The sequence below is a fragment of the Gadus macrocephalus genome, chromosome 12, assembly GCF_031168955.1.
Source record: "Gadus macrocephalus chromosome 12, ASM3116895v1".
Classification (NCBI taxonomy): domain Eukaryota; kingdom Metazoa; phylum Chordata; class Actinopteri; order Gadiformes; family Gadidae; genus Gadus; species Gadus macrocephalus.
The window spans coordinates 17492518-17554943 of NC_082393.1; the positions used below are offsets into that span (position 1 = coordinate 17492518).

A 62426-nucleotide genomic window follows, 5' to 3' on the forward strand; every position below is an offset into this window, starting at 1 on the left:
TGTGGTTGTTGGAGCTGCTGTTGTGGTTGTTGGAGCTGCTGTTGTGGTTGTTGGAGCTGCTGTTGTGGTTGTTGGAGGCGCTGTTGTGGTTGTTGGAGCTGCTGTTGTGGTTGTTGGAGCTGCCCTTGTGGTTGTTGGAGGCGCTGTTGTGGTTGTTGGAGCTGCTGTTGTGGTTGTTGGAGCTGCTGTTGTGGTTGTTGGAGCTGCTTTTGTGGTTGTTGGAGCTGCTGTTGTGGTTGTTGGAGCTGCTGTTGTGGTAGTTGGAGCTGCTGTTGTGGTTGTTGGAGCTGCTGTTGTGGTTGTTTGAGCTGCTGTTGTGGTTGTTGGAGCTGCTGTTGTGGTTGTTGGAGCTGCTGTTGTAGTTGTTGGAGGCGCTGTTGTGGTTGTTGGAGCTGCTGTTGTGGTTGTTGGAGGCGCTGTTGTGGTTGTTGGACCTGCTGTTGTGGTTGTTGGAGCTGCTGTTGTGGTTGTTGGAGCTGCTGTTGTGGTTGTTGGAGCTGCTGTTGTGGTTGTTCGAGCTGCTGTTGTAGTTGTTGGAGCTGCTGTTGTGGTAGTCAGAATTGCTGTTGTGGTTGTTGGAGGCACTGTTGTGGTTGTTGGACCTGTGGTTGTGGTTGTTGGACCTGCGGTTGTGGTTGTTGGACCTAAGGTTGTCGTTGGAGCCGCTGTTGTAGTTGTTGGAGCTGCTGTTGTGGTTGTTGGAGCTGCTGTTGTGGTTGTTGGAGGCGCTGTTGTGGTTGTTGGAGCCGCTGTTGTAGTTGTTGGAGCTGCTGTTGTGGTTGTTGGAGCCGCTGTTGTGGTTGTTGGAGTTGCTGTTGTGGTTGTTGGAGTTGCTGTTGTGGTAGTTGGAGCTGCTGTTGTAGTTGTTGGAGCCGCTGTTGTGGTTGTTGGAGTTGCTGTTGTGGTTGTTGGAGCCGCTGTTGTGGTTGTTGGACCTGCCGTTGTGGTTGTTGGAGCTGCCGTTGTGGTTGTTGGAGTTGCTGTTGTGGTTGTTGGAGCTGCTGTTGTGGTTGTTGGACCTGCCGTTGTGGTTGTTGGAGCCGCTGTTGTGGTTGTTGGACCTGCGGTTGTGGTTGTTGGACCTATGGTTGTCGTTGGAGCCGCTGTTGTAGTGGTTGGAGGCGCTGTTGTGGTTGTTGGAGCTGCTGTTGTGGTAGTCAGAATTGCTGTTTTGGTGGTTGGAGGCGCTGTTGTGGTTGTTGGACCTGTGGTTGTGGTTGTTGGACCTGCGGTTGTGGTTGTTGGACCTAAGGTTGTCGTTGGAGCCGCTGTTGTGGTTGTTGGAGCCGCTGTTGTGGTTGTTGGAGCTGCTGTTGTGGTTGTTACAGCCGCTGTTGTAGTTGTTGGAGCCACGGTTGTGGTTGTTGGAGCTGCTGTTGTGGTTGTTGGAGCTGCTGTTGTGGTTGTTGGAGGCGCTGTTGTGGTTGTTGGAGGCGCTGTTGTGTTTGTTGGAGGCGCTGTTGTGGTTGTTGGACCTGCGGTTGTGGTTGTTGGACCTGCAGTTGTGGTTGTTGGAGCAGCTGTTGTTGTAGTTGGAACTGCTGTTGTAGTTGTTGGAGCTGCTGTTGTGGTTGTTGGAGCCGATGTTGTGGTTGTTGGAGCCGCTGTTGTGGTTGTTGGACCTGTGGTTGTGGTTGTTGGACCTGCGGTTGTGGTTGTTGAACCTAAGGTTGTCGTTGGAGCCGCTGTTGTGGTTGTTGGAGCTGCTGTTGTGGTTGTTTGAGCCGCTGTTGTGGTTGTTGGAGCCGCGGTTGTTGTAGTAAGAGCTGCTGTTGTGGTTGTTGGAGCTGCTGTTGTGGTTGTTGGAGCTGCTGTTGTGGTTGTTGGAGCCGCTGTTGTGGTTGTTGGACCTGCCGTTGTGGTGGTTGGAGCTGCTGTTGTAGTTGTTACAGCTGGGGTTGTTGTTGTTGGACCTGCCGTTGTGGTTGTTGGAGCCGCGGTTGTGGTGGTAAGAGCTGCTGTTGTGGTTGTTGGAGCCGCTGTTGTGGTTGTTGGAGCTGCTGTTGTGTTTGTTACAGCTGGGGTTGTTGTTGTTGGAGCTGCCGTTGTGGTGGTTGGAGCTGCTGTTGTGGTGGTTGGAGCTGCTGTTGTAGTTGTTGGAGCTGCTGTTGTGGTTGTTGGAGCTGCTGTCGTGGTAGTTGGAGTTGCTGTTGTAGTTGTTGGAGCTGGTGTTGTGCTAGTTGGAACCACTGTTGTGGTTGTTGGAGCTGCTGTTGTGGTTGTTGGAACCATGGTTTTGGTTGTTGCCACCGGGGTTGTGGTTGTTTGAGCTGCTGATGTAGTTGTTGCACCTGCTGTGGTGCTTGCTGGAAAATAATGAATATGTTAACAACTGCTTGAGAGAGAGTAGAGGATTAGGCATTTGCTGCCGCGGTTAGTTGATATTTGTCGACGTAATCGACCATGAAAATTTGTCAACGACAAACATTTTTTTAACGTTTTACCATTGACCAGCTATTTAATTTTGTTCTCCCATCGCAAACGGCTCACTGTTATTCAACAGTCTCTAACCACCAGGGAATCTGAAGTCCAGATTGAACCGTGACACGAAGGAGAAAGGGATCGTTGCCGTTTACGGAGCTCCAGCTGCCCTACCTTGGCTGCGGAGCCCCGGCCGCAGAGCCCCGAGAGCCTTGGAGCTTCTCAAGGAACTCATATGTGATAATGCAGAATAAATAACACAATCTTATCATCACTTTAAGATAGGATCAGGATTCTAATATCAAGCAATCAAACTGAGCTGGCCTTAAAATGTGTATTACCAATGAGTACGACTTTGTGAAAGAAATTAACAGCAAAATGTGTACAACTATTAACTATTATGTGGAATCATCCAGTATTTGCTTTCAGCACTTATTTATTAGTCAAATGAGATCCCTTGTGTGGTAGGTTCACCTAATGGGGAAGTGGCTTGCACAACAAAGGAACTAATTATATTCAAATTTCCTGTTTGTTACAAATATGAGCTGTTCCAGTTTATTTAAGAAGTATACTGGAATAGGTAAGGTATACCACCAGATACAGTAACAACCCTAGCATTTATTTTTTTGTGATTGAGTATTGAGGTTCCAAGACTAAATTATGCATGGTACAAACCAGATTAATAGGAACTTCCTTTCTCCAACATTAGTGGAAAACCAGCTATGCAAAGTGTTTGATACTGAAGAAGAAAGAAATTAAGAGAAAATGTTAACTATGAACCAAATTGGAATAACTATTTGCTTTTAAGGTGAAATGGATGTTGGGTTGCTAAAGAACAGAGGTATGATAAAAGAAAAACAATGACAGGAATTTTATGATGCCAAATAATGCATTGTTTATTAGCTTAACGATAAAAGTCTCCTACATACCCTTTAGATAAAATCAAAACATACAAATGAATACGTGTGGCAAAGGACAAACATATTTGAATTGAAATCTAAAGAAAATAAGTAACAATCCGATCCATGTACTTACTCTGCATATTGGATACGTGGAAACATCCAACCAAAAGTACCACAAAAATGGCTTTGCTAGCCATGTTGGTTTAGAGATGACAACCTATTCGACCACACTGTTTCATGCCTTCGGTTCTTGTGAAGACCTTCACTTAAACAAAGAGGTCAAGTGTGGCGCACAGCTACTCTGATAGAACCTGAAAAACAAGATTGGGTTCAACACCTTTCTGTTGAAAAAATAGTGCACTGGCATGATGCATGCCAGGGAGTTCCTCCTACTTCTCGACAGGCTTACTGACAGAGCAGGTTAACATTTAATTATTACATAATATACACTGCCGATGTTCTTTCACTGCCTTCGTTCAAGTGCCTATGCTTTAAAAATGTTCACTTATGATGAATGAAGACGTCTGGACTTTTTTTAGTTTGTGCCAATTACCAACATGAAAAGGACAATATATGTTTTCTTCAAATAATATACCACCCAGTTTTGTATGGTTCACCTTTTTTGTATTATGTCCAGTTTCCATGCACAGTTTGTTCTCAAATACTACTCTATGATTTTCTTCATTAGCTGCTAAAGACTATTTAAAAAGCTTTATATAAATACTGCCTTAAAGGAGACATATTATGGCGTTTTCACAGCAAGTAAATATAGTATTTGAGTTCCAGAAAACACGTTTTTGAAGCTGTATGCTGGATATAGCTTTTAGGAAAAAAAAATCTTGCCTACCGCTATTCCCCTCTGTCTAGGCCCTTCAGAATGCGCTGTTTCTGGTGTCTGTAGCTGTAATGCAAATGAGCTGCTGCCCATTGACCAATGAGCTGTCAGACTGAACCACAGCATGGAGGAGAAGGGATTGTTGCCGTTTGCGGACTCCTGGACCTCTATATCTATATAATATAATATAATATTGTGCGTGGATGTTTATATAATGTATCTAATATCACGGCCAAAAGCTATGTGCCCCTCGGATGATATTATGAATCATAAAGACTGCGTCTGACGTCTCTGGCATTTCCACAAAAAGTAAAGACTCGTTGTGGGGGATATCTCGGCCATGGTTGAGAAAAAGTGGGGGAAAGGAACTTTGGCCTATGGACAGATCCCATACGGAATGCAGGAAATTGGATGTCCGGCTGGTGTTTTGATCGCGAAGTTTTGCCTTCTTGGGGCCAAAATAAATCGGAAAATTCTTATTTTCTGTGACACGTTGCACTTGTAACAAGCTTGACTTTTCGAATTGTTCCCGTCGCGCACATAGCATTGTTCTGCGTTGTGCGTCATAGCCTACGTCAGCCTACACAGACAATGTCCTAAATAAAATGAAATGCTAATATGATAAATATAACAAAAAGGTTGGATGTCAATAATTTCATGAAAAATCATGTTGTATGATAAAATTCTACTCTAAAAAAAAAAAAAGTATTGATTTGTTCAGAAAACTTTCTCACTTGCAGTTACAGCCAGCGACCGCCAGGGGGGTGCTGCAGCACCCTAACGCCCCGTGCCCACTACCTCCGTCAGTCAACGCACGTGGGAAGGCGTGGCTGACTGATGGGGGAGTAGTCTTTGCAGAGGCATCCGTCAGCCAATCAAATCGCTTCGCCGGGTTCTTCCCGCTACTTCCTGCTTTTTGCGATGCAAGATGACCCGCTTTCCCGCTTTCCAGTATCGTCAGAGCCCGAGTCGCGTCACCATAGCCGCAGGAACGTATTCTCAGCAGGGGGTGCTGGAAAAAAAAACTCAGCCTGCACTAGACTCGCAACTCGCTACATTGATAAAAAAGATATAGCAGCGCAGCTCAATTACACCAGTGCATGCGCGCACAGTCGAAAATCGATCGTTGTGTTCACACCATGGTTCACATCCAGCTGCTCACAGAACAAGTTTAGCGCACCACCGCTCCCCTCACACTTTTTCATATAACTTTTTTTCAGCACTAGGTCATATGAGCATTAAATAAATGCTGCGTCTCAAAATGCCTTGGACAGCAGCGACGATGACTCGTTTGCCACGGGCCGAAACAGTGCGGAGCGACCACAGCCAGAGCGAACACAGCGGGGCAGAGGAGTGTCAGGAATAGTCTTTGGTGTACACATCAGTACGGCCTATTTGCACTACTGTTTAGTGGCAATGCAGTGTTTTATTCTATGCCTTTTTATTTTCGTATATTATTTCAATGAATACAATTTATTTATTTATAAAAACAAGATCTGGTCTTCAAATCTTTTTTCCAAATATAGGTCGTCTTACAATGGGGTTTGTGTTTATATTCGGACCAATACGGTACAGCGGGCGCTCACATGACGTTAAGCATTTCCTGGTGCATAATGTGACGCTTCAGAACCTAAAATCCCGTTTCTCCCCGTTGACACGACAACACATAACCGGCGTTTTCAGAAATCTCCACTTTGGCCGGAGTTTTTAGAAATAATCGTTTTCTGTGATAAGACAGGGCCTCAGACAGCACCCCTACTTCCCGCGGTACTGCGCGTCACAGTGCTTACATTTGCATACGCGATCTGGTTGGATGACGGATCCGTCGCTGCCGAAAAAGTTGAACATTTTTCAACTTCTTGACTGAGCCTCGTGCCTACTGCACCGTCAGTCAACGGACGTGGGAAGGCGTGGCTGACGGATGGGGGAGTAGTCTTTGCAGAGGCATCCGTCAGCCAATCAAATCGCTTCGCCGGGTTCTTCCCGCTTCTTCCTGCTTGTTGCGATGCAAGATTACCCGCTTTCCCGCTTTCCAGTATCGTCAGAGCCCGAGTCGCGTCACAGTGCTTAAATTTGCATACGCGATCTGATTGGATGACGGAACCGTCGCTGCCGAAAAAGTTGAACATTTTTCAACTTTCTGACGATGGCGAACGCTCCAAACGAACGGACGGATCCACAATGCATTGCGCGTCCGTCCCCATTCAAAGTCAATGGGCAACGGACAACTGACGGAGGTAGTGGGCACGGGGCGGAAGGCTCCAACGGAACGGACGGATCCACAATGCATTGCGCGTCCGTCCCCATTCAAGTCAATGGGGATCACGCAACGGACGCATGTAGTGGGCACGGGGCGTAAGCATCCCCACTTCCCGCGTCTGGCGGGGGTAGCTCGGCGGCAGTCTGGCAGTTCAGCTCCGAGAGAATAATCCCTTTCTCCTCCATGTCTCCTCCTCCGGACTGCCGCCGAAGCTTCGGCAGCAGCTCCGGCGGGGGGAGGCAGTCCGGCAGAGAAAGGGATCGTACTCCAGGAGCTGAGCTGCCGCCGAGTTCCCCCCGCTAGCGATCCACGTCCGCTGGCCCACAAAATCTTAGCGATGCTCTGATTGGAGGGAAGTGGGAGGTAATATTCAACTGTGCCCCCGGAGGGGGAATTGGGGTAAAGGAAACTGACTTGCTCGTTTGATAACTGTAGGCGGGGGTACTTTCAGAAATGCATATCCCACTCAAAAAATCATGTACAGCCTTTTTTCAAAGTTTGTGTTTGATGGGAGCACCAGAGACCCAAAACAAAACCCCAAATCCCAGGAAAAAAGCGTTGATTTCATAATATGTCCCCTTTAAGGATTATTATTATATCACAGTTATTCAATGGAGTTTTTTCCTGTTAGGACATTTGAAATATTTTTCTACACTTCCTCATAGTTGTAATTTGATCAATACTTACTTTATTCATCTTTGTTTGCCAATAATTCATTTTGAAATAAATGATTACCTAACCTCCCTTGCTTGTGATGCGTATGGACGTGCGTGTGTGTGTGCGCGCGTATGTATGAGAGCAAGAGTGTGAGTGAGACAGGGCACTTTGCCAACCACGTCAGACAGACTCCTAGATAGTTATCCTCAAACATGATTTTTGTTTATTCTTCCACTTCGTTATGGATTCCCCTTTACTCGGCTGCATTCAGGTTATAGATTTGAAAAGTTTAACAATGTGTTAATGCATGTATGTGTCCATTCATGTTCTCAACAGACACTCAGGCCACAAAAAAAAAGGGAGACCATGCAAATGGATTGGTCTGTTATATCAATGGTGGTGAATGTTACTTGTATGGTGCAGCTACAAAACCAAGTCGTGGTTTATGGAACATAACCAATGCAGAGACAATTTGCAGACGTATGCCTTTCATAGACAAACCACAGTCTGAGCATTTTTTCCTTTTTCTGGGATCCGGTACTATATGAAATTACATTCATTGTAATTGCACCAGGGTTGATTTTAGACGGCTCCAGCCGGCTTATGAATCAGTTTTAAAAATCACAGTCAGGTACCTTTATCATAGTCATGGTGATTTGGCTTTCGACACACAGTCTTGTATCCATATTGGTAAACTACATTCATTGACCTTTAATTATCCCTAGCTATCTGTAATGCATTGATCACTTGATGGCAGACAACGCTACAATACAGTGTTTACCAGACTGCAGAACGTGAATTTAGGTTAGTTTGCTTTAGATAGCATGAAGGTGTGCAGTTGTATTGCAACAGTCCCGTTTTGGATATCAACTTTCTCTGAAATAGTCATAACGGTCCAGGTCCAGAGGCTTATGGATTATTAGCTATACATGTGTTGTGAAAATCTGAAATCCCAAAATCAAATGAATTATTACGATTATTATTTTAGAATCACGCTAAAATTTTCCTTTACAGATCCAAATAATAAAGTGATTCTCACCAACATCGTAAGGTAGACCAATTTTTTTCCCTCCTAGATCAAACAGTGTTCATTTAAATAAGTTTACTCAAAGTCAGCGCATGGGACGATGCCAGAATTGATTTCTAACAATTTATTTTAAAGGGGACATATTATACCACTAGGTGTGATAGCCTTACAAGCCGTTTCGAAAATCTGCCTCATAAGACATCACTAGTGGGTAGGGGTGCAACAGATCACAAAACTCACGGTTCGGATCGTGTCACAGTTTTTGAGTCAAGGGTCGGATAATTTTCGAATCAACAACAAAAAAGATAACAAGACAAATGTGACTTTAAATAAAATATTCAAATGTATGCAAACAAAATAAAGTGAAAAATTTGGTAATAATCCTGCTTCTTTTCAACATGGATGGTAAATAAAATTAAAAAGAACCTGTCCAGAGGAAGCACAGCAGACCTGTATTTACAACTTTAAATTCCGGAAGTCTGCATTGCCTGGGGAGAGTTTAGACTCTACTCTCCCCAGGCAATGCAGACATCCTCATCTTCTTTTTTTCCTCAAGTATGGTAGCGAAATACAGTTTCTATCGTGTTTTATTTGGCATTTTCTAAATCCATTGATTTCTGTTGGAAGACTCATTGCTCGTTGACCAGAAACAGAAAGGGGGGCAGGTTGTAGTCTTTTCGCTCAGTTCTAGCCCTACTGTTGATACGGAGAACCGAGCGAAAAGACTACAACCAAACAAAAACAGCCCATATCCGTTTTCAGTTCGGTTTTCGTTTCAATAGGATTTATTAAACGCCAAATAAAACACGACAGAAGCTGTATTTCGCTACGATACTTGATTAGGAACATCAACGAACACCACTAACCACTCGGTGAGTTGCACATTTCTGAAAAACGAACAATCGTTTAGGGTTATTTTAAGGACAGGTCAGTGAATGCCCAAAGCCAGCCATTCTGAAGCAGGCAGGGGCGAATCAAAATGAGCCAAATACCCGAGACAGGACCAATAGTCAACATTTCGGTGTGTCAACCACTATATTTCATCCTAGACAAACCAGAAAGGGGGCTCAATGTGCTAAATACCGGAATTGTCCTTTAAACATGCGCTGATCACAACATTTTTTCTTTTTCAGTCGATCCGCGGATCACTTGCGTCCCGAACCGGGACGCTTCGTGCCCACTGCACCGTCAGTCAACGGACGTGGGAAGGCGTGGCTGACGGATGGGGGACTAGTCTTTGCAGAGGCATCCGTCAGCCAATGAAATCGCTTCGCCGGGTTCTTCCCGCTTCTTCCTGCTTGTTGCGATAAAAGATGACCCGCTTTCCTGCTTTCCAGTATCGTCAGAGCCCGAGTCGCGTCACAGTGCTTAAATTTGCATGCGCGATCTGATTGGATGACGGATCCGTCGCTGCCGAAAAAGTTTTTGACGGAGCCGAAGACTCCAACGGAACGGACGGATCCACAATGCATTGCGCGTCCGTCCCCATTCAAAGTCAATGGGGATCAGTCAACGGACAGAGGTAGTGGGCACGAGGCGTAACGGTTGATCCGTCGGATCACGGGTAACCCGTGAACAGTTGCACCACTACTAGTGGGCGTGTCCACCTAGATCTGTGCTGGATAGATCAGTCTACCAGCCTACCCAGTGGACCGAAGTAAACGTTGCTCATCTATCCAGCACAGATCTAGGTGGACATGCTCACTAGTGATATCATATGAGGCAGATTTTCGAAACGCTTGTCGTATATCAATCGTATAATACGTCCACTTTAATTACCAACGCTAACCCTTTTAGATGGTTTTTTTTCTCCCTTGTCCCTATTCCCTCGACCACAAAAGCCCTGCGTGGAAATGAATAACGCCCAATGGCACTCACATGCTCATGTGTGCTTCGAGAGGCTGGACTAAACCACCTCTTCACTGCCTCACACTCAGGACCCACATCACCTCTTCACTGCCTCACACCCTGGACCCCTATAACCTCTTCACTGTCTAACCCTTAAATCACCCTGGGGTGTTCCAATAGGGCGTAGGGCGTTCCAATTAAGATCAGATCATCGGGCGAAAATAAGTGTACTGAAAGGACCCGGATGGTGTACTTAAAACGGTCAAACTGCGAAGTGTGGATCGATGTCCACCTTTCGTACTCAACGGTAGCCATCTTATCTACGTAGCGGAAGAGGGTGGAGCCAGGCTGAGCCAAAGTCGGCGCATTTTCACATAGCCTGCATTAAAAGTCATTTTTTAGCTTTTATAGCTATTATAGCTGATAGGCGTAAAGAGTTCACCGTTCAAAGTGGGATGTTTATTACGGGGGAGGAGCCGCGGCGGCAGTCTTGATCGTAATTTCCGTCTAGTGCACCACTGAGTATTCGATTTGAAACACTGACATCTGAAAATTAGCACACTTAGTGAGTGCGGCTAGTGTACTATGTTTAAGTGTAATCATTAAAGTATGGATATTGGAACACAGCACAAGCTCAATCGTAGATTGCACGTTGGTCTGTGGAAGCTGCCGTAATTTTCTTCAGCAGAAGAGGCATGATCAATGGGTCTAGTTAAAATGACTCTGTACGCAATTGGCTGCTTCCCTTCGCTTCCCTGTCGTCATTGTGTTAAACCAGCCAATAGTGCGCCAGGGGGAAAAGCCAGCTTGTTGATTGGCTCCCACAAAAAAGTATCGGAAGCAGAAAGAAATGTATTGCTCTTCTCTAGACTAAGCCCCCAGGAACAGTGCATACTTCTGCAATCCACCAGTGCTCAGCGGCCAAGCCTGGTATTGCAGCTGTTTAAGCGGGCTGTGGACGGGTCCCTCGATTCAAGGGACCCAGAAGTAGATATCTCCGTTCACTCCAATACAAGTGGGGAACAGGAATGTGTCTCCGCAAAATCTTTAAGGTCCCATCGGGGGCACTTGTTACATCTCCATGTAGCACTTAAAATAATAGTTGGGCTCATAATTTAAACGGGGGGTCTGGGGTTCCTCCCCCAGAAATTGTTTTGCTTCAAAGACACTGTTTCCCCTTATTCTAGCGACTTTATATACACCAAAATGAGTTGTTCACATCATTGTGCACTTTCACATTTTAGCCAAAGAAAGGAGGATGCCTTACTGCTTTCATCTTTACTAACATTTAAGTAAAAATTAGACTGGAGAAAATTCAATGTGCCGCTACCATACAGTCTTTGACCGCTGACAGCCAGCTACGGAAACATTTAAGGAAGTTTTCCTTCATGTTGAGCTGATAGCTGACCATTATCGTCTCTCTTGCACGAAATGACCTACACTTGAATGATCTTGAACGCTCAAGAAATGTATATACATTTTAAACGGATTATGCAAACTGAAAATATTACATTTTTCTAACTTGGCATCTAATTGCGCTTTTCCACTATGGGTTCTGACACTCTTTATCCGCTTTTTGCTTCGTTATCCAGTCGAGATTTAAGTATCACTCGATGTAGCTGTTTGTCATGGCGACGCCACATGAAAGCAACGCCCTCGTTCCCCGTTCGTCAGCTACCAAAGAGAGGAACATCTGCCCCTCAATAGCTAACCACAACATGTTTTTTTTCGGTTTGCCATATTCTTGCTCCAGAGGGCACATCATCATCATCAGGGGCAACCTAGGGCACTCATTAATTTTCGTTCACGTGTAAAGGGCAGCCAATAAGGCACTTTCAGAAGGGAGCAGAAGGGCACTATCAGGGCACTAGAAGGGCACTGGAAGGGTACTAGAAGGACCAGACGGGCAGAAGGGCACTATCAGGGTACTAGAAGGGCACTAGAAGGACCAGACGGGCAGAAGGGCACTATCAGGGTACTAGAAGGGCACCAGATGGGCACTTGAACAACCAGACGGGCAGAAGGGGACTTTCAGGGCACTAGAAGGACCAGACGGGCAGAAGTGGACTATCAGGGCACTAGAAGGCCACCAGACGGGCAGAAGGGCATATCAGGGTACTAAAGGGGGCACTAAAAGGGCACCAGACGGGCAGAAGGGGACTATAAGGGCACTCATTAAGGCACGTCATTGAATTTTCTTGTTCTAGAGGGCACATCATCATAATTTATTGTCTGAAGGAGCACCCTAGAGGGCACCTAATCATGTTTTGCACGTGAAATGGGCAGCCAAAAAGGCATTTCCTCTCGTTTGACACTCTTTAAGGGCACTTTAGTGCGCTTTTTCAACCATTGAGCCACGAGGGGGGGCAGTCGCCCCCCCCTGCCCCCCCCCTGAGTCCGCCACTGTCACTGACTATCCATGCAAGACGTGGCTCTAGACACCCTACCTCAATCCACAACCGGGAGCACAGTTAAAGTATAACATGTAAGTGATTACGCAGATTACGCTTAGTCCTATGCGTAAAACACATTGTATTGGCTCTTTGACGCCTTTTATTTGTTGAATCCATATTTATTATTGTTTACTGATTTCTTTCATATATGCTAGAGCACACAAACGTACACGAAATGTTGTGGAGAGAGGAATTGGGCAGATGAAACGTCGGTTTCATGTCCTCCACGGCGAAATACGCCTCACCCCAGAGAGGGCAAGCACAGTAATCACTGTATGTGCCATTCTACACAACCTCTGCAAGCGGAGGAACATTCCACAGCCAGACGATGATGATGATGATGATGATGGCGATCAACATGACAATGAATTTGGCCGTGTGGAACCGAGTGGACTGGCATTTAGGGATCACTTTGAAAACACATTTTAGGTAAACACCTTGGCACAAATCAGTCAACACTTGTGTAGTTCATAACATTTATTTTCTTTAAAATTGTACGTATTTTTATTGTTTCCTTTCTCTCTCTCTTGAACGTGCAGGCTACAACGTCATTATCGTGGTATGCACAAAATTGTCATCATGCGTGTATTCTGCTAACTGCACTATAACTGGAATCCTACACTCCTGCCCGCTCACTGAGATCCTCCACAGCAGGCCTACTGCATGTCCCTAAGGCGAACCTCAGCACCCTGGGAGAGAGGGCTTTCAGCTACATCGCCCCCAAGTTGTGGAATTCACTGCCAGACTACATCAGACACTGTGACTCAATTACTGACTTTAAAAGCAGACTTAAAAGTAATTTCTTCAAGATAGCTTATGGACTGACTGACTGACTTTTATTTTTATTATTTTTATTTATTTCTATGAGATTATTGTAATTGTAATGAGATGATTGTTTGTGAAGCGACCTTGGGTGTCATGAAAGGCGCTTTAAATAAAATGTATTATTATTATTATAACTACTTAATAGGAATTCATTTCTAGCCTAGGCTATTTCCTTGTTTTTCGGTGATTCAGTGGGCTCGTCTGAACAACCAATCACCGAACTGACCGCTTCTAAACTCGTGCACGAGAATTTACGTAATCCATAGCAACGGCGCGTCACTCTTAGTTCACTCTTTGTGATTTATCCTTAGTAAGAGTAGGTCTCAGCGGCTTTGTGAATAACTTTTAAGAAAAAACTCCTACGTAAAATGTTTTAGCGCGAGTTAGGAGCACTCCTAGCGGTAAGATAAAATGCTTTGTGAATACGGCCCCTGGGGCCGTATTCACAAGGGATCTTAGGGCTAAAAGTTGGTCCTAACTGGCGAATTTAGGAGTAACTCCTAAAAATAATGGGCGTGTCACTCTTAAATTTAGGACTCCTAACTTTTTTCACTAAGAGCAATTCATAAAGTATTTTAGGCCTAAAAGTAGCACCTAAGTCTAGGAGAGCTTAAAAGTCCTCAAGAGGACACCTAACTCAGTGAGACCTATTCACGAAGAATCGTAAAATGTTTGCGAGACGAAATGTTAGGGTATTAAACTTGTTGTGGAGTTAATGTGCTATGCAATAACATCCCTGACTAACAGGAATAATCCGATTAGTCCCGAAATAAAATGTTTGGCCACACTACGTTATTTAGCAACAGGGGAAATGCAACTTTGCAATGCCGACGATTTAAAAATATCGCAACCATCAGTCAGCCGTGCCATAAACTTTCCTTTGGACATTCATCAATTACACAGGATCAACGCCAACTTCATGGTTATTGCAGGTATGCCCGGTGTTGTCAGTGCCATTGACGGGACGCACATAAAAATAATTGCGCCATCAAAAGACGAGGACGTGTTCGTCAATAGGAAGAAAGTGCATTCCATCAACACGCAGGTTTTTTTTGGTGCAAATTTTAACATGGCTGTTGTTGTAAAGTGGCCTGGAGCTTCAGCTACCCATGATTCGCGCATTTTAATGGGGAGCGGTCTGAGGCAGCTTTTTGAGACGTACCAGTTGGGTGTCACTTGCTGGGTGACAGTGGCTATCCATGCAAGACTTGGCTCTTGACACCCTACCTCAATCCACAACCGGGAGCACAGTTAAAGTATAACATGTAATGGATTACGCAGATTACGCTTAGTCCTATGCGTAAAACACATTGTATTGGCTCTTTGAATCCTTTTATTTGTTGAATCCATATTTATTATTGTTTACCGTTTTCCTCCATATATGCTAGAGCACACAAACATACACGAAATGATGTGGAGAGAGGAATTGGGCAGATGAAACGTCGGTTTCATGTCCTCCACGGCGAAATACGCCTCACCCCAGAGAGGGCAAGCACAGTCATCACTGTATGTGCCATTCTAAACAACCTCTGCAAGCGGAGGAACATTCCACAGCCAGACGATGATGATGATGGCGATCAACATAACAATGAATTTGGCCGTGTGGAACCGAGTGGACTGGCATTTAGGGATCACTTTTAATACACATTTTAGGTAAACACCTTGGCACAAATCAGTCAACACTTGTGTAGTTCATAACATTTATTTTCTTTTAAATTTTACGTATTTTTATTGTTCGCTTTCTCTCTCTTGAACGTGCAGGCTACAACGTCATTATCGTGGTCTGCACAAAATTGTCAACATGCATGTATATGTTTATCCTAAGAAAACACTGTACGAGTTTGAGGAGGCCCAATGAACCACCTCACTGGTAAGGTAATTTCCATCAAATATTCATATAAAACATACATTTCTAGATATTTAGTTCATCATAATTTTCATAATATATGTTTATTATAGACCCTCTCTTTACTTGAATAAAACATGGTTATGTTTATTATATTGCTATTAGTTTTCAGTCCTCTAATCTTTGATTCCCTCAACCATATCCAGGTTCTGGTGATCAGACCACATTGGACTCTACCAAATGGGGCTAAAGGGATAGGACATCTGGAAATGATCCAGATTAGTTGTGAATGTATTAGTTGCTGAATGTTTGTTTTGGTAAATTATTGAATGGAAATATATAATTATAAAAAAGCCCTAGCGGAGGGATCAATAGCCATGTTTGGGTTAGGAGCAGGGCAATCATCACTAACAGACACTAATAAAAAAAACTGTTTTACATGATAACTGAAATAAAATCCTACCCTTTGTGGGCTTATTCATTGACTATCGTCCAACTTTATTTGGCAACTCCACAACAATACCGGCTGTTCGCTACCATCCCACCACTAATGCCTACCATCACATCCTACAACTTGACTTTGAAAAGATTCCAACTAATCAACTCAACAGTTGATCAATCACCTCAATCAAATGTTAAGTGTGTGGTTGATTGTTGGTTTAAGCAGCCTCACCTGAGTCGGACGGTCCGGATTAGAATCTGGGGCAGGTTGAGGCTGCACACCTGTGGTGCATTTGGCAATCAATGCAAACAGGATAAACCAGCCATCACCACACACCACACTGCGTGTTCCGATACGTCAGGATGAAACCCCTGCTCTTTCTGCAGCATTGTGCAAATCAAATTGTACATTTTGCCACCTAGGTGTTGTGTGGCTGAGATCAAATATTCAATATTCCAATTATTTGACCTTTGATAAACACCAAGCACCAAAAGAAAACCAAAAAAAATAATTCATGGCCTGTAATATTTAAATATAATTTTATTTTCAGATAATGCATTACTACTGAAGACACACCGTCCTGGTTGCATTTCATTAGTAAATATGTACATTTGAAATTGTAATTATATGAAATGTGTATTAAAATGTTAAATAAAACATCAAATTTATCACAACATTTCCATGTGCCCTAGGATTTAGAACACTGCAATTTTTCTGAAGACATCTCAACAACTGGTGCATTTAGATGTAGACATTGGATTATCATTGTTTCAGAGTTATCTACTTTTGTCTGACCATTTATATAAAACAAATATTGTCTACCCCCTAAACATCAGGAACAGCATTCTTATAAGTCTGTAGACCAGTGGTTCCCAAACTTTTTTTCAGGGGACCCCCTTTTGGACTTGAGACTGTTTTCGCGACCCCCCGCCCCGCGCGACAGCACCCCCCCCCCCCCCCCCCCCCCCCCCCCAACTTAGTGCATTAATGTTACTATGCATAATAATAATGTTCAAAATCATTATTGTTATTATTATCATTATTATTATGCAGTAGTAATCATCACCATTATTATTATTGTTATTTTTAATAATGTTATTATTACTATGTAATATAAATCTTCAGAGACAGCCATGTAAATATGCAAATATAGCCTTTTGGCTTAAGTTTTATTATAAAACAATAAAAAAATTATTCATGACAGTCAATGATAAACAGTACCCCCACAACCCATCCCAGAACATATAATATTTTTCACCTTGTAGCAATATATGTATATACCGGTATATTATTATTATTTTTTTAAATCAATACCTCCTCCCTGGCCCACCCCAAAACCAAAGTGCAAAAGTGGCTGTGCATTAAAAGCCTATTCTGACGCCAGTATTTTAATATAATGTTTCATATAATTATTCGTATATATATATATATATACATATATATATATATATTTTTTTTATATGCAAACTGGCCTATCTCTCCGCGACCCCCCTGACGGTGCTCCGCGACCCCCCGGGGGGTCGCGACCCCCAGTTTGGGAACCGCTGCTGTAGACCATGCTTTTATCACACTACTTCTCATGGATATACTACATACTTAAAATGCTACCACTTCAGTGACGCATAAACAAAACTGGTTATACCTTTTACTATTCCATACTTCTGCAGCATCACTCCATTGTTGGTGATGTTTGGATTCCTTCTCCACCTCTTAAGCTGCAATCTGCACTAGTCCTCCTTGTTTTATGTCATTTGTCCCATGCCGGTCATAACTGGAGCAAATGCCTCCCAGTTGGTACACACCGTTTCCCATAATCCACTGCAGCTGTCCAAACCGTCTGTGAACTGAGCGGCCATACTTGCTACCCTGTAGAGTGAAGGGATTATGTTTGATCATAGTCATGGATGTAAAACAGACTAATGGGGAAGCAAACATTACCCTTTTACTGAGATTGAAAAAAAAAAACTGCTGGTATCTAAATTGTACAGCTCCCTAGTAAGGGATTTAAGACATAGCATACCTGTGGTAGATGTAGTGTTTGACCAGGCTGGCGTAAATGGAGGAATGGCAGTAGAGTCGTTCTCTGGTAGTTCAGAGCTTCTGTCCCAGTCACAAGAGCTGTCAGATAACAGCCCTAAACTGGTAGGACTCTGAAGCTGAAAAAATAAAAGAAAAAGGGACAAATCATAAAACAACAAACACGGAAGACAAGGTTGTTGTCAATAATCCCCACTAGGCTGTATTAAAACTTGTGGGCGCTATTGGAAGAAACCATTTAGTCAGGTAGTATGTGCCTACTATTCAATGGAGAAAACAAAGATACAGCTATGAGAGCTGCTAAACACTTGTTTAGAATATAATGGATGTAAATGGCTCAACACCTGGCCAATTTTACACGCGTTCTCCTTGAGAGTGGATGAAAGAAAAGGCATTCTGGCCACACATTAGCTGTAAAATCAGTACAATTTACTAATGTGAGTATCATGTTTGAGAGCACAAAGCTAGAAACAATTATATTAACACACACACACACACACACACACACACACACACACACACACACACACACACACACACACACACACACACACACACACACACACACACACACACACACACACACACACACACACACACACACCAGGGTGTATGCATTGAGGTCCAGGCCCGCCATGGGCCAGGGACCAGCCAATCAGGAAGCCTGCTTGGTAATATTTCCTCTCTTCTAGAGCTGTGAGGTCATAGGTCAGGAATAGGCGCCCCGGGGGACCCTCAAAGACAGAACTGTGCTGGAGCTCCGAGAGGGCCAGTCTACATGAAGTGGAGGATGGGGGAGTCACAGCGGAGTAAGGGGCTATTATCTTCCAAGACTTGACAACTGTTTGCTTTGTAAGGAGCACAACATCACTCAATCCATTTGAATTTCCTAAATCTTCATAGCAATGCATAAGGATTTATTTTCCAAGAAGGTTATATTTACAAAACGCCATTCTGAAAGTCCCATCTCATATTTGGAGTACCATCTGGATTACAATTTGGTGGGGTTAACAGCTCTAACCTGAAGAACTCTCTGAGGTCGAGATGGTGTCCGCCAGCTTCTCGCTCTGTGTCACACAAAGAAATGACTGGGGAGGCTCTGTAGCAGAAGCCTGGACTGCCCAACATCCTCAACGCACTGAGGAGCGGCTCCTTCCAACTCGGGGTGACCAGGAGATGGAGGCTCGGATCCACGGTGTGTCGTCTGAACTTCTTCAGGGCGAAGTCCAGCTGAGCGAGAGCAAGCTGTATTCATAAGTGGCTAGATATCCTTTTCCCATTATATTGAACCATTTCCTTAAAGAAGGGACATTTTACCAACATCCGCGGGGAGGACAAGTCGTTCTAAAATGCGGCCAGCTGTATGAAGGACAGCTTTGAGCTTTTATCTGTGGGGATCGTCTCCGGGGGTTAACCTACATCTATCTTGTGGCTGTGTTCCGGAGGCAGGTTCCCTTCCACCGGCTGGGTCTCACCACATCTTTCCATGGCAACCCCCAGAGGAAAGTTCTTTCTAGAATGCCACAAATAAACCAAAAAGTAGAGTCATGCATCGAGAGAAAAATGTCATCAGTGTTTACTTTAAAAAAAATCGATAGGATTGAAGATTCTTGCTTACCGTTTAAGCCCTGCCTGTGTCCATCTTTCTGGCCAGTCAGATACTTCCTGGTGAAAAAATAAAAAGGTTTGGTCTCTCCCAATAGATTGGCGAAGTCACGCCCCTTCCGGTAGAGCCCATGGGACCTATGAGATTGAAAAATATGAATGGGTTTCAATGGAGGGAAAGTTATTATTTTCTGGTCCCAGTCTTTATATGCCCTGGATTACACATTTGTTGTTTGTGGATTTTGTAGTGATATGCGTAACAACCTGTGAGGAGGTTGGGGAAGGTTTAGGGGTGAACACCTGTAACGTAAACAAGCATGTAATAAAGTACCCAAGGCTACAACCGGCAACACGAGTGTCTCCGTCTATTAAACCTGCACAGTATATCATAGATCCTGTGACATGGTGTCAGAAGTGCTGAATCCCGTCACAAGCGACGTCCGAGTTCCAGAAAGATGGTTTGGAAAATAAAAACGGACATCTGTGCAGTGTAAAGGCCATCGGGGATAAGCTAGGCTAAGCTAGCAGTTAGAAACTAGCAGAGCGGAGAGCCAGCGAGATGATGAGAGACAACGTTGTGCGAGCCTGCAAACGGAAAAATGGAGTCCCTGTTCTCAATAAGCCCACCGGATAACTTGACTTCTCACACAGCCAATAAGAGACCTGCTGAAAGCAGACAATGACTGGGCCTGGGGGAGCGTGCAGCAGCGGGCATTCGAGGAGCTGCGTCGAGAACTGAGCTCACCCGCTGCCCTGGCACAGTACCGCCCGAACAGAGACACAAATGTTGCAGCAGATGCTTCCTCATTTGGGCTCGGAGGGGTTCTGTCTCAGAAGCAACCGCCAGAGGACTGGCGTCCAGTTGCCTTCATCTCACGCAGCATGACAGAGGAAGAGCGTAGATAAGCCCAGATTGAAAAAGAGGCGCTGGCGTTGACATGGGCGTGTGAGCGCTTTCAGTCTTATCTAGTGGGGATGGACTCTCATACAGACAGACCACAAACCCCTCATCTCCCTACTGAGCAGCAGAGGCCTTGATGATTTGCCCCCACGCGTTCTGAGATTCAGACTGCGACTACTCCGCTACACATACAGAAATGAACACGTGCCGGGGAAAAATCTTGTCACAGCAGACGCACTTTCCAGGGCTCAAATCCAAACCGCGCCTACAGAGGAGGAAAAGCAGATGGAGACAGATGTCAGGTTGTACATCAACAACATAGTGGAACACTTACCTGCATCAGAGGGGAGACTGGTTCAGATCAGAGCCACACAGGACACATATGATGTCTACAAAAGACTCAAAAACATGGTGCAGACAGGATGGCCAAACAGAAAGGCTCTCCCACCAGAACTTCAACAGTACTGGCAGTATCGCCAGGATCTGCTAGTAGCAGACGGACTGCTAATGAACAGCGAAAGACTCGTCATCCCAGTTACTATGCAAGAGGAGATGCTCGGCAAAATTCATGAAGGTCACCAGGGCATGACAAAATGCATCGCCAGAGCACAGCAGTCTGTATGGTGGCCAGGTCTGACCAAACACATAAAGTAGAAAGTGGAAAACGGTGTAATCTGTGCAAAAGAACTTCACAATGCACCAGAACCACTGCTGACGACGCCATTACCTGCTAGACCATGGCAGCGCGTTGCAGCAAATCTTTTTCAGTGGAATAGCGCAATGTACCTTGTGGTAATTGACTACTTCTCACGCTACATTAAAGTAGCCAACCTCACCTCCACCACCACAGGCCATGTAAAGGAGAAGTTGAAGGCAATAGTCGCACGCCATGGAGTCCCGGAGACTGTCGTCACAGACAACGGCCCCCAATTCTCAGCAACTGAGTTCACAGACTTCGCCAAAGAATGAGTTCAGCCATGTGACCAGCAGCCCCCGTTATCCGCAAAGCAACGGGGAAGCTGAAAGCTGTGCGGACGGTGAAATCTCTCCTGGGGAAGGGAGAGGATCCACACAAGGCCCTCATGGACAAACTACAGCCCAAGTGGCCTGACCTCCAGGCTTTCAAAAAGAAGGATCAAGACATGAAGGATAAACAAACCTTCTGGTTCAATAAAAGACACTGTACAAAAGAAAGACAAGACCTCAGACCAGGACAAAGAGTCTGGGTGAAAAACACAAGCCAGTCTGGAACTGTCAGTGGCCCAGCTCCAACACCAAGATCTTACAACGTTGACCCATCCTCTGGAAGTCTACGAAGAAACAGACTCCACATCATGGTCATTCCAGAGACTCCTACCGTGACAAGATCAGGGCGGGTCATAAGAAACCCAACTAGGATGGACTTGTAATCACGAGTCTTATACAGTTAGGGAGCGTGGTTACACAGGGCAGAATAATCCCTGCAAGGCTCCGGGGTATCAGGTAGTCCACTCTGACCCCTAGACAGAATGATAATACTAATAATTATATGTTGTGTTCTTGGTTTTGGTTAAAGGATATAACACGTCACACAAGTGGGTTTGTCTCAGGTTTTTAGTGTCGAAGATAAATGTTATACGGAGAGTATGTTTATTGTTAATTAAGAGTATGTTTATTGTTAATTATTAATACTCAAAGAAATACTGGTACTTCACTAAAAGGGGGAGATGTAGTGATATGCCTAGGAACCGGTAAGGTTGGGGAAGGTTTAGGGGTGAACACCTGTAACGTAAACAAGCATGTAATAAAGTACCCAAGGCTACACCGGCAACACGAGTGTCTCCGTCTATTAAACCTGCACAGTATATCAAAGATCCTGCTACAGATTTAAATGATAATTTTTCATGCAAAGAAAACTAAACATTTTCGTGAAGAAGTTTGATAATGTTAGGTTTGTGTGAAGCCGCTTTGTGAACTACAGCTCCTCGCTGCTCTCGACGCAAATGATATACGTCACCACCCGCACTTGGAACTCCGGTACAGACACGGCGATCTCTCTGCCTCACTTCACTGCTTTTTTCCGAGGGGAGGATAAAAGCATCGAAGAGGTGAAAACCATTATAAGTCGGGGCATGTGGAGAGTTTCAGTTATGCTAATGGGGAGATTGTCGGTCTTGTCCACGCCAGTCACAGGGAGCGTGACGTCACATACAAGAAAGTCTTTCTCATTGTGTTTTCTCTACAGCCTTTAACTGAACAATTGCACAATAAACAGTCAAACTCTTTGCATGAAAAATATTCATTTAAATCCACAAACAACATGTGTAATCCAGGGCATATAAAGACTGGGACCAGAAAATAATTACTTTCTCCATTGAAACCCATCCATATTTTTCGATCTCAGTTTCCCATGGGCTCTACCGGAACGGGTGTGACTTCGCCCTCTATAGAGCGCAACAGTGACCGCCCCCTTTTTTAAAACAAGCTCTTTTTCGCAATAGTTACAACCCAATGGTTTATCGCGTTTCTTGCATCTTATAACCTTTGTCATTATTATATTGTATATATTGTCAATACAAGTTGTGTCGTATATATCCTTACTGCCATCACGTTACTCGTTTTTCATACATCGTATTCCAGTTACGTATTCCTTCAACATTATGTATTCCTTACTTCTATACTACCAGAATTACTAAAAAGCACTCCTAGTGCCATCATATATTTTAACTTTTATTTGTATCATATATTCTATATCAACATGTACAGCTAATTTCCGCTACATTGCTTACAACATCTCTAACTTTCCATTAATATAAGGGAAGTCATGGTTCATGTGGTAAGCAATCGAGTTCAGTAGCAGCAGTCATCGACAACTTGACTTTCACGAGTGAGGGTAAACGTTTCTATTGTAACAGCGAGCTCGACCAATCAAAGACGCGTTTGTGGGTTGTGGGTAGTGTAGTAGTAGTAGGTGGTTTCAAATGACATTGCGAATAAAATGTGATTTTTTCTAAAAACTAGAAGTTTACGTCTTTAACTTATGGCTTCTACAGGAGCATTTACCATTGTTGCACAATATAATGGTGTGTGGCAAGTATAATTTGGATGTTTACAACATTATTGCTTTTAATCAAAACCTCTGTTGCGCTCCATAGTCTAGCTCTCTTATGATTAATTTCTGGGGATCAACAAGGAGCCTCCAGCTCATTAACTATTCGTACTGAGTAAACATCATGCCTCGTTGTGTTTTTGCAAAGGTTTTTCCAACATTGATTTAACCTTAAACTGCATTATTACTCGAGACAATTTGATCATAAAAATACCAATCAGTGTACCACTGAAAAAAAATTATATTATAAACAAACATGTATGTGAAATATTCATCCTCATCCATAATCAATGAATACCTCACATCCAATTCAATCTAAATAATGAAGCCCATTTAGGTCAAATGGATTAACCCGAACTGCTGTGGTTGGCAGTTACCTGGGTGTAGTGGTCATTGCGACCAAGAATGTATAGAGGGCCATGGCCACAGATTCTGAGAACTTGCTCTCCGGTCCAGCCTTCAACAGGAGGGTCAGGGATAAAAAACGCCTTTGATCCACACACACACACACACACACACACACACACACACACACACACACACACACACACACACACACACACACACACACACACACACACACACACACACACACACACACACACACACACACACACACACACACACACAATTAATCTTTTTATTATTTTAGAAATGTCAAACTTTTTGGTGATTTACCTGTAGGTAAGCAAAAGAAGACCTTCGTCCTAATCGTCCATGGAAGTGGCTCACCAGCCTACTTTCCATCTCCCTGGTGGACCACCCGCAGTCGATAGTGATGCGCGGTCATTCCCATGGTAGCCATCGCTGCCTTCTCTTTGCCTCGTGGAGTCCCATGTCTGGAGAAGGGGTTTGTTTCATCAAAAACCTTACATGATGGTTCTGATGATGTCCACTAGTCTCTAGTTGCGACACTCAAAACCAGGCAGAGGGGTGGGCACAAAAGATTTTAACGATAGTGCTACCCTTATGAATACTGCTTATCAATCCGGTACTTTTACAGTACTCTTGTTGAAAAATAAGCCAAAATAAACTAAATAATCAACAATTTATATTGTAGTTTAGCATTTTTTTTTAAGCCAATTTAATATTTTCAAATATGAAATTTGAACAAAGAAGTCAAATAACCGTCTGTCGCAACAGCCTGTTTGAAATGTTACATGGTGGTGCTGGAAAGGTGCCAATATTAGCCTGCATTTTATGGGGAGAACCCTGATATATCTATTGCAACGTTTATCTAGCCTAAATAGAAATTATTTTTCTTCTATTTATCAGGGAAGGGGGAGCCGTCGTCCCCACCTCCCGCCTTGAAAGAAAGACTGATAAACAGTGAATTCTCAGAGTATTATATAACTATCACAACGTTTATTTGGCCTTAATTAATTTCTCCAATACCGATAGCTCACATGGATCCCCACGTGTTCATCAACTGATCAACTGACCATCAATTGATATGCCTGGTTCAACAAAAAACTAACTTGCATTTCTATTTAACTTGCAGTCCTTCCTTACCGGTACCTTTTCCTCTGAGAAACGAAGCCAAAGCAGTTCAATAACCGGTCGGGATGGGCCAGGAGGTGTGCTCTGGGTAGACAGATGACGTCTTTAACTACCAGTCCAGTCCTCTGATGGTCTACTTGCCTCCATTTGACTTGGGTGACTTGGTTGAGAGAAGCCACGGCGGGAAACCGCTGTGTAAACATTTGTATGCAAATAGTCTACATTGTGACTTAGAATATTGTCATATCAAATGCATGATACATTAACATGTGACAATAAGACAGACAGGCGTTTTGGCTATCAAGGGTTGTAGGAGCAGAAGATGACATAACCGATAAGGCAATACTTCTTTCCCTTGATAGGTCATGAGCTTACCATGTGTTGAACAGATTCAAAACACAATTAGATTGTATGTCAATTGATTGCAATTCAATTATGATAAGGATTAATACAGTATTATTTTAAAACACTTCACACAAAAGTCAGGCAAATTTTTGGGCCGGCAGGGAAGCATACAAAGTCAATGTAAAGACCCAAATAAATGCAAACTTTTCTCCGTCCAAGCTGGCGGACGCCGCAACATCTTGACTAGTACTCAGAAGTTCTCTGTGACTTTGAGGTATCCACAAAGTGTAATAATATCCAGCTTATTTTGATAGAGCTTAGGCCTGCACTAATCATTACATTATTAACTTAAATCCAGGAAGCAGCTGGGATGTTTGATGCAAATTGCTCAGAAGGAGACGCCTTGATTCCTTCCATTAATCAAAGACTCTGACCCACGCTACAGCTCAGTTTCTGGTTCCCTCCAAACACTGTTAATTGTTTAAGTTTCAACTGTTTATTAATAAAAATTAATTTAAAAAGAAAATTATTTAGGTATACTTCACCAGTGGAGACACAAATCTGTATTGAAAGTGGGTCAAATATTTAGTCGAATAGTTACATACATTTCTAATATTGTGCCTCCTTGACCGGGAAAAGTCAGACAGTGACTTTTTGGCATTTGCGGATTGAAGACGACAACTCTCACAATGCCAATCAGAGTTCACTCCCTGAGGGACGTAACATAACAGCCAATCAGCGTTCACTCCCTGCAGTCCAGCGTAAACAGCAGCATGGAGGAGAAGTGATTGTTGCCGTTTGCGGACTCCCGGAGCTAGCGGTGTTTAACGGGGTCTGAGCAAAATTAAAAGTCAAGAACACACTAATGGTAGATATATAAATATAACATAATTGTCATATTTAAGGAAAGATGTTCCACTTATAAACCTGAACTGCAGCCTCATTCACATGGTCAAAATGTCTATTGATAAGCACACAACATCCAGAAAACTCAAAGCACATTTCTCAAGTAAATTAAGGGCTTTTTTCAAAGCATATACCTGAAAAATCTTTGAAATTCTGGGGAAATTAAACATTTGTAGTCAAGAACCCTAACGGAAGAAATATAAATATGACAGTTACTTATGAAGGAAAGATGGTTAATGAAGAAGTTCCCCTTAATGCCATACTGTGTCTTGGTACTGTGTCAGATTATTGGAAACTAATGAGCCGGAACGTTGATTGCCTGATGAATTTCAGGTGCTGTACAGTGTTGTGTTTCTTTAATGAGGGATGCAATCAGGATTTGAACTCTCAACCTAAAGGATCACCAGTACCGGCATTATCCCGTTGAGCCACTGACATTCCTGAACTGCATGAAGCCTCATTCACATCGTGAAAATGTCGATTGATAAGCACACATTTCACAAGAGAATAAAGGGCTTTCTTAAAATAGTACTGATCTGAAAATCTGCACTGTTAATGGTATCTACCTAATGATAGCCGTATGGTAGTTATACAATAACAAAATGGTCATAAGAAAAATGGGCTAACTGCTCCAACTTTTTTTGCCAATATTTTTCAAATGGAACTAAATAAAACAAATTCTGTTCGATTTTTGTGAGGCTTGGACTAAAGATATTATATTATTATACTTATTTATTACATAAAGATTTATTTTTAGACTTACAGTATAGGGTGCAGTATGACTTTTACAGAATTTGAGGAAAAGAAAAAACGTTACAGAAACAATAGGGGACCAAGCAGCTTCATCTGACCCCTAATACAATATATAATATCACGGCCAAAAGCTGTGTGCACCTCCGATATTATGAATTAAAGACTGCGTCGGGTTCTCGGACGTCTCTGGTACTTCCACAACAAGTGAAGTCTCGTAGTGGAAGTTATTTCGCCCAGAGTCCTGCATGGGTTCGGGTATCTGTCGGGTGAACCTCACAATTTCGATGAAACGGCGGGAAAATAATGTAGGTACCGTGTCGGACACGGGGGCTGGTCGGGTCGGACGCCTGAACAGAGCGGGTCAGTAGCGGGTTTTGCGATGCGAGCAAGGCTTCTCCGGTGCAGGAGATGTTATTCAGGAGCAGGAGTCAACTAAAACCGTCCACAGTGGATGATGTGCTTTTTTTGCACAGCAATTTTAAGCGCCACGCCAAACACCAGATAGTGCAATTCCCCGGCGTTTCCTTCTAAGGTATCTAATTTTCCTTCGGGTGCGGGTCGGGCATCGGTATCAATTTATAGCGGGTCTGGTCGGGTGCGGAATTGTAATTCTCAGAACGTGCGGGTGCAGGTTTTCAAAAATAAGACCCGTGTACCGATTCTCGGCCATGGTGGAGAAGGAATTGGGGGAAGAAACGTTGGCTTTGGCTCTCTGAAGATTGAACTGCAACTTCAGATTGATGTGGAAATGCGAGCCGCGAGATGGAGGAGAAAAAGATTGTTGCCCGCGATTGAGTCCCGACGGAGCCCCGCTGCCCGCTGTCCGCTGCCGAGGCCCTGGTGCCTCAGCTTGGGCAGTGGGGCTCCGGTGGAAGACAATTGCGGTCCACAATCACGGGCAACAATCCCCTTCTCCTACATGTCGCAGTTCAGTCTACTTCAGATTGATGTGGAAGTGGAAGTACCAGAGACGTCGGAGAACCAGACGGAGACGTTTGAGATATTATGAATAAACGACTGCGTCGGGTTCGACTCTGGTCCTTCCACATCAATCTTAAGTTGCAGTTCAATCTTGACTTCAGAAGGTCTCAACTTCGGCTGTTTCCCATTGCAAATTAGCTTCTGCCATGGACAGAGGTTTGTGTGAGTCTAGTTCTCTAGCTAAGCGGTGAAGATACATGACGGACATTGTGTTTACATCTCTTATGCAAGTTCCCACCCCCTCATTCCTTATTGGTGGGCTTACAAATTTACGGAACCAGTGGTTTGTAGCCCTCGACCCTTCTAGCAGGCAAGCAAATTTCTACTGACATGACGTCAAACAAGTCATTTGACGTCAAACAAGTCATTTGACGTCAAACAAGTCATTTGACGTCAAACAAGTCATTTGACGTCAAACAAGTAATTTGACGTCAGGTCAGGAGAAATGTAAGGAGGACAGCTGGGCCAAGGGAAGACTGGGTTAAGGTGCTTGCACACCGCCGCGCGGCAACCGCCCTGATAACCGCCTCGCTGCCGGAGGGTTCAGCGCGGCGGTGTGAAGGGCCAGGCGTTTTTAAAAGCGGCTGCTGGTGCTGCCGCCGAAAGTTTCAACACGGGAAAAGCTGAGCGCGTTCACGTGGGCAGCAACCGCTTCCTTGTCTACAGCCACTTTTGGAACCGCCTCCCCTCTGCCGCACTTCCCTCATTGAAATGAATGGAGGTGGCGAGTTGCCATGCGGCGGTGTGAAAGCAGCTTTGGAATGATGGAAGATTATTATTATTTATTTTTTTATTATAATAGCAATTTTATAATGATACAACGCCGGTTCTGTAACGGTGAAGTATCCCTTTGACAAACAGTTCAAACTTAAACAATGAATCACAACCATTAGAACTCATCCAGGGCACATTCCGGGGCCCACTGTGTCTGAAACAAGAGACAAGAGGAATCACAACGATTAGAACTCATCCAGGGCCCATTCCGGGGCCCACTGTCTCTGAAACAAGAGACAAGAGGAATCACAACGATTAGAACTCATCCAGGGTTCATTCCAGGGCCCATTGTGTCTGAAACTTCCTTAATTCCTGATCCGCATTAGAAAACTTGTTCCAACCCTTTAAACGTATCAAATTTATCCATTCCTCCTCAGGTACAGCCTGTTCTGAAACAATCAAAATAAACTACAAATCTGTCTTTGGCAGGAACAACTTTTTTAATCAATAATTTGTTGGAAATGTTATTGTTGAAACTTGGCTGAACCAAGATATCAGTGCATTTGTTCTTATAGAATATTGAGTCAAAGAATCCCAACTTTAGTTTTGTCAGTTACCACAACCTCAGATTTAGGAAATTGGCCACGATACCCAGCCCAAACTACACAGTTAAGGTCAATATAGATAATAGACAGCAGTGCAGCAAAGTCTTTAAAAAAGGTTGCATAGTATTTAGGTGGCCTGTAGATATTAAGAGGCATAGCTCAAGAGGAAAATATCAACATATTCAAAGTAACTTAAATTACTAAAGCTAAAAGCTTGCATTGGGAGAATCCTTTCACCAAATGGCAACTTCACCTCCTTTTTTATGCATTCTAGCTTTATTCACAAACCTAAAGTTGGGGTTGGTTGACTATAAGAACAGCTTCAGTTAAAAACGATACAATTTCTAACAAATTATAGATTAAAAAGGTTGTTCCTGCCAGAGACCTGACGTTTAATAAAGCTACATTAAGTGTTTTGTTTTTTTTCAGAACAGGCTGTACCTGACGAGGAATGGATAAATTTAATAGGGTTGGAACTATTTTTCTAATGCGGATCAGGAATTGAGTGAGCTTCAGCCACGATGGGCCCTGGATGAGTTCTTATCGTTGTGATTCCTCTTGTTTCTTGCCCTTAGCAGAAGGACCAGATTGTCTTATAAAGTAGATTAAGTTAGAAATAAACTGTTTTACTCCTGACTAGGTTAAGTCAGTCTCAATTGAAAGAGGTCTGCGGTCCCAGAAAAAGTTTAAAATGTCAATAAAGTGCACTGACTGGACACACACACACACACACACACACACACACACACACACACACACACACACACACACACACACACACACACACACACACACACACACACACACACACACACACACACACACACACACACACACACACACAGGTCATTGCTTGGCTGGTGGGCCTTCAGACTACCTTGATAAACCTTAAGTCATAGAGTTGAAGAATCATCAAGAAGGGAAACCTACTAGTGTTTTGAAGGAAGGGAGGGCTGATGTTTTAATACTTGCTCACTCTCGGGCGTGTCGAAGGGAGGGAATTCCTGGCAGGGTAAACAAAAAGGTAGATTCAAAGTTAGGAACTTAATATCACAATGAACAATGGACAGTAAGAGCTGTCAAACATCAAACTACATCAGGGATTTAGTTTTTGGTTCAAGTGGAAGTCTTTGAAAGAAGTTTAGTGGCGGACATACACTACTCAACTAAATGTTTAACACATAATGTAGCCTTACGTTTAGCCGGTCTGATTATTTCATTGGAATGACTTGCTGTTTGTGGGCTCAGACTACAGTCCTGCATATTCAGAATCTAGCCAGGTTATTAAGAGGCGTTTTACATTGACAAAGTTTGCATTTCACTGACCTCCATTTCAATCTCCATGTCCTCCTTTAAGTCTGTAATCAGGGGGCAGTCATCCAAGTCCTCTGTCCCGACAGAAAGCACTCTCTTCAGCTTGAATTGCTGTTCAGCTGGGCTCTGGACCTGGGCCTCTAGGTACTCCTCTTCAGAAACGGACACCAGAGGATGCTCTAGGTGCCTCTAGGTTGAAATAAGGAATGCAGATGATGGTCGTTTTTCTCTGATTATAATAATGTATTAAAGGCTAAGTAAATGTTTATTTCAACGGATGCAACCATTTTAAAGAACTACCTCAGCAAAAGCTTTGGTTACTCTTCTCAGGCCTTCACACTTATCAAACTGCTTATCGGAGCACTAAAAAAAACATGGGCTATTTAAACACAACACACAAAGACTTACATAGTAGCTGAAGTAGCCCTCCTCGGTATCATGTACGGAGACCACGGCGCGAGACTCTTCCGAGGCGAAGATCTCCATCTCGATGTGCTCCGTGGTCCCAAGTGCGGCTGGCCTCTTCTCAAGCATCGTCATCCTCTTCTACGGCTACTACACTCTCTTCCTTATGTCCGACTAAGGCCAATTTTCTAGGTCATACGCTTATTTTAGCAATTAGCTGTTCGTTATCTTTCGCTCACAGCAGCAGCCGCTTCGTATATAGATGTATGTGGGTCACCTTCAACAAGCCCTGCGTTTCACCGTCTCTCTAGTTAATTTCTTTATCTTCTCCTCAACGTGTTATATGTTGTGTTATTCACTAAAGTATTAGGTAACGTCCCCTACAATCGATATTTCTTTAAACCAAAAAAAAGTCTGCACACAGCCATCATGTGATTGATGACAGCTGAGCTGGTTGATTGTGTGTGTTTGTTGAAGTGACACCTGGACGGAAAAAAATGAACTTCCAATAAAACCAACCAAATGTGCCCAGCTACGTGGAAGTGATTCAGATGGTTGTGTTCTTCCTTGTAGTTTTATATTGCATTGTCTTTGTGTGGACATTGGAATGCAGTTCATCCACTAATGCGTTAAGCAGCCTACCTTTGAGGACAGCTCAAATGCTGGTTGATAGTGTGGGTGTGTGTGTCGGGTTTGTATTGGGTGCTGGTTGATTGTGTGTGTTGGATTATGCCCTGGTGTCTAATTCCTTAATTAGATAGCCCATTCTCGCTGACCATCTTTTCAATAACTTACTAAAGAGAAGAATGACATCTATGCCATTACAGAATCTCCATCAAAGAAAAACGATATGCCTAAAGCACCTACATCAGGAAGTCAGACTTTTATTGAATTTATATAAGCCATATTTAAGCATACCGTCCACACTACGCAATTACAAAACTATTTTCCAAAGTTTTGGACCAAAATACAAATAAACTTGATTAAAATTAAGAATCCAATCAATCTTGGCTTAATAACCCAAACCCCAGGCACCCATAATAACCATAATAAGACACATATGGTAGACGTACTTGCATTATAAATTGTTTTAATTCTCAGAAGAAATATGAATAAAACAATCAATATATATAGTCACATTTGCATTCAGGTATAAACACGTTAATTGTCCACTCTAGTAATCATAGCACATCAGCAACATTGTAAAGAAAATATTGCATAAATTTACCAATTCACAAATAAAACAATTAAAAATCATGCTCTTTCAAGAGCATTGAAAATAAACTAAATATGAGAACATATAACATGATTTAGTCAATTCACATTGCAGCAGTTATAATACATCCTTCATTATCTGATGGATGACGTGATCCTTGGGTTGTGATATGATCACAGAAAAAAGCAAACTTCAAAACAAAATAAATCGGTCCAGCTACCTGGAAGGAATATAAATGGTTGTGTTCCGTGTGTGATGGAATGCAGTTAATCATTACTGGAACATGCTCTTGTATTCCTGTCAAGTAACCGAGTAACTTCATGGAAAGTCACAGTAGCATGTGTGTGCGTGAGTGTGCCTCTGTTAGGCAAGTAGCTGTCTTTGACTGCATGCCAAAAGGTGGGGCAAAAAGTACAGTGCTGTTCCATCGTCAGGCATCAGCTCCAGGAACTCAACTGGACTAATCTCATTAGCCACAACTAAAAGCGTTTCTGGGGGTATGAAGATATTTCAAATTAGAAACACAAGCATTGTATTGGGGTTCAGGCCCCATATTCTGAAACATCTATTCTCTACATTCTATTTTTATTAGTTTCCATAATAACTACCCTTAAACAGAAGGCAGAAAGACAGAAGAAAGCAGCAGCCAATTACATTAATCAAGATAATTACTACTCTTTAGTAATTAAGGTGTACCTTTAAGGGCAGCCAATAGGATGCCGTTCTCCGTCTCAGCTCTGGTCCTATTACACAGCTCAGGGAGGAGCTTCTGCCACCACAATGCCTGAGGAGAATATTTTGCTTGATCAATTAGTCAAAGAATATAGTACTTATTTATTACTGCCCCTGCAGTTTTGAACGGATCCGAAATCTTTAGCCAACTCAATCATAACTCAAACTACAATATTTTCACACTTTGGAAACCCTGAATAGAGAATAAATCCAAAAAGTATTCAAGTTAAAGCACTAGAAAAGTTTGAGCTGTTTGATAAGGGGCATTACTTTCTTGTGTATGCGTGCATGCCTGCGTGTGTGTGTTTGCATGCCACAGACCATGTATGTCTCCTGTAGGTGGTGGTTGGCGTAGGGGATGATGGCCTGAGGACAGTGGTCCAGCAGTTTCTCTATGCAGTTCCCATGCTGCCCCCTCCTGGTGGCGCAGAGCACGTGCAGGCTGAGACCCCACAGGGTGGCCCCAAGGGACAGCTGCTCTAAAAGAGGCTGAACAGCTCCGATGGGCATGGAGGGACCGCATAGGAGGGACTACATAGGGGTGGTAGTGGAGGTCAGTGTTACTGAAATAACAGGGGAAAAACTGGTGTAAATGTTTGATTGTAATCTGAACTCTGTTCTTTTCGTGACCAAAGTACATTGATCACAAGAGGGCACACGAACACCATGCTGTGTGGTTGTCTAGAAATCCGTCTTGGCATCAGTTTATATTGATGCCTGCCTCAGAGAGAGGGTTAAGCTTCTCAGACATCTATAGTAGCACTTAGGGCTCGAGATCGAAGTTCGATTAATCGCCCAGCCCTAGTAGCACTGTGTTGCGCAAAGGTTATTAGCATTAAAGGGATGACAGAGTTAGTGTGGGTTGTTACCTCACCCCTCCTTCCGAGAAGTCTCAGCCCCAAACGCATCATTTAAATCTGAGTGTTTCTCACAAGATTAGATGAATCATGGGGTTGAATTACACTCTGAGAAAAACCTGTCCAACCAGCCAGTGTCTGCGGTCCAAGTACATTCTTCAAATCACAAACGCCTTGTCCTCAACAGAAATGTCTCCAACAAAGCAAAGTGACAATGCAATCCTCAATTAAATTTGCAAAAGTTATAACAATACAAATAGAATAACATTTTGTCAAATTCTTTGAGTTCCTTTATACAAATTGAAAAGCTATAGAGTCCCCGTGATTGCAATCCACTTCGCCACGCTCCGTGTGTTGCGATATTCAAATGACATTTCAATCCGCAAAACGGAATCCAAAACGGAATCCAAAGAGGGAATCCAAAGAGGAATCCAAAAAGTCAATATGCAAAGTGGCAAACGTATCAGCCAATCAGCGTCTGGGCGGGAACTACGTCACTTGCTCGTAATTTCCTTGTTAACTTCTAGTTCGTATGTGTCAGGTCCATGGTCACCAATGGAGATTATTGATACGCTCCGAAGTTTGGCCGATGATGTGGAGAACAATCGTGTTGAAGACACAGATGCAGTAGATAGAGTGAGTGTTCTGGGAGATAGGATAGACGACTTATCCTCACTGGTACGTTTTGACGCCAGTGTGGTAAACAAAGATTTCCCAAGTGCTACAGGCACTGGGTGCGAAACATAGGGTCGGGAGACCCACCGTCTCCACCCACTCCTCACCTACAAAGCTCTCCACAACCTAGCCCCCAGTTACCTCTGGGACCTCCTCCAAGAATACACTCCCTCCCGCTCCCTCCGCTCAACCTCTGCTGGACTACTATGTATCCCCACATCACGACTCATTACGAATGGGTGCCCGGTCATTCAGCTGTGGAGATACCCTTGGAGACAATAGAAAGTGATGTAGTTCCCGCCCAGACGCTGATTGGCTGATACGTTTGCCACTTTGCATATTGACTTTTTGGATTCCTCTTTGGATTCCTCTTTGGATTCCTCTTTGGATTTCCTCTTTGGATTCCGTTTTGGATTCCGTTTTGCGGATTGAAATGTCATTTGAATATCGCAACACACGGAGCGTGGCGAAGTGAATTGCAATCACGGGGACGCTATAGCTTTTCAATTTGTATAAAGGAACTCAAAGAATTTGACAAAATGTTATTCTATTTGTATTGTTATAACTTTTGCAAATTTAATTGAGGATTGCATTGTCACTTTGCATGTTAAAATACACTTTGAATAACGTATTTACAAATTACATTATAAAATTGCATAATGAATTGTCAAATGCATAATGTAATTCCAAATTGCATTGCCATTTGAATTTTGCTACATATATGCTTCCATAAACCACGCCCTACCAGACAGTATAGATAAAAACATATTGAGTACCTGAACATATTGACTATGTTGAGGTAAATCCACAAACACACACACACAACTGTCATGTTATAATTGTTACTTGGATAAGGAATGTAAGGGCATGGCAATTAAAAATGTAACCACCCCCCCCCCCCCCCCTCCCCCCCACCAAACCAGCCCACACACGCACCCATACACTTTCTAAGATACTAAGAATACTTTAATTCTGAGCCTTGCCTGGAGTTTCTGCAGTGCCTCCTGCTGTTGGGAGCCGGTATTGCTAGCTGGAGTCAGAATCCGGAGCCAGGGGTACAGCGTACCATAATGGGAGCAGGAGTTGATCTGAAACACATGCACACATCAAATTAAATGAGATTCTAAACCCATCTTAACTTATGCATATAACATGATTAATAAGTAATAACATAGCGGAAGGAGGTGGCAGCATTTAAAATAGTTGTCAGCTTTTCCTACACGGTGGGCCTGACTGTTCCATACCAGGTCCTCTGTGCTCTTCAGTAACTTGCTTGGGGCAGCCATGCCACTGGTGAGACGGTCAATGTAGACAACAGCCAATCGGAAGAGGAGCTCCTGGATGATGGCTTCCTGGGTTGAGGCCACAAGCACTGCCTCCCAGAAGTCTACCAGCAGGCTGTGTTCACAGCCCAGCTCCTAGATAGCAGGTCGGCATGGGGCTTAGAAGGTTACACAACAATTATGTGATACTTTCTACTACTTTGACATGTTGTGTTGTGAGTAGTGCTGTCAAGCGATTAAAATATTTTATCGTGATTAATCGCATTAAGGTCATAATTAACTCACGGTTAATCGCGATTAATCGCAAATCTTTTTTCTATGCTAAATATCCCTTGATTTCTTTGTCCCATTAATTGTTCTCATTATAATGCTCTTATCAACATGGAGAAGTTCATCGGCTTGCCTTGTGCAAATGTTTTTTTATTGATAACAACATTGGCATATACTGATCAAAACAGGACGATACAAAAAAAAAAGCCTATAGTGCAATTAAACGATGAACATACAAGCATACTGCCTTGAACATAGCAGTCAGGCTACTGCTTCTTTGTTTTGAGCTAAAGAAAAAAAAAGAAAAAAAAGAAATATATATATAATTTGCGTTAATCGCGCGATAAAAAAAATGAACGCCGTTAAAATTGGTTTGCGTTAACGCCGTTAATAACGCGTTTAACTGACAGCACTAGTTGTGAGTCTATAAAAATCAAACCCCCACCTTGAAGACTTGGTCAGCCTGCTCAAGTTGGACCTTGTTGTTCTCGTGCAGGGCGACCATGGCGGCTGTCAGCAGTCCGGGTTGGTCCTTTCGGAGCTGGTTGGCCAACTGGGTGGGCCGCACCTGGGTATCCCGGCCTCCACTCCCACCATGCAACAACAGCCTTGGCTCTTCAATAAATCCATACACTAACAGCATCTGCACACAGACACACAGACACACAGACACACCAGTTTTCATCTATTAGAATCCATTATTATTTATTATCATTATCCTGTACAAATTTGTTGATTTTTTTTTAATTTGAAGGACAGGGTGTTCACCTTGAGGCATTTATCCCTCTGACTCGTACCTCGGCATGTTTTTCCATCAGCTCTGTGTAGCGCCGCAGGTCATCCAGGCGCAGGGACATGGTGGCCATGGTAACCGTCAGGGGAACAGAGATCCCTGTGGCCTGCTCCAGGTGCTGCAGCCGCCTCAACACCTTGGCAGGGCTGACGTCTGCCATGGCAGGACTGGCGCACACGGTCACCAGCTGAGAGGGTTCTGTTTGGCTGAAGATGTCGATGATCTCATCAGCGGCCTCCTGCAGATGCAACGTGATGTTTGAGTTAAAGAAGAAATCAATTCTGGGCCCCGTAAACAAGCACCCTCTCATTATTTTTTATTCAATAGTCCCACATTTTAACACATCGATAACCCAACATATTAGTCGTGATATCAGGCTAACAACTTGTCATCCCGATTGCAACTTTTAAACGAGGCAGGCCAAAAGTTGTGAAATGATGTTGTTTTTGTCTGCAGTGTTTGAGATGTCAACAAACCATACAATGATTACTGTGCAATAGCTGAGGTCTTGCCTTGGAAGACCCTAATATCGAGGTAGGCTTACTACACTGCATAATGAAAGAAAGCTTACCAGTGAGCATACTTAAATTGAACTGTGTTCTTTACTTTGTAGACGTACCCTGTCAACAATTGTTGTGTGTGTGTGTGTGTGTGAATACACACACTGTAACGCAAGTGTTTCTTGTCGGTTCTTTGACGTGTCTTGTATTTCCACAACGAGACTGTTGTGGGGGTTATCTGAGCCATGGTTGAGAAGGAATTGGGGGAAAGGAACTTTGGCTTTGACTCGCTGAAGTACATGAACTGCGACATGCCGGCGGTTGCCGCGAGGCACCATCGCCCGGCAGCGGGCAGCGGGCAGCAGGCAGCGCCCGATTCAGTCGACTTCAGGTTGATGTGAAAGTGGAAGAACCAGAGACGTCGCAGAACCCGACAAAGTCGTTTGTGATTCATAATATCGTCTGGAGGCGCACACAGCTTTTGGCCGTGATAATATGTATGAAATGATGTAGATTTCTATGTATTATATGATATTATTTAGATATAGAGCTCCAGGACTGTAACGCAAGTGTTGTACACTTCCTTATTATTTGGATAACCGTTCTGCTTTTGGTGTTATGGCGCATAACACGTCGGACTCTCGTCTCTGGTATTTCTACAACGAGACTCGTATTGGGGGTTATCTCAGCCATGGTTGAGAAGGAATTGGGGGAAAGGAACTTTGGCTTTGACTCGCTGAAGTACATGAACTGCGACATGCCGCCGGTTGCCGTGAGGCACCATCGCCCGGCAGCGGGCAGCCGGCAGCAGGCAGCACGCGGTTCAGTCGACTTCAGGTTGATGTGAAAGTGGAAGAACCAGAGACGTCGCAGAACCCGACAAAGTCGTTTGTGATTCATAATATCGTCTGGAGGCGCACACAGCTTTTGGCTGTGATAATATGTATTAAATGATATAGATTTCTATGTATTATATGATATTATTTAGATATAGAGCTCCAGGACTGTAACGCAAGCGTTGTACACTTCCTTGTTATTTGGATAACCGTTCTGCTTTTGGTGTCATGGCGCATAACACGTCGGACTCTCGTCTCTGGTATTTCTACAACGAGACTCGTATTGGGGGTTATCTCAGCCAAGGTTGAGAATGAATTGGGGGGAAGGAACTTTGGCTTTGACTCCCTCAAGAACATGAACCACGACATGGAGGAGAAAGGGATTGTTGGCGGCAAATGTCTCCCGCTTGAGACCCGCTGAGGGACCACCGCCGGAGGCGGAGGTGCCTAAGCGCTGCCCGGCAACGATCCCTTTCTCCTCCTTGTCGCGGTTCAGTCTACTTCACATTGATGACGACGTTGAAGAACCAGGAACGTCGGAGAACCCAACGCAGTCGTTTGAGATTCATAATATCGGCTCACACAGCTTTTGGCCGTGATAATATATATTATTTGATATAGATATCTATGTAGGCTATATGATAATATTTAGATATAGAGCTCCAGGACTCCCGTGTGTTCTAGAATATTTACAGAACACGGCTAAAGGCTGTGTGCGCCTCGCCATTGCGATACATCCACTGTAAACAGAGCGCATGGTACCGTGGCTGCAAGCTGCTCAGGGCCACACCCCCACCCTCCTCCTTGACCCGCCTCGCACCTCCTCATTTGCATTATAGCTACAGACACCAAAACAGCGCATTTGGGGGAAGCTCAATGTGCGACTGGCTCGGAGTGGCTGTAACTCTGCACCACGGCTGAATTTCGGGAACGTCTTTGAATACTGTGTTAGTTGCCCACTAATACCTATATTAAAGAATACATAAAATAGCATGTCATGGGACCTTTAAGGCATTAGCCTAGAAACCTAGACGCCCCTAGCGGCAGCTAATTTAATTTGCAGCCAGGGAGGTCTAGCCTTCTGTCGTCGTTTTTCGCTGCTGGAAACCGAAAAAGGGACAGGCCAATCAGATCGTGAGGGGCGGAATCGAGCCGAATGACGACAGAGCTCAGACGGTTCCGTGTTAGAGGTAAACAATAATGGCTGCTGCTGCTGGCGAACAGCTGTCTTTCGACTCGGCTTTGGCCGCGACTCCAAGACTTGAAGTTATCATTTTCTTTTAGAAATGAACAAAGAACTGCACTGCAGTCTTTCCTTGAAAGAAAGATGTATTCTGAGTTTTTCCGACCGGATACGGTAAAAGTTTGATTTTAGAGCGACGGAAATTTCCTTCGCTCTGACTACGTCACCTTCTTCTTTGCTCTGATTGGTTGTAGCGCTATCCTATTGCGTGCAGAGGGAACTTGAAAGACAACCGTTTATCCCGCCCACACTGCCACCGTGCGAGACCAGACCCAATATCTTTCCGATATGGGTCTTGCTTGCCAGGCTATTAAGGCAGAATATCCATATAAAAACAATAAAACCAATGCAAAAGGTACAAATCGTTTGAAAGGTCAGGGTTAAAAGAAACACTGTTAGGATTCAAATTGGTACCAGGACACTGGGTTGTCAGTTTATGCTTGCTTTTGTCTTAATTTATTATTTGTGAGGATAATATGAAGTGAAATGATTGATATTGCTGTGCACATGCTCAGTATTGAATATATAAACCTGGTTGTAACCCCTGCTTATCAGTTGGTTTTGGGTTCGAATTGTGTTTGATTTACGTAAGAACGTGTACGATAGATTAAAAGCTGAGAATGTAGTCGTTCGATGGGTTTGTCACATGTGCTCCACTTACTTTTGATGATACTAGTTATCAGTTTTTTTTCCCTTAGTTCGCTTTCATTGTACTTTGGGACCCAGATAACCCTTTCTTGGGGAAAGACATGACTCTGTCACAGTGCACTGTGCTCCCGCATTAGCTGCGTTTAGAAACTAATCCTACTGTGGACACCCATTTTGCTAGCCTGGCAAGCCAGACTCATATCGGGAAGATATTGGGTCTGGTCTCGTACGGTGGCAGTCTGGGCGGGATAAAAGGTTGTCTTTCAAGTTCCCTCTGCACGCAATAGGATAGTGCTACAACCAATCAAAGCAACGAAGAAGGTGACGTAGTAGGATTCGTATCAAACTTTTACCGTATCCGGCAGATACGGTAAAACTCTGAATACATCTTTCTTTTCCAGGAAAGACTTTAGTGCAGTTCTTTGTTCATTTCTCAAAGAAAATGATAAAGGCGTCATCGTCATCCTGGACAACACCCTCTCATTCGCACCCCATATTCACAACATCACCCGGACTGCATTCTTCCACCTCCGCAACATCGCCAGACTACACCCATCACTGACCCAATCCAGCACTGAAATCCTAGTTCACTCATTTGTCACATCACGCATAGACTACTGCAACACCCTCCTCACCGGACTCCCCACCAAACTCATCAACAGACTGCAGATCATTCAGAACTCAGCCGCCCGGATCATCACCCGCACCAAATCATCTGACCACATCACCCCTGTCCTCATCCAACTTCACTGGCTCCCAGTACACTACCGCATCCAATACAAAACCCTACTCCTCACCTACAAAGCTGTCCACAACCTAGCCCCCAGTTACCTCTGCGACCTCCTCCAAGAATACACTCCCTCCCGCTCCCTCCGCTCAACCTCTGCTGGACTACTATGTATCCCCACATCACGACTCACTACAATGGGTGCCCGGTCATTCAGCTGTTCAGCACCCAGGCTCTGGAACTCCCTCCCCCCACACATAAAACAGTCAGACACCATTACAACCTTCAAGTCACAACTCAAAACTCACCTGTTCAAACTCGCACACAACGTCTAGCTGATCACTGTTTTGATTGTTTGTTTGTTTTGTTTTGTCTTGTTTTTGTTTTATTTATTTTTTATTTTTTATGTTGATTTATTTATTTATTTTTTTCCACAATGTCTTGTTTTTTAAACGATTTATGATGACTATATGCTCTGTAAGGTGACCTTGTGTGTCTTGAAAGGCACCTCTAAATTAAATGTATTATTATTATTATTATAACTTCAAGTCCTGAAGAGTCGCGGCCAAAGCCGAGTCGAAAGACAGCTGTTCGCCAGCAGCAGCAGCCATTATCGTTTACCTCTAACACGGAACCGTCGCAGCTCTGTCGTCATTCGGCTCGATTCCGCCCCTCACGATCTGATTGGCCTGTCCCTTTTTCGGTTTCCAGCAGCGAAAAACGACGACAGAATGCTAGACCTCCCCGGCTGCAAATTAAATTTGCTGCCGCTAGGGGCGACCATTTTGCGCCTTTTGGAAGAGCCTCGGAGAGCCTCCATTTGTATTTATTTTTACACAAAGTTGATTTAAACTGATTTATTCAGCTACCTCTAATTCAGTTGTGACACTAATTACTGTGTGTGTGTGTGTGTGTGTGTGTGTGTGTGTGTGTGTGTGTGTGTGTGTGTGTGTGTGTGTGTGTGTGTGTGTGTGTGTGTGTGTGTGTGTGTGTGTGAAGGCATTATTGTAGCAAAACTCTTTAACACCTGTAACTGCACATTTTGTATGCGTACACTAAAATCACAAATGTGTAACCGTAAATTTGATGTCGTAAATATTTTTTCTACCATTGTAAACACTAATAAATAGGGTCTACGAGTTCACAAGTCTGTGTTACAGGTGCACAAATCCTATCCTGCACAGGTGCACAAATCACAATTTCAAAGAGTCATGCAATTGACACTTTTGCTACAATCATTGTAGAGCAGTTAGTCCAAAACACATTAACACACCCGTGTTTCATAATCTGAGAACATGCACAACAGTTGTGCATTTGTAAACCCAAATGTGAACTAGAGCGTGAGCGTCCGTGGGCGGGACAAAATTGCAGCATTAACCAATGAAAGTCGCTGGCAGGGGGTGCATTTTTCAGACTACACTGGGACCATCCAAGCAAACTCTTACTTTCTGGAGACTTGAAAGTAGACAAGAGGGGGCATCCTACATGACGGAGTTGGGTATCTTACATTATGTCAAATCAATGACTTAATTCAACTGAATTCCCCCCAAATTATTGCATTAACAATTATTGCATTAGCAAGTGTCCCTCAATGTATTTTAATGGTCTGCTTGGATGGTCCCAGTGTAATTTGAAAAATGCACCCCCTGCCGGCGACATTCATTGGTTACTGCTGCAATTTTGTCCCGCCCACGGAAGCTCTGCCTCATACGGATACAAATCCCTTTTGCTATACATGAATCACCTAGACGTTTTGCAAAAAAACCCAAAGCTGAAACTTGCACAAGCAGAATCGAGCAGTTGTAACGATGGACTTGTGCTCGCTCATTAAAATGCTGAAGCAACATAGCGTTCTATATCAATATATTTGTGAGGAAATTTTTCACAGATGTGCAACTTCTGATGCATTATATCACATTTGGGCATGTTCTCAGATTATGAAACACCGGTGTGCGAACATGTTTTGCACCAACTGCGCTGCAATGATTGTAGCAAAAGTGTCAATTGCATGACTCTTTGAAGTTGCGATGCACAGGATAGGATTTGTGCACCTGTATCACAGACTTGTGAACTCGTAGACCAAGTCCCTCTAGAAAAATGCGGCGTTTTTTTGTGATTGTTGCAGCCAAAAATCCTTGATTATGTGGCACATTTTCTTAAAAAATGCAATGAAATATGCGGCATATTTATGCAATTTTTGCAATGAAATTGTGGGAACTTGCAAAAATTGCGGGTACTCGCGAAAGAATGCGGGAACTTCGATGACGTTCACGTCGCGTAATTACGTCACTTCATAACGTTCCCATGGCAACAGGGGGAAATGGCTGCTCTTGTGTGCAGTAAACGCAACATTTTTAAACTTTCTGCTAAGATATATGTGACTCTTTTGCAACAAAAATGCGGGGATTATGAAATCATGCAAGCCCTGCATATTTTGCGCGGAAATAGGCAATTTATGCAGTGAAAGTGTGGCATATTTGAAAAAATGCGACCCCCGCATGAATATGTGGGCTTTGGCTGATTATGTGTTGAATTATGCGATCGCATAATCGCGTTTTTCTGGAGGGACATAGTGTTTACAATGTTTGAAAAATGATTTACAACTTCAAATGTACTGTTACACATTTGTGACTTTAGTGTACGCATACAAAATCTGCAGTTACAGGTGCTAAAGACTTTTGCTACAATAATACCTTCATATGCGTGTGTGTGCCTCTGTACCTGGCTTAAGATCTGGTCAGTTTCCTCCAATAGGAAATGGTTCAGGTAAAAGACGAAGCCGGGACCGTAGGTGCATGGACTAATGGGCAGGGGGCGGTTCCTGGACATGACTTCTGTGATTGACAAGCCAGACATCCTATAGTATGGGAGTGCTAGATGACAGTCCTTTTGGTTGCCCCTAGACGAGAGGAGGGAAGAGCAGAGCTTTACTTAGTGGAAAGTTTTTTTTGAATGAAAGCCAACCAAGATGTAATGCAGCCATGTGTGCTTCTGGCAGTGCAGCTGTTTATTGGTTTCAGAGTACCTGCTGAAACAGTCTCCAAGCTGGGCACAGTTTTCTCTGAAAGCTGTTTCCATCACTTGTCTCTCTGCCTTGCTGTCTGTGAATGCATCCGTGGTGGGCCTCTGGGCCTTCTCTCCGTCTGTGGGCATCTCTGGCAGCTCCCTGGGCTCTCCCTTGGCAGTTGGCAGGGGCTTGATCAATGAGGCACGGAGGATAAGGTGTGCCTCACTGAGGAGGTGGCGACAGCTCTCGCCCATTGGGTGGGTTTCTGCATAACGACAGCTGTATTCCACCTAAAATGCATGTCAAAGACATGCACATGCACACACCCACACACTGAATAACATAAGTTTGCAGGATTCCAGAAGAAAAAAGGCTTTTGGCCAAAACGGATCAACTCCCCCACTAAACTATATGTCTACATTCTACTTACATAAAAATATAAAATCATTTTGATTAAGTAAAGAAGAAACCGGGGGTTAAATGACTTATCCTCTAAAATGGCAAATAGCTGCCGTGTCCATGTATTACTTATATATTTACTGTGAAACAAAGTGCCCGTGTTTGTGCTTTACCATCTCATGGTAGAGTGTGATAGGGGAGACTGTGTTGACCACGTAAAGATTCCATCCATGCCCGGTCACGCTGGGCGCTTTAGGACGGGAACCGGCCCACTTCTTGCTCCTGGTGTGAAAAGTCAAACACTGTCAACGAACTCAACGTTTTTTGGACACCGCTTGGGTCAATGATTCAGCCATCAGTATTCTTGTGAAGTGGCAATAATTGAACATTGCATGTCAGAAGTCCACCAATCTAACCTGAAGTAGAGACAATACACTCAATTTCTTCTTGAATCACTATGCTTTTTGGTACTTGAACTGGTAGGATGGGCTGGTTTGGCCCTGCTCCTCCTCTATACATAGCTATCCAAAGAGATCACTATGATGTGAAACTATGAATTTTACCATGAAATTGATTTAGAGTACACTGCACAATATGGGTTGTCCGAAACTAAAGATCTGATTGGTGGTCCATACCTTAAGATCTGATTGGATGCTTGATAGGGCATGAGATCATACAGGAGTCATGTGATGATTCAGAAAAAGATTTATTCATGACTAATGACACAATAATAAAAGGTAAAAATGTGTCTCTCTTAAAAGCATCTTCTGACATAGCAAATGCATCTGTAGCTGGTGTAGAAACGCGGCCAATACATTGATTACAGATTAACAAAGTTCTTAACCGTTATTGGAGAGTCTGACTGCATGCAATCATCACAGTCAATAACACAATTATAAACACTTTGCTATTGGTGCTATGAAATGCATCAACTGAATAATCATTTGTGTACAAAGCATCATGAAATTTATGTTATAAGTTAATATATTGGAAAAAACGTATCTGACTGCAAGACTGCTGCTTAATTGGTTTTAAAATGTACATTTGTTTGATTGTCGGTTCTTGTGTTTGTGTGTATACTTACAACGTTCTAATTTAACTGCTTGCTAGAATGAAAGGCATGCTGTTTGTCAGTCACATTCGTGAATGATAGTGTCTTGGTCAGGTGCGATGTCTGTGTTGGCATGCCTCTTTGTTAAGAGCGCTATGAAGCACACCTACTGCAGCTACACACACAAACTCATTCACTGTGAGGGGGTTAGGCCAGTTAGGATCAGCTGAGCTTGGGAACCAAACCAGGAAGGGTATCACTATTAGACCAAGCCACAGAATAGAATGATGATGTGTGTATTGAAATTAAATTGATAATCTCATATTTAAAATAAAGCATATAGAATTATAATTGATTAATTCATAATAACTTCATTCAGAGTGGATGTTTTTTTTGCCAACATTGAAACTGTGGCAAGAACTACAAAACTAAAGTATTTTGTTGAGAGAAAAAAGTGTGTGTAGGTTTACATGGTATGACTTACATTATACAACCATAAGTCCCGTTTAACATAACAGCTATGATCACTTTACCGTTACTTTGCATCCATTCTAAATCAATGATTGATTTATATATCAGTACAATTAAGTTGCTACAAACCTTTAATCCCTACTTGGGATGGGTGCCATAGTGTGTGAAGGTGTGGCGGCTTGGTCTGAAAGTGACCCTGGAATACAGAGGGGTTTTGGGCTCTTACAGAAAGGGCCGGGACAGTAGACTCTCCAGAGCTGGCGTGGTCGTGGGATCAATCCCCAGCGCCAGGAAAATATCGGTCAGCATTGAGTGCTCCCTACAATAACAACTGTAATGATGAACGCACACTCCGTCACTAAATCCCGAAATGCTAGTGAGCAGTATTTCCTGCTCTTGGGCACAGACACAGACAGACACAAGTGCAGTCACTGACGCACTGACGCGCGTGCACACACACACACACACACACACACACACACACACACACACACACACACACACACACACACACACACACACACACACACACACACACACACACACACACACACACACCAGTATTTTTGGTACTCACATCAGCAGCAGCCTACTAGGGGCTTAATACAAACAAAGAAACCAGAGCCCCATCTGCCCACTGCTGACGAGCGACTTACATGAAGCTGCGCGTGTGTGTGGCGCGGTCGGCCTCCTCGGGCGGCTCGGCGTCGGCAGCGGAGAGCAGCATGACGTGGCGGCCCAGTGCACACATTGTGCGCAGGCCGATGAAGAGCTGCATCCGAAGGGCGCACACCTTCAGGCTGACCGGGGGGCAGGCCTGGAGGACCACGGCCACACCCACACACAGACACACACAGCGCGCAGGTTGTTCGAATATGACTATGCAGTAAGCCCTTTTGTTTTATAGTTACACATAGACATGAACCCATTCTGATTGTGTAGCAGAGTAGAGTAGAAGCTAAACAATGATATAAAAACAAATAATTAGCATTTCGGGAACCACGTTAGCTAGTACCTAGTTCAACTTCCTTCAATTAGGGAAACCAATAATATTTCTCTATGAACAATGGCGTATTGCTTATTTGAGGATGGGATAATGGTAAGGGGGTAGGGCTCCTACCCTCATGGTGGTGTCGATGTAAGGGTCTTCCACTCGAGCTGCTACTGCTGCACAGCGCACAGAGAAGCACTGCAGAGCACTCCTGACACACCGAAAAACACACACAGACACAGGGAAGAATTGAGGCCTCCTTGGGGACTAACATTTTTTCGATTATCCACACTCAAAAGGTTTCAAATATGTGGCATTGCATTCATCACACACATGTTCATGTGCGTTGTGCTCTTTAATAAACCCTTAGAGACCCTCCTGCATCTCGACCATAAACCAACAAGATATCCTGCACACCTCATAATAGCGGTGTCGAGATGATGCCTCATGAAACGTCAAAGACTCTCAGCCAGATGAACCACCAAAGTGGTTCGACCTCAAAGCTTCAAATAAGTACGCTAGGGACACCTAGTGGTGATTGAAATTATGATGAAGGAAAAAGAGTTTCCAGTGAACCTAACCCAAAATGTAATGTTTGCTTCGTGTGCTGATACAGCATCAAATCATTTGAGAATTAAAGTAATTTCAGTGATACATGTGTGAGTGTGCTGTTCATAAATATCTCCTGAGCTCATGGTGGAAAATATATCATTTGGCAAAGATTTTAAGTAGTCATCCCGGGCAAAATAGACTTCATCACCTACAGTACTAATAATTTTAATAATAATGCTTGAAGTGATATCACACTGCATGATGACAAGTGATTAATTCAATAGCCATTAAAGTCATCTTGGAACTATGCAGTGTCCTCTTTTTGTTAAAGATGCACCAATTGTGAACCCATATCACGGAACAGCCCGAGATGAAGCCTCAAATGTCACACTAGGGCTGCACGATATGGGCAAAATATGATATCCCGATATTTTTTGGCTGAATGGCGATATACGATATATATCTCGATATTTTCTATAGGGTGGGTTAGATGTTTTTTTTGTACGTCAAAAGCCACATGTGAAATGTTGCAAGCACTTTTATTAAAACATAGGTCAGTATGACTGCAACATGTGATTTTGTATCGTTATTTTCAACAGAATTGAATGAACATGTTAAAAAAAAAAGGGACGTTTTTCACCTTCACAAAATAATCACCTATGCAAAACAATATAAAGCTGTAGGTTACACACATTAGCTACCATTAAGAGCATTGGCTTCGTCGCATTGTCCTGCGTACTATGGTGAGGGTTTCAGTGCGCCGTAACTTTAAGGGCCCTTACATAGTCGACGCATCGCTACGCATACGCGTCCAAAAGGCTACGCGACGCGACGCTTCGGCCGCCATTATGCGTCGACGCGTAGCAAAACGCGTCCTCAAAATTTTTGATACGCGACGCGCCGATCCATGCAATACCATGCGTTGTCGATGGGGGCGATACTGCAAATATTGTACATTATTGCCACTATCAGACCTGCAAACTCCTCAGAAGAAAAAAGGTGACAGTGTCACGGGGGATTTTTTTTTTATTGTAATATACAAATGACACTAGTCTGAGCGTGACTTAACAAAACTCAGCATACTTTATCAAAAATCAATGTCAAAACATCCTTGAGGCTTATAAAAAATATTTTATTTACAACTGTCACAATTTTTTTATTATTATTATTTTTACTTATTATTGGAGAGACAAAAAACAATTATTATTCTGTGAAGTTGATGAATTGTCACTTTTAGGTTTTCTACCCAGTTACCAAAAAAAGAAACACTTGGAATAGTATGCGCGGTGGCAAGCACATGGTTTGCATGTGTTGCTTCGAAGGCAAAAAAAATCTAAAATACAAGAAAACACAAAAACCTACATTCAACCAGTGGGGTATGGCCCCTGACTCTCTGAGGAGGTAGGTACCTCCAGGTACCCCCTCCATGCCAGGGCGCCCTGAATTTATGTTTATTAACAGCTCCTCCACCGGGGTCAAGACAATTTGAGGGCCAGATCCAGTCTACCAACTGTCTGCCTTTTCACGATTGGCTTAAAAAAATTGCTTATTTAAATTTATACCAATACGATGGTGGGAAAAGCTTACCAGTTTGTATGTGTTTTATAATTCATTTTTATACTTGATCCGCTGACCGCTTGGAAGCCATCGGAGTACATATTTTTTTTAGAAGAAAGGGGTTATGTGGTAGGATCTTTAAGAATGCTTAACTGGGATATTTATATATTCATGGCTCAAATATTAACGATCATGCTTTTGACGTGTAACTAACGCATTTACGCAGTCAGCGATCCGCTGCCCTCCGGGTTGCAGAGGCTTTAGCGTTCCCTTTTCTTGTGATAATGTCCTTCTCCTCGTCATAGCTCCCCAGGAGAACCTGAAGTTCCTTTTCATTGAAATAAGCGGCCCGTTTCGCCATTTCGATCAGGGTTTCCATGATCCATACATCACGTCTTTTTAGGTTTGGCGGTGACGCGCACAACCCTGTGTTAGCCAACCCCCAGTTGGTTGAACTAATGCATAACCGCTGCTGTGGAACCGAAAACTCTGGGTTAGTCGGCACTGGGTAAATCAACCTAGAGTTCAGCGTTAACTCAGTGTTTGTTAAACCTCCGTTCGTGGAACACCCCTCTAGACGAGTGTTTCGCAAGCTCTCTTGCGTTGTTTGGCCGCATGCATGCGCATGCGCGATAGCCAGGCGACCGCCTCATCCAATGGCGAGCTCAGTTGGCGCTGTGTGCTTCAAGATTCCGATTGGCCCAGAGAAATGTCAAGTATAAGAAAGATTCTGAAGCAAGTGCTGAGATTCCGATTGGCCCAGAGAAATGTCAATTATAAGAATGATCCAATAATTGTTCGCAATTCTGGACCCCCCCCCCCCCTCTCCGGTGTTACACGATTCTCGTGAATGACCAAATTGACCAAGAAAACGGCGATTGTCGCCGAAAAGCGACAAGTTTGCAGCTTTGCACTATAGGTTATATTTACAGAAGAACATATGAGAGGATGCGGGAACGTGATAAGAATGACTTGACGTCTCTTTTACTAATTATCTGTGCCAATTTATGCGAACCCTTCCACAGGGGCAAAGTGCTATTTTGATGCGCGACATCAAACAGCTGATGCGGGATTGTGAGCCATTTGAATGATCTTGTCACCCGATATTCGTTCTATTACTGGCCTTATTTGTTTTAGTGTTAGCCTATTTGAATTAATTACGCAATGTTTTGTGTTCACGTTCTATGTGAAACATAAGTGTTCATGTTCTGTGTGAAACATAAGTTCAGTAGCCTCTTCGAGTGAATGAAATTTGAAAGCGTGAGTGTGTAGTGAATGAAAAATGTGTGCGTGTATGGTGGGACTATTTTCTGTATTTGATAAATAAACCCCTTTTCTCTAATAATGTTGCCTACCATATAATTTCTGTGGACATTATGCGCTATAGCTTAAAGCCTTTGGCTATAGCCTTTGGCTATTCATTCATCTGTCGAGGCAATAGCTTGTTGTATAAACATTTTATATGGATATGAATTAATGAGTTTGACGTAAACCAAATTAGGTAACTTGTGTAACATGATAACTAATGAATCAAAAGTCATGCTTCCAAGTGACCAACGTGTATACATTTATTGGTCAGTGCGCATACCCAATCGTAGCACATTGTACTGGTAGGGAAACACGCCAGCATCTGACAAAAAATAATCTGCCAGCTGCTCCCTGACAAGGGCCGGTTTTGGTGAGAGTCGGGAAGATATCGGATGACTCGCGAAAGGAGATCATCAAACTTTGGCGCCGACATCCGAAAATACTGGAAATGCCTCTCCTCGTCCATGCTTCGAATTGGAAGCACCAGAGAAACAAATTCCCCATCCTGATCTCGTGTGGTATTTAAAGGGCGCACATACCACCGCCTATCTCTGCGCTTCATCACTCTTCTTCCGTAGCCACTTTGATCGGAACGTCACCTGGAACGTCCCCCCGCGAAAACACCGGTGACTCTGCTGCCACCCATGGCGTGAGTGGTGTATTGTGAGTGGTGTATTGCATGTCATGCATTGTCATGCTGTGTAGACTATGAAAGGAAGCGCGTCGCTCGCGTCGTTTACGCGCGTTGCTCGCGTCGACTATGTAACGGCCCTAATCCCCCGCCCCCTCCCTTCTCCGTTCCATTTGGGAACATGTTTGGTTTCATTTCGCTTGTTTCGTATATTTTAATTAATTAATTAAGAGCGTCATCAGAGGGCGCCCCCAACACATTTGCCGAGCGCCGGCCCTGGTTTCGGGGCAGAATAAACTGTCGCGGCCGGTGATGCAGCAGCACAGCCACGGAGTTTTACGCATTCCTCATACTGCACTTTGTGCCGCTGCTGTAAATGGTGGAACAGATTTGTCGTGCTTCACACTTTTAGTCGCAACGGTTTTGCTACACTCTCTACAGATGACCTGCAGCTGCTGCTCATCTGTTTTTTTTAAACCCAAACTATTTCCACATTATGGAGCCGATGTTTTTCCTCTTTGAAACAATTTCGTCTCCCGCCGCCGTCTTGTTTTCTTTACGGGTATCATCCATGCTTGTTGTGTTGTATGGCAAGCCGAATTGACATTTATTAACTAAGTTTGACTATCCGGAATTTACATTGTAGATATCAACAACTTCATTCAAGATATCTGTTACGTAGTTGTGACTAGTCGAAACGACAGTTAGAGATATCTGTGACGTAGTTTTGACTAGTCGAAACGATAGTTAGAGATATCTGTAATTCAGTTTTGACTAGGCGAAACTGAATTACAGATATCTGCAATGACTTCACGGAAAACGACATTCAACTCGTCACACATCTTAAATGTATGGCAAGCCGAATTGTATGGCAAGCCGAATTGTCATTTATTAACTAAGTTTGACTATCCGGAATTTACATTGCAGATATCTGCAATTCAGTTTCGCCTAGTCAAAACTAACATTTCGGATATCCGCAACTACATTCCTCCTATCCGCAATTGTCATTTCAGATATCCACAAAGACATTCCTCCTAGGCGAAATTGCGTCATTTTCGCCATTCATGTCTATGGGGTTTCTCATTGCGGATATCTACAATTCAGTTGCGGATATCCACTTTGTGAATTACGGATATCTGCAACTGAATTGTAGATATCTGTAATTCCAGTTTGAGATATCTACAATTTGATTCTGACTAGTCATAATTCCAGTTCAAGATATCTTTAATTCACCTCAATTCAAGATATCTACATGTCCCTTTTCAGATATCTTAAATTAAGTTTTGACTAGGCGAAATGAAGTTGTAGATATCTCTAACTGGAGTTACGACTAGTCAAAATGACGTTGTAGATATCTCTAACTGGAGTTACGACTAGTCAAAATGACGTTGTAGATATCTATTATCAAGTTATAGATATCTTGAAAGGAATTTTGATTAGAGATATCTACAATTGTAGATATCTTTAACTTTCATTCTGCCTAGGCGAAACTGAATTATAGATATCTTGAATTCGAGTTTTGACTAGGCGAAATGACGTTTCAGATATCTGTAATGACGTTTCAGATATCTGTAATGACAAATTATAGGACCGTTTACTTTAAGCGGGAGCGGAGCAGCTCCTTGTTCAATCATCATTCACACAATTCACTGATTACATCGCTCCATATTTTCTCGTGATCTTTTCGATCACAGCCAACGCCATGACTGCTCCTTTCTTATTCCATTCGGAAATGAACCCACTTCTTCTTTGATTATGGCGGCAAGGGGAAATTACGTATTTCTGGATATCTAAAACGTAATGCCCAACACTCAAATGACGTTTGAGATATCTTTAACTTTCATTCTGCCTAGGCGAAACTGAATTACAGATATCTGCAATTGTCATTTAAGATGTGTGACGAGTTGAATGTCGTTTTCCGTGAAGTCATTGCAGATATCTGTAATTCAGTTTCGCCTAGTCAAAACTGAATTACAGATATCTCTAACAGTCGTTTCGACTAGTCAAAACTACATTACAGATATCTCTAACTGTCGTTTCAACTAGTCACAACTACATTACAGATATCTTGAATGAAGTTGTTGATATCTACAATGTAAATTCCGGATAGTCAAACTTAGTTAATAAATGACAATTCGGCTTGCCATAGAATTGTCATTTATTAACTAAGTTTGACTATCCGGAAATTACATTGCAGATATCTGCAATTCAGTTTCGCCTAGTCAAAACTAACATTTCGGATATCCGCAACTACATTCCTCCTATCCGCAATTGTCATTTCAGATATCCACAAAGACATTCCTCCTAGGCGAAATTACGTCATTTTCGCCATTCATGTCTATGGGGTTTCTCATTGCGGATATCTACAATTCAGTTGCGGATATCCACTTTGTGAATTACGGATATCTGCAACTGAATTGTAGATATCTGTAATTCCAGTTTGAGATATCTACAATTTGATTCTGACTAGTCATAATTCCAGTTCAAGATATCTTTAATTCACCTCAATTCAAGATATCTACATGTCCCTTTTCAGATATCTTAAATTAAGTTTTGACTAGGCGAAATGAAGTTGTAGATATCTCTAACTGGAGTTACGACTAGTCAAAATGACGTTGTAGATATCTCTAACTGGAGTTACGACTAGTCAAAATGACGTTGTAGATATCTATTATCAAGTTATAGATATCTTGAAAGGAATTTTGATTAGAGATATCTACAATTGTAGATATCTTTAACTTTCATTCTGCCTAGGCGAAACTGAATTACAGATATCTTGAATTCGAGTTTTGACTAGGCGAAATGACGTTTCAGATATCTGTAATGACGTTTCAGTTATCTGTAATGACAAATTATAGGACCGTTTACTTTAAGCGGGAGCGGAGCAGCTCCTTGTTCAATCATCATTCACACAATTCACTGATTACATCGCTCCATATTTTCTCGTGATCTTTTCGATCACAGCCAACGCCATGACTGCTCCTTTCTTATTCCATTCGGAAATGAACCCACTTCTTCTTTGATTATGGCGGCAAGGGGAAATTACGTATTTCTGGATATCTAAAACGTAATGCCCAACACTCAAATGACGTTTGAGATATCTTTAACTTTCATTCTGCCTAGGCGAAACTGAATTACAGATATCTGCAATTGTCATTTAAGATGTGTGACGAGTTGAATGTCGTTTTCCGTGAAGTCATTGCAGATATCTGTAATTCAGTTTCGCCTAGTCAAAACTGAATTACAGATATCTCTAACTATCGTTTCGACTAGTCAAAACTACGTCACAGATATCTCTAACTGTCGTTTCGACTAGTCACAACTACGTAACAGATATCTTGAATGAAGTTGTTGATATCTACAATGTAAATTCCGGATAGTCAAACTTAGTTAATAAATGTCAATTCGGCTTGCCATATAAATGACAATTGCAGATATCTGTAATTCAGTTTCGCCTAGGCAGAATGAAAGTTAAAGATATCTCAAACGTCATTTGAGTGTTGGGCATTACGTTTTAGATATCCAGAAATACGTAATTTCCCCTTGCCGCCATAATCAAAGAAGAAGTGGGTTCATTTCCGAATGGAATAAGAAAGGAGCAGTCATGGCGTTGGCTGTGATCGAAAAGATCACGAGAAAATGCCATGAAATTGAACAAGCCCACACACAGGGGATGTGTGGAGTTAGAGCTGCTCTGCTCCCTCCTAGAGTAAACGGTCCTATAATTTGTCATTACAGATATCTGAAACGTCATTACAGATATCTGAAACATCATTTCGCCTAGTCAAAACTCGAATTCAAGATATCTTTAATTCAGTTTCGCCTAGGCAGAATGAAAGTTAAAGATATCTACAATTGTAGATATCTCTAATCAAAATTCCTTTCAAGATATCTATAACTTGATATTAGATATCTACAACGTCATTTCGCCTAGTCGTAACTCCAGTTAGAGATATCTACAACGTCATTTTGACTAGTCGTAACTCCAGTTAGAGATATCTACAACTTCATTTCGCCTAGTCAAAACTTAATTTAAGATATCTGAAAAGGGACATGTAGATATCTTGAATTGAGGTGAATTAAAGATATCTTGAACTGGAATTATGACTAGTCAGAATCAAATTGTAGATATCTCAAACTGGAATTACAGATATCTACAATTCAGTTGCAGATATCCGTAATTCACAAAGTGGATATCCGCAACTGAATTGTAGATATCCGCAATGAGAAACCCCATAGACATGAATGGCGAAAATGACGTCATTTCGCCTAGGAGGAATGTCTTTGTGGGTATCTGAAATGACAATTGCGGATAGGAGGAATGTAGTTGCGGATATCCGAAATGTTAGTTTTGACTAGGCGAAACCGAATTGCAGATATCTGCAATGTAATTTCCGGATAGTCAAACTGAGTTAATAAATGACAATTCGGCTTGCCATAGTGTTGTGAACTTGTGAGGGGCGGCAGGGTTCGGGAATGAGGCGTCTTTGCACACGGCACGTTCGGAAAGACAGAGTGGGAGGGGGAGGGGTCGCGCTCAGTCTCCAAGGCAAGCGCTGTAGACGCTTGAGGGGGAAACTGACCATTTTAACGCATATCGATATAAACGATATTGTCAAGTCTTGTATCCCCGTGGAAATTATATCGATATATCGTACATAGCCGATATATCCTGCAGCCCTACGTCACACGCAGCGTCACTTCGCCTATATGAATCCTACTCGATACGGAGCTTCGCTGGGAGGGGAGCTGACGTACTCGACACATGCCCCGATGCCTCGACGCAAACCATAACATCACTATCCCATAATATACCCATGCATGCATCTTCATATTCCAAGTGTGGGATATGGGAGCAGGACAACCTAAGACAACAAGACACCCACTTTGTGATGACATGCAGCAGGTCGTCTGTGAGCACCGCCCGCAGGACCTTCTCTGGGTACTGATAGGCTGACAGCAGCTCCACTCCGCCCCTCAGGCTGTAGAGGTAGCCGGTGGTGGGCAGCGAGAAGAAGCAGAACACACAGGACGGCTCTTCCGGGGACTGCATCGACTTGTTTCCTGGAGCCAGGAGAGGGAGCGAGAGAGTGACAGAGACAAAGAAATGGAGAGACAGAGACAGAGAGAGAAGAGATTAGATGAGAGAAGAAAACATTAAAAACGAAGGAAAGAAAGAAAGAGAGTGATCAAGTTTACTCGACTGCAAAGACAAAATAAACTATGGTGTAATCCACTTCTAGCTCTGATGCACCCACTGGTGAACATTGGGTGGAGCTGTAGGGAGTGCAGTTTGGTCTCCTCCACACTGCAGCCCTGGAAGAAGTCAGGTGCAAACCGCCTGGGATGAAGAGAGAGAGACAGAGAGGGAGAGTTGTTGACAGAAAGACAAATATGAGTACTGGAAGGTCCATTTCTGGTTTAACAGTTAAAAGGGCATTATTACTACGGTATAGATGAAGATAACTTATCGCTGTTGGTGACTGTGGTATAAGTGAAATAAAATTCAATGTCTCCCGTTATTCGAAAAGGATGAGCAACATTTATTCAAATGTTATCCTTTCTTAAAAGACAATTACGGTATTTTGAACATCGAGTCCCCTTTCTGGTTTGTCTAGGATGAATTAGAGTGGTTGACACCAACATTTTGAATATTGGTCCTGTCTCGGGTATTTGGCTCATTTAGAATCACCCCTGCCTACTTCACAATGGCTGGCTACGGGTATTCACAAACCTGTCCTTAAAACAACCCTGAACGTCTGTTTTCAGAAATGTGCAACTCAACGAGTGGTTAGTGGTGTTCGTTGATTTTCCGAATCAAGTATCGTATCGAAATACAGTTTCTGTCTTGTTTTATTTGGCATTTTGTAAATCCATTGATTTCGGTTGGAAGGCTCATTGCACCTGGACCGGAAACGGAAAGGCGGGCTGGTTGTAGTCTTTTCGCTCCATTCTAGCCATACTGTTGAGACGGGGAACCGAGCGAAAAGACTACAACCAGCACCCCTTTCCATTTCCGGTCAGCGAACAATGACTCTTTCAACCATAATCAATGGATTTACAAAATGCCAAATCGAAATGAGCCAAATACCCGAGACAGGACCAATATTCAAAATGTCGGAGTCAACCACTCTATTTCATACTAGACAAACCATAAAGGGGGCTCAATCTTCAAAATACCGGAATAGTCCATTAACACACTATAGTCAGGTTATTGATACAGTGGTATAGTATTCTGAGGATGCAAACACACACACACACACACACACACACACACACACACACACACACACACACACACACACACACACACACACACACACACACACACACACACACACACACACACACACACACACACACACACACACACACACACACACACACACACACCCCCCAACACCAACTCACCTGTATAGAACAAAGGAGAGTGTGTATTGTCCCGTTTCCTCCATACCCGTCTTCTCTATGGTCACGGACACACCACAGTCTCTTGCCCGCTCTCCCAGTAACTCCTGATGGCGTTGCAGGACCAGGAAATCCCCGGGATCCTCCCCTTGATCCACTGGGAAAACACAATTGATCAAATTGACCAATGGGAACCATGGTATATGGGAACCATCAGTATAAATATCAAGATTGCTTTGAGGAACAGAGTTGGCTTTGTGCCAGTTAGACCATATTGTATCCGGTTTTATTGAGGAACCATGCGTGAGGATGTGGGGTTTAGATTTTACACAAGGAGAGTTTGATTGTGTGTTTTTACCACATGTATTCATGTCTGCCAGTTCTTCTGCCGTCTTGGGGTCCAGGCTGGAGTGGAGTTTAACCACAAGCACCTCCAGCTCTGCGTGTACAGCTATGTATCCTGCACACAGCGCCACCTGGAGGGAGAGAACGGACCTTCACATTTAGGTTACATGAAGGAAAACATTTAGTATGTTGGTTGAAGTGACTTTGCGTTGGGATACACAATGATGTCGTCAGAGTAGAGCAAAGAACCTGTTGAGGTCCAAGTCCTGGAATGTGGAGGATGACAGAGCGCTCAAAATCCAGGACAGAAACATTTGGGTTCGAAGGAGAATTTGGAACTATAGAAAGAAGAGGAATAGATTGAGAGACATTCTCCAACTACCTTCTGAGAACACGTTAAATTTGTTTCATTATAACCATGTGCCACTGGGAGCTGGAGTGGCACATGGTTATAATAAGTTAGATAGACGCAAAAGGGCGAGAAAGAAAAGGAAATAATTATTTCTTCCTCTCAATCCATAACATAATGAAAATATACAGATAAATGAAAGGGTCCTCCTGACACTTAATAGCTGCATACATGGATGGCCTCCAAGAAATAAATCCACTGAAACCAATTTTTTAATTGTTTTTTTCCAACTAACTTGGATGGATAATTATAAACAAGAGTAAGCAGGTTCAAATTTGACTCAAGTAAGTTGCCTCCGGTGTATACACCTTCTGCAGTGGACTCACCCGCTTTCTTACTGTGGCTCGGCTGTGTGTTCTGGAAGGAACTCTGAGGGTTCAACTGGTTCTTTCAAAAGAACAAAAGAACAAATGAGGCGTACAGTAGCATCAAATAACAAGACCAAGTAGAAGCACTACAAGGGACAGGAATGACTTGAGTTTGCAGAGTAAAACATATTGGATAATGTCAGCACATAATGGCACTCCAATTCCCATTTCTGCACATACCAACTCTTTTAACCATTAATCAAAAGAAAGGTAGGGAGGTAGGGAGGTTGGGAGGGAGGGAGGGAGGGAGGGAGGGAGGGAGGGAGGGAGGATGGATGGATGGATGGATGGATGGATGGATGGATGGATGGATGGATGAATGGATGGATGGATGGATAGATGGATAGATGGATAGATGGAAAAAACAAAAATGATGTGCTCAAACCAAGTATACCAAGTTATGTTTGCTCTCCCGCCTCAAGGTGAACAAAACCAGGGTTTTCTCGCAGGCCACCAGTAGATCCCCCGTTACCGGGCAACATGCCACGGCGACGGGCCGCTCCGACAATGGGATCTCGATAATCTCCATCTGAGCTACGGACCGCTGGGATGCTCCGCGTAGCAGGTGGCCCAGCATGCGCACCCCTACGCGGGACTTCTCCTCTGCCTGGACGGGTGAGCGAGCAGAAGAGAGATTAGCAGCCACACTGATTTGATTGATTGTCTGGGAGGGAGTGTTTGTGATCACCTGGTAGCGCCAGTTGGTGTACGCTCTGAGGTAAGTTGCGTTGTTCTTGTCCTCTATCGTCACCAAGTAGTCTCCTGGGCAGCAGGTGATGAGGTGAAGTAGAGGAGATGGAAATTAACTTTTAAAAAGGAGACCAGTGTTTACTGCCATTAGCAAAGATCTCCCTTGCTAATGACTTTCACCACATGGCACATAGCCATGTATGCCATAACTGATATCATCCCATCTTGCATGCAGAAAATGTGTATGGAAAAACACTTGGCCGCAGAGAATCCAACCGTGACATCCTTGAACATGCCCTTTCAAGATAGGGCTGGCTACTACTGGACATTGTATGTGAAATCTAAAGAAGCTTGGTTCAGAGAGGCCTTAGCCAATGAGCATTGGGTAAACTGTGAACATTTGGGAAAATAGGTTTTCTAACAGACGGTTGAAATCTCTGGTTAAAATGGTACATTAAAATGACACTGATTTGACCTCCTTTTTCACACTCCAATTAACCTAAAAAATGTGTGGACAAATGAATTACACTAATAATAACTCTCACAATATCACTGAGTGAGTGAGTGAGTGAGTGAGTGAGTGAGTGAGTGAGTGAGTGAGTGAGTGAGTGAGACCTTTGCCACATGAATACAGAACAGGATGGAGAGAGAGAGAGACCTATAGCGCTGTACTGGATAATCCTGGGGGTTCCCATGGTGGCAAAGCGACACAGGAGGGGACAACCTTCCTGGTCCAGACTGTAGGCCTCCACCTTGAGTTGGTTGGTCAATGGCAAGAAAATAACAAAAAAAAAGAAGTCGAGATGAACACAGCACTGATTCCCAATAATTGGACATCTGGATTTCAGTTCAGTGTGTACAGAAAAACCTGTTCTGCTTTCATCAATGCAGGACCTTTAACAACGCTCAACGGGAAATTGAATAATGATCCAATGAAAAAAAAAGAAGTATTTTGTTTTGTGATTGCAAATGATTAAGTTAATCGAAACCAGACAAAAACAATAAAATTCGATGTAACCTTGCATCCTCCTGTGGCCACAACAAATATAACTCCTCCACCGGAGCACAAAAGTCCTGGTTCCTGTTCCACCTAAGGAAAATAAAGAGTACCGTCACTAGTTTAACTTTAGATCAGTAGGTATGTCGTACATGGCAAAATGGAGCATCACTGACCTGTACGATTTGTTGCGACGCAAAAGGATGGCAGTTGTATACGTGAACCATTTTGACTCGTCAGGAATCCTCAGTCCAGATTGAATTAATTGGGAGCTCCTGCGAAATGCTTCCTTGGCTTATAGTGGTACTGTGGGATTGAATGCTTAGTAGCTAGAATCCATGTCTTCAAACCTCAGGCAGTAAGTCCCGCGAAGTCATTCAGAAGGGACGGCAGCGGCGACAGGGCAACCTCTGATGCAAAGTACCGAGGTGGAACCACTGTTTACCGCCAATGACACGACGGAAATGTAGAAAGGAGTCTTGTAAGTCAGCTGAATATCAGCAATCGAAATGCCTTTTACTAGGGTTCAGACGCTTTCCCTTTCGGTCTGACCTCCCCCTCTCCACTCTGCAATACTTAACAATACTGGATCGATAGCACTTGGAGTACCTCGATCTGACGTAAGCCCAGAAAACTACTGGGAGCGAAATAAATGTTACTAATCATCTGTTCTCCTCTGTGTGTGCGTGTGTGTGTGCGTGTGTGTGTGTGTGTGTGTGTGTGTGTGTGCGTGCGTGCGTGTGTAATCGATATCACATGCTACTGTCTTGTGAGTAGCATCAATGCACTGGTGATGCTGACGGCCAGGAAATATAATAACGTAGGCAGGTACTTACGTTATGCAGATAATACGTCCATTTTCAAAATAACATAATTACAATAGTCATATTTGACTATTAAACGCATCCAGGTAATTCACGCTGCAAAGTAGGAAGAAGAACTTGTCTTCAACGCAACACCAAGCCACTCCAACCTCGTCCGTGATTGGTTCATGTTTCATGTCTCATGGTTCATTGGCTATCGGCCCGTCCATAAAGTATCTGTCATTGTAAAAATATAACATATTGACTTCAGAATAAAAGCTTAATATTTATAATACCCATTGCTTTTATGACAGCTACAACATGTAAAACACAAGCCTCTAGAAATAAAAATATAAAAATACAAAATAATTGTTATTGTGTTGCTGCATGAGCCCTCCCTGTAGTATTAGAAACCACCATAGGAGGGCAGCCTTAAGTACAATATAAAAACATGCGTAACGTTATTGCTACTTATGCAGAATCTATAGGCAATCTCAGGTCAATAATTTTAACCAACTAAAAAACAGTATTGTATAACAATCGAAAATGTATATCTTGAATTCACTTGAATTCACATTGCTGTCCATTGCTGAAATATCAGTCATCGAGACTTCTTTTGACTTATCACCCAAATAATACATAGGCCTACTGAAAATCATATGTAGGGAGGGAAATAGCTCAATATGAAATGTGAAACAGCTCAATTTCATAAATTTTAGACACCAAATGATGTTACAGTTAAACATTTAAGATAAACTTTAACAGAGAAAAGCGAGAGAAAGGAAAATAATATTAATCAAATCAGATTATTATTATTTTTGATTATGGTTTTCTACCAAAGAAGCAGATTAAATAATTTCTTGCTGGGATTTACATGATGATAAGTATAGCTTTATTCGTAATAGTCAGCCACATTTTCCTCCTTCATGACCAGGATGTATGGAGCCAAACTGCTACACGTTTTTACCCACAGCTGACTTCGTTTATTTAGGCCTAGAATATAAAGACAAAGACAATCCATACAAATACTTATAGTAAGGCAACTTAAGTAATGCAACTTACTTTATAAACGAATCGATTAATACATTTTGAACTAAGCAAATCCGAGTTAACTTTTTTATAGCAGATGAATAGGTATATCCTCCTTGTTAAAACAAGCCAGCTGTTTTTTGGGGGGGCATTATTCAGGATTATTAAAACACAAAAACAATATTGAAGGTATGGGACCATATGGCTTTCTGTATGAGCGCTCTCCATATCTCAATCTCTCCATGCAGCGCTCTGTTTCACTCCCTCTCGCCACCCCCCCCCCCCCCCCCCCCCCCCCCTCTCTCTCTCTCTCTCTCTCTCTCTCTCTCTCTCTCTCTCTCTCTCTCTCTCTCTCTCTCTCTCTCTCTCTCTCTCTCTCTCTCTCTCTCTCTCTCTCTCTCTCTCTCTCTCTCGTCTCTCCCGCTCTCTATCCCTCTCTGTCCCTCGCTCTTTCTTTCTCTCTGTGTAGCTTCATCTCCTGTTCTAGACACCGATTGTCAGGGTGAATGGGGAGCTGTCAGATGGTCCCGTTGGGTCATCATTACGTTCGCTAAATTACATTGGATATTACTTTCCGAATGGTCTCCGATCAGAATAAAAACAAGAAAGAAACTTCCTGGGAATTCGTTTGATTGCCCTTCTGTCAGCGACTCCTCTGCGGTATATCAGCGTCAACTCAGGGCATCCACCGTCTTTGCCCTGGGCTTCAAGGTAAGTTGCATGTTGTTGAAGCAATAAAATGAATTAAAACAAAAATATAAGCAAGTTAGACCTCTATATGCACGTTGTTCTAATGTGTTAATCTATGCTATGACCTCTGTCTCAGCGGAATTGACTGCATATTAGTCAATTCATAAACATAAAAACTCAAATGGTTTAAAAACAATGCACGAATAATTGTAGGTGTAGAATACTATGCAGATGATGGTGCATGGAGGTGCATTTTGCCACGTGCGTAAA

At 43.1% G+C, this 62426-nt stretch overlaps 2 protein-coding genes across 5 annotated transcripts in view; both read right to left on the reverse strand.

The window, feature by feature from the left end:
* Positions 1 to 3520, reverse strand: part of LOC132468543 (putative uncharacterized protein DDB_G0282133) — a 10392-nt gene extending 6872 nt beyond the window's left edge. The window contains exons 1-2 of the mRNA XM_060066274.1: positions 3497 to 3520; positions 1 to 2176 (exon numbers count right to left, since the gene is read on the reverse strand). The exon at positions 1 to 2176 is cut by the window's left edge and continues 5646 nt beyond it. Coding sequence (XP_059922257.1) covers positions 1 to 2176; positions 3497 to 3520 — 2200 coding nt within the window. The remainder of the gene's footprint in view (positions 2177 to 3496) is intronic.
* A 28223-nt stretch (positions 3521 to 31743) lies between these two features.
* hps3 (HPS3 biogenesis of lysosomal organelles complex 2 subunit 1) lies at positions 31744 to 60636 on the reverse strand. 4 transcript variants are annotated; one of them, XM_060066193.1, is made up of 24 exons: positions 60471 to 60636; positions 59811 to 59940; positions 59656 to 59727; positions 59296 to 59389; positions 58636 to 58709; positions 58342 to 58554; positions 57906 to 57966; positions 57420 to 57508; positions 57184 to 57301; positions 56829 to 56982; positions 55676 to 55758; positions 55304 to 55481; positions 46499 to 46580; positions 46035 to 46195; positions 44030 to 44138; positions 43476 to 43747; positions 43172 to 43349; positions 36501 to 36734; positions 36149 to 36346; positions 35395 to 35568; positions 35134 to 35238; positions 32940 to 33149; positions 32583 to 32670; positions 31744 to 32377 (listed from the first exon to the last, which is right to left on the reverse strand). In XM_060066193.1, the coding sequence occupies exons 2-24, from the start codon at positions 59859 to 59861 to the stop codon at positions 32250 to 32252; spliced, it is 3126 nt and encodes a 1041-aa protein (XP_059922176.1). In that variant the 5' UTR covers positions 59862 to 59940; positions 60471 to 60636; the 3' UTR covers positions 31744 to 32249. The 4 variants fall into 4 exon arrangements, with proteins under 4 accessions (XP_059922176.1, XP_059922178.1, XP_059922177.1 ...); XM_060066195.1 differs by having other exon boundaries at positions 57420 to 57436; positions 60471 to 60629; XM_060066194.1 differs by having other exon boundaries at positions 59811 to 60071; positions 60471 to 60616.
* Positions 60637 to 62426: the final 1790 nt, after the last annotated feature.

What these genes read in the sequence shown, in the direction of transcription:
- hps3 (XM_060066196.1), bottom strand. Translation starts at nt 59,861, where the DNA reads ATGGTTCACGTATACAACTGCCATCCTTTTGCGTCGCAACAAATCGTA. An exon ending in ACACACACGCGCAGCTTCAT is followed by an intron (nt 45,698 to 46,034) that starts GTAAGTCGCTCG and finishes TTGTTATTGTAG; the next exon opens with GGAGCACTCAATGCTGACCG. An exon ending in CTTGGAGACTGTTTCAGCAG is followed by an intron (nt 43,350 to 43,475) that starts GTACTCTGAAAC and finishes CCTCTCGTCTAG; the next exon opens with GGGCAACCAAAAGGACTGTC.